This window comes from Ochotona curzoniae, unplaced genomic scaffold (genome assembly GCF_017591425.1).
Source record: "Ochotona curzoniae isolate NIBS_2020 unplaced genomic scaffold, NIBS_Ocur_1.0 scaffold_1037, whole genome shotgun sequence".
NCBI classification, from domain to species: domain Eukaryota; kingdom Metazoa; phylum Chordata; class Mammalia; order Lagomorpha; family Ochotonidae; genus Ochotona; species Ochotona curzoniae.
In genome coordinates, this window is record NW_024467083.1 from 17,739,737 (window position 1) to 17,809,971 (window position 70,235).

General features: G+C 44.0%; 3 protein-coding genes and 1 long non-coding RNA gene across 5 annotated transcripts in view; 2 read left to right on the forward strand and 2 right to left on the reverse strand.

Moving 5' to 3' along the window:
* The first annotated feature begins 3,743 nt into the window (after positions 1 to 3,743).
* On the forward strand, positions 3,744 to 5,220 carry GPR61 (G protein-coupled receptor 61). The gene has a single exon (XM_040998941.1). It carries the CDS (start codon positions 3,806 to 3,808, stop codon positions 5,159 to 5,161), a length of 1,356 nt encoding a protein of 451 aa, XP_040854875.1. The 5' UTR covers positions 3,744 to 3,805; the 3' UTR covers positions 5,162 to 5,220.
* Positions 5,221 to 5,751: 531 nt separating this feature from the next.
* LOC121168446 lies at positions 5,752 to 9,346 on the reverse strand. Its single transcript, XR_005885724.1, has 3 exons — positions 9,023 to 9,346; positions 8,204 to 8,260; positions 5,752 to 6,671 (listed from the first exon to the last, which is right to left on the reverse strand). It is a non-coding gene; the product is annotated as an uncharacterized LOC121168446 (long non-coding RNA).
* Positions 9,347 to 9,620: 274 nt separating this feature from the next.
* GNAI3 (G protein subunit alpha i3) lies at positions 9,621 to 50,756 on the forward strand. Its single transcript, XM_040999197.1, has 9 exons — positions 9,621 to 9,853; positions 34,547 to 34,589; positions 34,710 to 34,851; positions 38,583 to 38,740; positions 39,740 to 39,868; positions 42,736 to 42,865; positions 43,819 to 43,972; positions 48,501 to 48,713; positions 48,805 to 50,756. The coding sequence occupies exons 1-8, from the start codon at positions 9,736 to 9,738 to the stop codon at positions 48,689 to 48,691; spliced, it is 1,065 nt and encodes a 354-aa protein (XP_040855131.1). The 5' UTR covers positions 9,621 to 9,735; the 3' UTR covers positions 48,692 to 48,713; positions 48,805 to 50,756.
* Positions 50,757 to 61,409: 10,653 nt separating this feature from the next.
* The window catches only part of GNAT2 (G protein subunit alpha transducin 2), a 9,473-nt gene continuing 647 nt past the window's right edge, over positions 61,410 to 70,235 (reverse strand). Inside the window, exons 2-8 of one of the 2 annotated variants that reach the window (XM_040998453.1) lie at positions 68,834 to 68,876; positions 68,487 to 68,628; positions 67,425 to 67,582; positions 65,489 to 65,617; positions 65,127 to 65,256; positions 62,258 to 62,411; positions 61,410 to 61,870 (exon numbers count right to left, since the gene is read on the reverse strand). In XM_040998453.1, the coding sequence (XP_040854387.1) occupies positions 61,680 to 61,870; positions 62,258 to 62,411; positions 65,127 to 65,256; positions 65,489 to 65,617; positions 67,425 to 67,582; positions 68,487 to 68,628; positions 68,834 to 68,876 (947 nt within the window). In that variant the 3' untranslated portion in view covers positions 61,410 to 61,679. Of the gene's footprint in view, positions 61,871 to 62,257; positions 62,412 to 65,126; positions 65,257 to 65,488; positions 65,618 to 67,424; positions 67,598 to 68,486; positions 68,629 to 68,833; positions 68,877 to 70,235 lie in introns of both variants that reach the window. The other variant, XM_040998452.1, reaches the window with a different exon arrangement.

Sequence of the window (70,235 nt, forward strand, 5' to 3'; positions counted from 1 at the left end):
AGCAGGTGAGAAACCAAGGCCACAAAAGGGAGGTGACCTGCCCAAGGTCACACAGCAGGATGTACCATGATTGGGTCTTGAACCCACTCTGTGGCCTCTTGAGTGTTCTTCCGCCTTTCCCAGGCCCTCAGGAGGCTCTCCCTCACCTAGCGCCCTGTGGAGCTTTGTGCTGTGGGGGTGCCGGCCAGCAGGCAGGAGGAGATCAGAGTGGCTGGGCCCACACCCAGGCACCTTGCTTGGAGTGGGCTGGGTGCACTGCTGGCTCCAGCACAGCTCTTCTGAGGGGCTGGGTGGGAAGCAGGAGGCCATTAGGACCCAGAAGCTCTCTGAGAAGCAGCACCCTGCTCTGCCGGCTGCCTCTCAGCCTCACTGCAGTGGTTCAGGATTCAGCAGCCTCGGAGAAGCATCAGCTGAGAGGAGCTATCACATGGGAGCCAGGCGCTGCTCAGCAAAGGGAGGAGTTGCCGACTAGGCCAGGAGCCCCTGGGGCCAAACCCCAGGGCCTGGTGGTAAGTGTCCTGCGACTGAACCAAGGGCAGCTTTCCTGGGGCCAGCCCAGCCTACCTTATGATAGGCGGTTTGGTTAGGGGATGGGTTCCCAGGTATCCCAAAGGTAGAACAGGGATGTGAGCATCTCTGATGCCTAGAGCCGGGGTTGAGAATTGGGGTGGAGGTGGATGGTCTGTTAGCTGGAGTACTGAGAGCCTTCAGGCAGCCCGTGTCCTCCGCCCGTCTTGCTCCATGGCTCAGACACTGGGGGCCCCCACATCCTAGCGGCGGGTCCTTTGGCATCCAGGCTGACAGGGAACTGTATCCTGGGTGTGGGCAACTCTGCTGGGAAGTGGTAGGGTAGCTCTCTAGCAATTTCCCCTGCATAGGGAGGCATGCTTTTACCTGAATGCAAGGCAGGCTTGGGTCCTAAACATGGGTACTGGGGGCGAGGAGGGGCTGGTAAAAAACCCCAGCAACAGCCCTGTGGCCTTGAGTTGGGCACTTCTAACCCCTAAACATGGCTTTGTGCAAACCGGCTTCGGCCCTCCCTGCCTAGCAGCCCAGAACTTAGTCCTGAGGATGGCCAAGCCTTCCAGGTACTCTGAGGTCCTGGAGGTGCTGCGGGGAGGTTGTTGGAAGGAAGCAGTGGGAGGAGGAGAGCCTTGGGTTGTGATAGGAATCCTGAGTGGCAGACGGCTCTCTAGCCCTCTCCCCCAAAACCCCAGTGTCTCCAGGAGGCAATACCAAGGTATCCAGGAGTGTGGGTCTGTGTGGAAGTCAGCTGGAATCCTGGAATTCAGGGGACATTGTGGAGATGCTGGCAGAGCAGAAGGGACCACAAGAAAGACAGACAGCCCGCTGCCTTTTTGCCTAGGGCTTCGTCAGGGCTACATGGCACCCTTCCTTCTCCCCAAGGGAACCATGCCTGCTTCCCTCAGGCGGGGACACACAGGAGCCCTGACCAGCCCAGACTCTTGCTATCCATCCGGACTTGGTGAGCTGCTCCTCCTAAAGCTGCCAGGGACCCTGAGTCACGTCTTCTGGGCATCCAGGTAGCAGGTCTCAGTCAGTCATGGCATGGAGAGCAACGGGCGAGATTACTTTCCCCTGTGCTTCCTGTTAAAAGACTGTCTTGGGAGAAACCCACAACTTCCCTTTAAGCCCCTTTCTCATCTCCTTGGAAAGCCCCAAGTCTGTGTGGCCATATTAACTGTAGGACCAGCTGCCTGCCATCCTGGGAGACATTCATGTCTTTAGGCAGTTGTGGAAAGTTGGGGCTGCCTGAAATCCAGAAGCCTGGGTTCCCCTTTCCAGAGGAGAGTGGCTGGCAAACATGATGCACTGTACCAAGAGTCCATCACAGAGTTTATACTAAGGCACAGGGATTCAACACATGAATCCGAGTTTGACTCAATTCACCAAATTGTTCTGAGCACCTAGTGCAAGTGTGGCATGTTAGAGGTTGTTCTAATGCAAAGTCTGTGACAACACCAAAACTCCGTGGCGATGGCCAGGTTATGGTGCTAGAGGAGAGTGAACCCTCCCTGGCCACATTGTCCTCATTATCGTAGTCGCAGAAATAGTAGGTGTTGATGTTGACCAACAGCCAGGCAGGTCCTCCCTGGAGTCCAGGGACTCATGGAGATGTTATCTTGCGTGGGACCCGTGGAAGGCATCCCACCCAACTGTACCATTTCACAGGTGAGAAAACTGGCCCACGGTCCAGGTGGCTTGTCTACAAGGCCATCGGACGGCCTATCCAGTTTTCCTCTTATTTGTGTAACTCAGCACCCTCTATTGAGGGAATCTGGACTGCAAGAACAGTGTTTCACTCAAGGGAAAAAAAAGTTTAATTACATTAGGCAACCTATTCCAGTTACATGCAAATTCGACAATATTTGAATGGATACACAGAACATATTTTGTCGGGCAAATGAGACACTGAAACTGCCCCCTTCCTCCTCCCAATTTTTTGCAGTTCTCTGCTTCCTGCCTACCCACTTCTACCTTCCCAGAGCTCCTCTGGCTCTCGCACTGACCCACAAGCCCCACTCCTTACTCAGTGACTGTGCCTAACTGTCCAGAACCCCAAGGGCTCTGGGCCAGGACCCTCTCAAGGGGATTAGCTCCAGGGACCCAAGGCAATGGGAGACCAGAGCGGCTCCTATTCCACCAACAGGGGCCCATGGTCTTGAAAACCTCGCGAGCCTGGCAAAGGGTGTCTTTCGAGTGACAAGCACTTTGGGGCCCTGGGAGTAGCAGGGGGTTAGATGAGCTGACCTCCCTGTTTCCTTCCTTTCTTCTTGGGAGGGCTGATGTCAGAAGAGACTAAAGCTTAGGGCATGTTTGCTGGTGATAGTGCTAGAACATAAGAGACTTTTCTGGAGATATTTACTGGCTACTCAATGTGCCCAGCATGGCACACTAGACCAGAGAATGGCCCTGAGTGGAAATCTGGACCTGGCTACTTACTGTGTGATCTTGGGTAAGCTACCTAGCCCCTCTGGGCCTCTATTTTACCCCTTACAAAATGGGGGATCAGAATAATAGCTATCTCGTAGGGTGATGCATGGTCTTTGAGCGGGGCTAGACACTCAGAAAGCACCACAGAAACATTACTGCTTATTATCAGTGTTGTATGAATAAAACACACCGGGGTTTCCAAACATGGCTGTGAGATGGTTTTCATTCTCTTCCTTTTACAGATGCACTGGTGAGGAAATTGACGCTGCGAAGAGTTGCACTGATTGGAGGACCGCTCAGGCCTGGCAGGCTGCAAACTATCTGGTGCTCCGTCTACTTCCTGTGAGCACCTGCCACTCTGAGAAGAGCGATTCGGAAAGTTCTGTAGGCAGCCCTCCAAACTGGGGTACACACCAGAGAGCAGCAGGACCTTGGGAGAGGGACACGGAAGACCTAGAACTGCTGGATGACGCCCTTGGAAGGAGAGAAGAGTGTGGAGAAAGGAGGTGGAGGAGGAGGAGCCCGAGGTGGCTCAGGAGGTGGCGTGTGCAGTAGAGGGGGCTCCCATCTTGCTCTGGTCCCCTGTTGGTCACCAGCTGCTCAGGCAGACCCTAGAGACAACTCCTGTTGCACAGGGGAGACCATGAGCTCCTGAATCCCCAGCTACCTGGGCCGGGGCTCTGTGGCCAGACCTGCTTGCCTCACACAGGTCCTGAGCAGGAGCCCCCATCCTCCCTACCCCAGACATAAAAGAAGGAAGCCTGGGCCTGGGCGAACACCCCAGGGTTGTGGACTAGGATGGGGGATGGGCCTGTAACAGGAGGTGCCCTGGGTGTCCTCCTTCGGCCCCATGGAGTCCTCACCCATTCCCCAGTCATCAGGGAACTCTTCCGCTTTGGGGAGGGTCCCTCAGACTCCAGGTCCATCTACTGCCAGTGGGGTCCCGGAGGTGGAACTGCAGGATGTGGCTTCCGAGTCGGTGGCCCTTTTCTTCATGCTCCTGCTGGACTTAACCGCTGTGGCCGGCAACGCTGCTGTTATGGCTGTGATCGCCAAGACACCAGCCCTCAGAAAGTTCGTCTTTGTCTTCCACCTCTGTCTGGTGGACCTGCTGGCAGCCCTGACCCTCATGCCCCTGGCCATGCTCTCCAGTTCTGCCCTCTTTGACCACGCCCTCTTTGGGGAGGTGGCCTGCCGCCTCTACCTGTTCCTGAGTGTCTGCTTCGTCAGCCTGGCCATCCTCTCGGTGTCGGCCATCAACGTGGAGCGCTACTATTATGTGGTGCACCCCATGCGCTACGAGGTGCGCATGACGCTGGGGCTGGTAGCCTCCGTGTTGGTGGGCGTGTGGGTAAAGGCCTTGGTCATGGCTTTGGTGCCAGTGTTGGGAAGGGTCTCCTGGGAGGAAGGTGCTCCCAGCGTGCCCCCGGGCTGTTCACTACAATGGAGCCGCAGTGCCTACTGCCAGCTTTTCGTGGTGGTCTTCGCTGTCCTCTACTTCTTGCTGCCCTTGCTGCTCATCCTCGTGGTCTACTGCAGCATGTTCCGCGTGGCTCGTGTGGCTGCCATGCAGCACGGGCCACTGCCCACGTGGATGGAGACACCCCGGCAGCGCTCCGAGTCCCTCAGCAGCCGCTCCACCATGGTCACTAGCTCGGGAGCCCCCCAGACCACTCCGCACCGGACGTTCGGAGGAGGGAAGGCGGCAGTGGTCCTTCTGGCTGTCGGGGGTCAGTTCCTGCTCTGCTGGTTGCCCTACTTCTCCTTCCACCTCTATGTGGCCCTGAGTGCTCAGCCCATCTCCACGGGGCAGGTGGAGAATGTAGTGACATGGATTGGCTACTTCTGCTTCACTTCCAACCCCTTCTTCTATGGCTGTCTCAACCGGCAGATCAGGGGCGAGCTCAGCAAGCAGTTTGTCTGCTTCTTCAAGCCGGCTCCAGAGGAGGAGCTGCGGCTGCCCAGTCGGGAGGGCTCCATCGAGGAGAACTTCCTGCAATTCCTTCAGGGCACTGGCTGTCCCTCCGAGTCCTGGGCTTCCCGACCCCTCCCCAGCCCCAAGCAGGAGCCACCTGCTGTGGACTTTCGAATCCCAGGCCAGATAGCTGAGGAGACCTCCGAGTTCCTGGAGCAGCAACTCACCAGTGACATCATCATGTCGGACAGCTACCTCCGTCCTGCACCCTCGCCCCGGCCAGAGTCCTGATGGGCCCTGGACACTCGGAGGGACAGGGAGCCGGGGGCCACTCGTGAGTGCAAGGACTACCTTGTGGGACCACATTTGTTTCCTGGCTGGCTAGGGCTGGAGGCTGGGGTCTCCACACACAGCTTTCTGCTTAGTGTTTCCTGGGTCAGGAACAGAGCCAAGAGGATGAATGTCCGGCAAAAGCCTTGGACTTGGCTGTGCTCTCTGACTCCTGGGGGAGGGAACCTGGGGTGTGGTGAGATGGTGACAAGAGAAAGGGTTACAAAGGTGAGGGGAAGCTCTCAACTGACTGTGCACTTTTCATGCCCAGCAAGTAAGGCCACCCTCTGAGGGCAGGAGGTGGAGACTATGGGAAGGCAGGTCAGGTCTGGAGTCATTCTGGGGGTCACTTAGGATGTTTTGTTTCTCAGTGTTAACTGGCCAGGGCAGTAACTGCACCCAAGCAAGGTAAGAAAACCACCCTAGTCTTCTCATTTGCTTGCAAAGTTTAAAAAGAACAAAATTAGAGCTAAGTGTTTCCATTTGGACTGACAGCTCTTTCTCCAGTTTTTTTTTTTTAATTAGTAGGATGTCTTTTATTGAGAGGCAGAAGTGGGAGAGGGAGAGAGAAGAGGAGAGACCAGCAGAGAGATGAGCTAATCTGCTGACCCATTCTCTAGCCAGCACCAAAGACTGGTGCTGGGACGGGGCAAGGGTAGAAGCAGGGATCTTCGAGCCAGGGACTCAATCCAGGTCTCCCTTGTGGGCAGCAGCAGCCAGATTCCTTGACCTACCACCACGGCCTCTCAGGTTTGCATGAGCAGGAAGCTGGAGGACCGAGGGGAGCTGGGAAGTGAACCCGAGCCCGCTGACCCGGGGACACAGGTGTCTTTAGCACCAGGCTAACTGCTGGCCCCTGTTCCCGTCTGGCACCTGAGATTTCTTTACAATGAGAGAGCCAGCAGCATTATGTTCCTTTTTAAAGTTTGGCCAGAAGCTAAGGGGAACAGAAACGAGGATACATGCAGTAGGAGACAGGGAAGATATCCCCTAGGAAAAGCCTTTGGGTTCTGTTTCCATCTCTCCCGCGTTTAGAGCTTGCTTGCAGCAGGCAAGAATGGGACAGGATGGTTTTTTTCCTCCCTTTTAGGAAGAAACATGGAAGAAGTGGGAGGTGGATGGCTGAGGGCTGGGTTAGTATTTGAATTGTTAAGGTAGCTGGATAGGGGCTAGGGAATCCCCCTCATCAGTAACACTGCCCATCTTTCTTTCCAGGTCTGGCCTCTCTGCTCTTTCGCCTCATGGCAATGACCCACCTCCAGCGCCCGGGGACAACCGGGAACAAGAGGCTAAGGTCGGGCATAGGAAGCGTGGGGTTTCCCCCGGTCTGGAAAGGCCCCTCCACACCTACACACTGCTCTCAAGATTAGCTTCCGTCTCACTGCTCCCTGTGGTCCTGGGTGGCAGAGAGGGCACGGGAGGTAGGCTCAGCTGCTCAATGGTTGAGACTGTAGGACTGTGGTGGTTTTCGCTGAGTGGTTCAACACAGAGAATGACTACAGCCCAGACAGAATACCTTAGCTCTGGGATCAGCTGTCCATCCCACTTCCCAAATTACATCAGGCCACACCCTAGGGTCGGGGCGGGGTGAGGGGCTGGGGGTGTGGTCTAGATTCAAACAAATCTTTGAATCACTGAGCATCAAAAGCAGAAAACGGGCTTGTGGGAGTGGGAGAGTTTCTCCTTTGAACAACTAATAAATAATTTTTTATGACAAAGTTATACTGATATCAACATTGACTGCTTCAGTTCCACTCAGTGCATAATAGGCAAATGAATGCCCACAATTCCGTGGGACCCACATGGAGGGTTTAGTCACTACCTTTAGGGAGTTTAGAGTCTAACTTGATTGGATCCCTCATCTTTTTGCAGAGCATTCCAACCTGAGCAGGCACTACAGGATGTGTCTAAAAACCATCCTGTAGCATATAGCCAAGGTTCTAGCTTCTCAGAGTTCAGTCCACTGCAGTGGGAGCCCTGGGCAGAGGTGCCCTGCAGTGTGCACAGTATGGAGGCTGTAAATTTAACCCTCATGTGAAGAAAAAGTTTGACATGGAGTGCACCAACTTAGTCTTATCTTAATGATCTAGGAAATTGTCAAGGTTTTTGTCTTCCTACCTTTAGATTACTGGTTGAGCCTACAGCTTATTATATTAAAGAAATCCCTTACAACGACAGTTTCTATAGTTAGGAAAGTGATTGAAAAACGCTTTCGCTCACCACCCCCTTGCCCTCGCCACACTAAGATAAACTTATACTGATGAATCTCACTCCTAGTTGGGGGGGGGGGGGGGTGCCGTGAGGAACCCTCCTGCAATCACTGATGTGCTAGTACAGCTGATGCACTGCCAGCAGGTGGCAGTGTGAGTCCAGTGGAAATCAGGAAGGTGTGCGGCTGTTGGGGGAGGGACCAACAGGAGGGTGGAGGGCAGTAGACATTGCCAAGCAGCCATTTTGTTAATTTATGTTGCCTTTCCCTGTAGCTTTGCCCTCCAGCCCTTCTGACACACTGCATTCAACAATTAAGTTCCCAGGGCAAGGATGCCTTCTGATTCAGGTTGAAAATTCCTGGCACAGTGATCTCACTGATGTTTATTACAGAGCCTTTTTAAAATGACATTTGTGGGTTCATTTGCCATTTATCTTTCTGTTAAGTGACTTATGAAGGAAATAAAAAATTATTATTTTCTTTATCCTGCTGACAACTTCCCCGACATTTTCTTGCTATGGCCATCTTCCAGCAGTTTTCTAGATGCCAGGACAAGCTGGGGAAATTCACTGTGTGATCCTAACCTCCGAAAGCTGTTCCTGAACAAAACCATGCCTTCCCAGGCCACAGCAGAATGAACCACAGGTGGAAACAGTCCTCTTGGCAGTGATTTGTTCCTGCCGTTCTGCTGTGTGGAGCAGCTCCGAATCCCAGCCCTGGACCTTCGTTCTCTTCAGGCGTCCCGAAGGAAATGGTCCAAAGGGTTGAATCTGAAGTCAGACGGGTTTACTAACTTCCTCACTGTGTGAATCTGGGAAAGCTGCTTCCTTTCTCTGAGCCTATTTCCTCATCTGTAAAACATGAGGGATTCTCATTACCTACCTCACAGGGTTGTTGTGAGGGTTCCGAGATGAGATGTGGAATCCCCTGCCATGCCTGGCGAAGAGGTACTCAATAAATACTGGTTTTTCTTCCCTTTCTTCTTGCCCTTTTTCCCTAGACATATTGGTCATGAAAAAGCGATCGCTTTTATTAACAGTCTTTTAGAAATGAGTGCGAGAGTTTTCAAACTGTGGACACCTGGCATAGATAAGAGGCTGTTCCAAGTGACTCTAATCAAACCTTTCTGATTAACGAGTCATCCTTATACAGGCCCCCATACTGGGAAAATAACTTTTTTTTGGGAAAATAACTTTAAAAAAAACCTTTCAATTAGTTTTTAACAGATTCAATATAATTCAAAAATACTTTTAATTGCAGGGAAAGGAAAACGGGGGTGCCAGAGAGTTCCGCTTGGAGTGCACAATGCGAGTACCCATGAACTATCAGTGTAGAGGGGTTGGGGCCACCTTCAGGGACTTACCCAGGGTTAGCAGTGAAAGCATTTTTGGGAGCTTTTACAGAGGGGATTGGGTAATAGTTCAGGCCATAGTATAATTGAGAAGCAAATTTTACTATCCTTCCTTTTTGGTGTGGAACAACAGGACATTTTAGGAAACTCCCAGAGGCACCAGCTAGTTTCAGGGTGTGGAGCTGAGGTCGACTGACGACAGGGTTCAGTCCCACGCCAACGACCTGGCATATTTCATTTTCTGGAGGAACTGCATGCTTACCTTTCAGGTGACACAGCATGTATAGTCAGTGGAGTACCCAGCAGCAGGTGATTTCAACATAGAAGCCGAAATTCGCAATCAATAGCACAAGGTCTGGGATACAGTGTGAGAGTCCAAGGCATGGGCCAGAGTGGGCAGAAAAGGGACCGCTGAAGACCCCAGGACACGGTGAGGGATGGCCGGGGCCCGGGCTGGACAACCTCGGCAGAGATGAAAGCAATTTTCTGGCCAACGGGAGATTCCCATTAGAAGGTAACCGCGAGGCTGTGGGGCGATTAGCTCGAGTTATCCTTCCCCCCCACGTTGCCCAGCGGCCGTGCGACTCCCCAGGAGAGCACTGGGACTTGGAGGACTCGATGATCCTCCCTTCACGCAAACCAGGTAGCTGGAAGCAGGAAAGGGCGCTGGAAAGCAGGTGTGCGCGAGCGGCCGGTGTCACAGACCCTCACAGTCCCGCAGCGCCCTCTCAACAGGCCCGCCACGCCCCCCCGAGCACTTCCGCCTTTGGGCTCCTCGCCCAGGGTAACGGCCGCGGAGCGTCACCGGAAGTGCCGCACGCACCGGATATCCGGTGCTTCGGGGCTCTCGGGGCGCTGACGGAGAGGGCCGCCGCCCAGCAGTAGACGCTTTCCGTGCCCGCCAAGCTGTCTTTGCTGCGGGGTGTGTGTGTGTGACTGAGCCCGGGCCCAGACCCCTCCTGTCCCGCCGCCGCCATGGGCTGCACGTTGAGCGCCGAAGACAAGGCGGCGGTGGAGCGGAGCAAGATGATCGACCGCAACTTGCGGGAGGACGGAGAGAAAGCAGCCAAAGAAGTGAAGCTGCTGCTGCTGGGTGAGGGGCTGGGGGCGGGCCCGGGGTGGCGGCTGGGAGAGCCCGGGGACTGGCCAGGCCGGCCGGGAGGACCCCCGGGGACCTGGGGAGGCTGGGCCGGCCCGAGGCGGGCTGCTGGGGCTCGGGCCTCCAAAGGGCGTGGCGACGGGGTGGGGTTGGGGGTCGTGGGCTTGGGAAGCTGTAACTTGGGGCTGGAATTAGGTTGGGGAGGACGGTGCCGACTCTGTGAGGAATATGGGAGACGCTCATAAAAGAGCTGATGTTAGTGGAGGTTTCACGTCGAGTTTGAGCGTGTTGGTGTCTGTTGGATTTTGTAAAGATGGTTTGTGAGTCGACAACACAGTGATAACTTGGTGATGAGCTAGAGGCCTGAGCGGTGTATGGATGCAGTGATGGCTGGGACGGAGTGGTCCCATGTGTACCCCGATGCCAGGGAGGAGAGAACACGCAGGAATCGGGCTGAAGTGCATGACTGATTGTCAGGCTTACAGGAAAAGAGCTAGGATGCAGAGATTGCCTGTACTTTTTAGAACTGCTTCCCCAGGAAGAGGGAATGGAGTGTGTGAGCCAAGCACATTTGTAGAACAGCTCTTAGGTTTGTGACCCAGGATCTCGTGGATGATGGTTTACACATTGGAAATTGTTTGAATAGTTGTTAGGGATGCCACGAAGCGGGAATAGAGTTATTTTTAGGATAAATTATGGAATTGAGTATGTTTACTGTAAAGACAGATTTCTAGAGAAATTATTGGTATCTTTTTTTCTTCTCTTCTGAGCAAAAATGTTGGCTTCTGGCATTATTGTTCATATTATCTGCTGTTTTAACTCATTAAGTCCCAAGCTTTCAACTTTGTATTTCCACAACATAATCTTTATTTCAAAGTTGACTTAAATGGCATATCATTTGCTCAATTTTAAGTTTTATAATAGTTCTCTGTAGGGTAATGGGACAGATGGGTTAAGTGGCTTTTGTGTGTAGTCATTTTTGAAATTTTTGAGATTCGGTAAATTGTAAAAATGTTCTGGTGTAAACTCACAGTACACAAAACTAGATTTCTTCATTAATTGTCTTTACTGCAGATCTGTTATGGAGGAATAGGAATGATAATTTCTGTAAATTATAAAACTTTGTTTTTTTTTAAACTTTTTGTTTTTGAAAAGAGAAATGACAGATTTTGTAATGTAAAGCTTCTGAGAACACCTTTGTAATCCAAAACTTACTTCAGAATGTTCCGGTGCCCCTAACAGCCTCATGAGGTGTTAGCATGCTGGCTTGGTTGTAGATTGCAGATATTTTTTAACAGCTTTGTTGGATATAGGGGCAGGGTTATCCATTGGAATGTAAGCTTTCCAAAAGACTCGGGAAGGTCCCTTGTGTGCACCTGCACACAGTAGGTATTCATGAATGTCTGTTGTTGGCTTCCATGAGCCACATAATGTTGGACATGGATGCTTGGGGCTTTGCAGAAGTTGGATGGAAACCACAATGCTCAAGGTATTAGCCTTTTCTGTATTAATTGGCTATGATATTAAGGATGTATGTTGTTCTTCTGTGAGCGATGTATGTTGCCTGCCACAACCCCTTCAGGACACCCACCTAGGGTCACACAGTTGGAAGCAATGAGGCTTTCTTTCAAATGGCAGGATTTGGCAGGCAGAACATGGACAAGCAGAACTTGTCCAAGTGTCCAGAAAAATCTTTATTCAGGACTTTGTAAACAATGCATTTAACTAAAAGCAAAATTAAGCACATGCTGACTTAAGAAAATTGAAAAGCAGTAAATGAAAATCAAATGTGGTAACGTTGTATTTGTTGATTATAGATTTATTTATGTGTTTGAATGGTGGAGTGACAGGGAGAGACAGAGAATCTGTTATTCTGTTGGTGTACTTCCCAGACACCTGCAGCTAGTCTAGCTGGGCCAAGCTGAAGCCAGGAGCTGGGAGCCCCATCTGGATCTCTGTTGTGGGTGGTAGGAGCCCAAGCTAGGCCTTTGCAACCTCCCATCTTAGCAAGAGACTGGATCTAAATGGGAATTGCCAGTTGAACTACACTCTTAAGTACTCAAATATGATGCAGATGTCCCACAGGAAGCTTAACCCACTACATTGCAACGCTCGCCTCCAGAAAGGACTTTCTGTGCAACAAATTCAGATAGGTTAGAAAGACGCATTCTCTTGCCTGAAGCAGAGAACATTCCTGTGAAGTTGTTTTCATGTTGTTTCTCGAAGGAAAATAAACCCAGTGGTGTATGGAAATTTTCTTTTTGCTTTAGATTATTTTATTATTTAGTCACTATAAAATTATCAAACTCACTGTAAGTTGAAATCAGTGTACTTATCATTGTCTGTCCTGGCTCAGAATATATTTTCTTCCTTACAGGGATATGGTATGACATGAATATTAGCAGCACAGGTCCTGAAGTTAGACTTCTTCAAATCCTGCTTTTAGTTCACTAGTGGTGGTTTTGCAAAAGTTATTACATTTATTCTTCATTGGGAACCTAGGATTGGTGGGAGGCTTCTCTTTTTATCTCTCTCCTTACTGCAGATCTAGAAAAAAATAATATTAATGATGTGGAAACAGTGGCCTTACCCACTTTTCTGTAGCCCTTGACCCTTTGTGCCCTAATCAACTATGTAAAGATTATCAAAATAAGATAATAAATAATTTAAAAATTTGTTTCTTCCTGCCTCAGTTTCCTTGGCTAAAGTAAAAAAAAAAAAAGAGAGAGAGAGAGAGACATTGATTTTGTAAACAGCGATGAGTGCTAACTCACTGAATATTAGTTATACTCATTAACTCAAAAGGATTGTTACAAATTATAGGTTCTATAAATAAAATTCCAAGTAAGTAACCATGGTTGGGCTGAAATACTTCCATCCACTGGTTTACTGTCCAAATCGTCACAGAGCTTATTCCAGGTCACCCACGTGGGTGCAGGGGCCCAAACACAACAACCTTTGCTGCTTTCCCAGGCCATTGCAGGGAGCTGGATCAGAAGTGAAGTAGCCAGGACTTGAAGTATTGCCTATATGGGATACCAGTGTTGTAGGCAGCTTTACCCACTACACCACAGCCCCTATAATTCTTTTGATTGTCTTTATTTTTATTTTAAATTCCTTTTGGGTGGTGTGTTGGCAAGATGTGTAATTGCAATTTTCTTTTTTTTTTTTTTTAAAGTTTATTTTAAAAGTCAGATAGTAGTGAGCATGTGAGAGAATTCAACCTAATTCACTTCCCAGATGGTCACAGTGGCCAGCCTGGGCCAGGCTAGAGCTAAGAGCTTCTTCTAAATCTCTCATATGCGTGCAGGGGCCCAACACTTGCACCATTCTCTGCTGCTTTTTCTCATACTGTTAGCAGGGAGCTGGATTGGAATTGGAGCAGCAGAGGCTTGAACTGGTGACCATGTGGGATGCTGACATCACAGACCAAAGCCTTTCCCACTACACTATATAATACCAGTCCCTAAAGTTGGAAATTTTTTGTTAAAAGATAAAATTATTATTACTTAACTGGTATATAGGGTGTAGTACTGCATGCATATGTGCTGTTTGCAAATTTTTATAATGTATAAATTTTAAGTTTGTATTTATTTTGTTTATTTATTTGAATGGCATAGGGATATTTAGAGAGACCTCCTATCTACCAGTTCACTTTCCCCAAATGCCGGAGTTAGACCAGCCAAGGCCAGAAGCCAGTAACTCAGTCTGGGTGGCTGGTGGCAGGGACCCAAGCCATCACCTGCTGCCTTGCAGTGTGCACTAAAGCGGGAAGAGTGGATCCGAGGCAAGGCTGGAACTCTGACCTTGATACCGTCAGTTAAGGTGTGGGTGACCCCTGCAGCAGCGGCCTGCAAGCCCCTCTGTCAGAGGACTGCTTCTGTTTGGAAGGGGTTTTTTTTCTTTCTTTCTTTCTTTTTTTTTTTTTTTTTTTAAAGATTTGTTTTTATTGGAAAGGCAGATATACAGAGAGCAGGAAAGACAGAGAGGAAGATCTTCCATCCATTGATTCACTCCTCAGGTGGCCACAATAACCAAAGCTGAGCCAATCTGAAGTCAGGAGCCTGGAGCCTGGGTGTAGGGTCCAAGGCTTTGGGCTGTCCTCGACTGCTTTCCCAGATCACAAGCAGGGAGCTGGATAGGAAGTGGGGCCACTGGGATTAGAATTGGTGTTCATATGGGATCCCAGCATGTGCAAGGCAAGGATTTTAGTCACTAGGCTACCAGCCAGGCCCTGTTTGGAAGTTTTTGAGAACTTGTCTCTGTACTTTAGATGACTCTTGTCTTCCTCCAGTGAATAAAATGCACTGCTTGTTGCTCCAGATCGTTGCAGACATGTGGCGAATAGTACTGTTTCCATCAGTTACAGCCCTCGCAGTGAGAATCTAGACCCTGCAGTTTAGGTGTATAGCAGATAGGCCCATTTGCATTTGTGTAAGTATGCGTTGATGTTCACACAGTGCCAGGCTTCGCCTAACGACTCATTTCTCAGAACACACCTCCCTGCTAAGCCATGTATGAGAAGTTCAATGCATAATTTGCCTTCCCTCTTCTACCTTACCCAAATCTACCTGTTGTGAACTTTTCTGTTCTGGCACCAACATTGCCAGCATCATCCAGGCTGGAGACAGTCATTAAAAAAAAAAAAAAAACAGCTATCTTAAGCATGTTTTTAAAAAATTAGTTCACTTAAACACCAGAGAGAAATAAATCACCCATCTGTTGGTTTGCTCCCCAAATGCCTGCAATAGCTGGGCCTAGGCCAGGTGAAGCCAGGAGCCAGGAACTCAGTGCAGGTGTCCCACATGGGTGGCAGGGGCCAGTTGCCTGGAGTCATCATGGACTGCCACCCAGGCACTCATCTCTATCAGGCAGTCACTTATCAAGACCTTTGACTCAGTCTTTACCAGATTCCACAATTTTGGGTTTCATGGGCTGGCAAAGTAATTTTAAAGAAATGTTTAACTCATCTACAATTTTAGTAATTTTTTTAACTACTAGATTTAAAACTCTTACTGTCCTGATTACTATTTGGTTTCCTTCCCTCCATGACAGCTTTGTGATGGTCTGATTTGGATATGATCTTTTCCTTTAAGCTTTTTAAAAAGATTTTTTGCGTTTTTTATTTGAAAGGTAGATTTACAGAGAGAAAGGAGAGAGAGAGAGAGAGAGAGAGAGATCTTACACCTGCAGGTTCACTTTCCCAAAGGCTGCTGTGGCTGGGACTGGGCCTGTCTGATGCCAGGAGCTTCTGGGTCTCCCACATGAATACATGCACCCAAGCACTTGGGCCCTCTTCTGTTGCATTGCTACGTGCGTTTGCAAGGAGCTGGAAAAGAAGTGAAGCAGCTGGGACTAGAACCTGTACCCATATGTGATGCCAGCATTGCAGGTAGAGGAGTAAGCTAATATGTCATGAAAACCTCGTATTACTTCTATTATGGTTATTTATAACTGAAGCTGCTCTTTGGAATGTGGTCCTTGAGGACAGAAGGACTAGCTTTTTCTCATCTTACATCTGTTGTAGAACCTGATATATGCTAAAGTGTTTTGCCTACAGAACAGAAATACCGCTCTTAGCAGTGAAGTAAAGGAGAGATGTGTTGAAAGAACACAGTAGGTGACTTCATAGGCATTAGACATCCAATGACAGAAGAGAAATGACATCCAAGCAGATTGCAGGCACGTGGATTGGACTGTGACTCCTCTCCTTCCCACTCGCTCCTCCCAGAGCAGAATGACCCATTCTGTGCTCTGCGACTGAGTCATGCCTCACAAAGCTTCCTCTGCTTGGGGGACTGCCCTGCCTCCCGCCCCAGTCTTCAGCATTTTCTTGATACTTTCTGTGGCTTGCTCACCAAGATGGCCCAACAACTTCATGTCATCTGACACGGCTCCCTGGAACTCCTGATTCCTATGAAAAAGCATCAGATTGGCCCACTGCAGACTAGGCATCCATGTAGGGATATGCCAGCATTGATTTGGTAGCTTGAGTTTTTTAAGGCTTACTCTCAAAAGGAGTTGTGTAGGTCAGATTCTATGTTAAAAAATGGCATGGCCCAACCCTGCCTGTTGTGGCTATTTGGGGAGAGAACTAGCAGATGGAAGAGCTCTGTCTCTTTCTCTGTTAACTCTGCCTCAAGTAAATACGTAAATCTTGAAGCAAAAAATAATAATGAAAGTAACTACTACAAGGCAGTTACTGTAAGTTCAACATACTAGAATGAAATGAAAATATTGAGGAACATGTCACTGCTGTGTTTTCTCATTTTATGAAAACATCTGCTTAGTATCAATAACAAGTTGTCATTTTGTATCATTGGAAGACAAATTTAACTTAAGGTAGTGTGCAGGGTTTTACATTATTATCACCATTCAACTCAGAATAGTCAGTTATCTGAATTAAATTATTTTGTAATTTATGACTTACTTTTTCTTTAAAATTTTTAAATTAAATGTTACTCATTTGAAAAGCAGTGGGATTCAGAGAGAGAGCAACCTGTCTCATCTGTTGATTCTCTCCTCAAATGACTGCAACACTAGGGCTGAGCAAGGGTAAAGCAGGAACCTAGAACGCCATCCTGGTCTCCTGTGTGAGAGGCAGGGACAAAACGGCTTGAGCTGTCACCTGCTGCCTGACTGGATGCCCACTGGCAGAGGGGAAAGTTGGACTTGGAGTAGAGCCATGACTCCAAGTCAGGCCCTCCACAGTAGGAACCACATATCCACTCCAGAATTACTTTGTAAAATACTTGATAGTCAGTTACTGGTTCATTGTCACCTTTGGTCTGTGTTTCATTGTCACTGTGTTAACTTCCCCCATGCTACTTCTGTGAATGCTAGAAGATTGTCCAAAATAAGGGAAGAGGTAAAAGACTATATTTTGCTGCTTATGTATAGCGTTCCATAGCAACAGATTGCTCATATGTTTTCACTATCTGTGCTATTGTTTTCTCCTTAGGTTTACTTAGTGTAGCTTTATTGGCAAGTGTGAGTAAATGAGGGAGAAGAGATGATTTAAGTAACTCAGGGGCTAGAATGTTAACAGTAAGACCAAAACAATAAAAATAGTTTGGGTCTCATAGTAAGAAACAACTAGAGCAATAGATACTAAAATTATTTAGATTACTGAGATCCATGTTAAAATTTGTTTTCTGTCTAACGTAATGTAGTGGGTGAGTGTTAGTGAAGTGTGTCTCTTTGAGCTGGTCAATCAGAAATAGGAAATACCATGTAATACAGAGAAGACAGCTAAAAGACAAAGTTGGGAGATTCATTCTAGTCTCTGAACTTCATTTTCTTTCTGTTTTTGTGAGAGGTTTAAATTGGATTTTAAGATCCTTTATCTGTGAAGCAGTGTTGCTAACCAGATGGAATATTTTAGTAGGTTATAAAAAAACTTATTTTTAGGCCTATTTTAGTTTGATTGCAAGTATTTCACATCATGAATTGCTGAGGAAGGTAGTTGTAAACTGAAGTTCAAAACCTGAAAAACATAAATCCATTAAGTATCTTTAATGTATGTGTTCAAAAGATTATCTGAACAATAAAAAATGTTGTGGTATTTAATTTTTCCCCTTCACTTGGTCTTTATTTGGGTATAATTCTTTTCCAATGGGTAGCAAGTTGGAGTTCTCTTTAAGCCCTTATCAGACTATCCTGTTACCTGCTGAGTATTCAGCTGTGTCTTTTCTGTAATTCAAGCTGCTCAAACTGAGTAACTTTGTCAGGATCACTGTTTAATTGTTCCAGTTTTGATACAATGATCTATTTAAATAAAATATTCTATTTTTCCTTGACTTGCTCTTAAGTTTTTTTTTTTAAAGATTTATTTTTATTTATTTATTTATTTATTTATTTATTTTTTCATTGGAAAGGCGGATATACAGAGAGCAGATACAGAGAGGAAGATCTTCCATCCGATGATTCACTCCCCAAGTGAGCGCAACGGCCGATACTATGCCGATCCGAAGCCAGGAGCCTCTTCCGGGTCTCCCACGCGGGTGCAGGGTCCCAAAGCTTTGGGCCGTCCTCGACTGCTTTCCCAGGCCACAGGCAGGGAGCTGGAAGGGAAGCGGGGCTGCCGGGATTAGAACCGGCACCCATATGGGATCCCGGGCGTGCAAGGCGAGGACTTAACCACTTGCGCCACCGCGCCGGGCCCAGACTTGCTCTTAAGTTTTAACATAAATGAGTAAATCTAACACGAACTAAGAAAATATCCAAAAGACTAAATTTGAACTTAGACATGATTAGCCTAGTAATCTCAGAAACAAATTTTTGGGGAGCTCCTGCTATGGCTAAATCCTCACCTTGCAGGCTTCGGGAACCATATGTGCACCAGTTTGTGTCCCTGCGGCTCCATTTCCCATCCAGCTCTCTGCTTGTGGCCTGGAAAAGCAGAAGAGAATGGCACAAAGCCTTGGCACTCTGCACCCATGTGGGAGACCCAGAAGAAGCTCCTGACTCCTGGCTTTGGATCAGCGCAGCTCTGAAAGTTGCAGCCACTTGGGGAGTGGACCAGCAGATGGAAGATCTTTCTCTCTGTTTTTCTTTCTCTCTATAAATCTGCCTTTCCAATAAAAATAAATAAATCTTTAAAATAGAAACAGATTTTAGGAGATGAAGTTTGAGCTTCCTCTGATTTTTCTGCCTAGACTTGGAGAATACATAAACATTGTTAAAAGTCAGCTGAGACATTGGTCATATTTTCAGGTGGGTAAATGTCTTTAATATTCATACAAAACCACTTGAATTTTTTGTTGCAGATTGTGCACATCTGTAGCTGTTGAATCAGATATGTCTTGCTATGAAAATATACATTCTACTTGTATAGTTACATTGTGCTCGCATCTCCATCTTGTCTGCTTGTTACAGTAGTCATATAGGGAGCATTTAAATCAGACTTACTTAAAAATTCATCAGGTCTGCCTGGAAATATCAAACCCTGTGGTTTCTTGCACTGCTCAGTGACTCTGGGGTTGGAGTCTGTTCCCGAAGAGCACATGTAGTATTTGGGGCGTAGAATCTTGACCCAAATTACAGTATTTCTCATGATTACAGTCATTTGCCTTTGCTCCGAGCTATGCTTCCAGAATGCTCTGTGTTTTTTGTGTTTTGTTTTTTAGGATTTATTTATTTTCTTGGAAAGGCAGCTCTACAGAGAAGAAGATCTATCTGCTAGTTCACTCCCCAAGGGGCTGCAACAGCTAGAACCAAGCCAATCTAAAGCCAGGAGCTTCCTCTTGGTCTCCCCGCAGGTGCAGGGTCCTAAGGCTTTGGACTATCCTCTACTGCTTTTCCACTCCACAATCAGGGAGCTGAATGGAAAGTGAAACAGCTAGAACATGAACGGGTGCTCATATGGAATCCCAGCACCTGTAAAGTGAAGATTTAGCCACGGGACCACCACACCAGGCCCGCCCTGTGTGATTTCAAGAACAATGAAGCATACAGATCTTTACAGTTGAACTCATGTGGTAGGAATTGCTGTCACCTGCAGTGAGAGGTGATCAGAACATGGCCTCCAAGTGCGGCAGATACAGCTGCCAAGACAACCTGTCTTGAAGTTACATTTCTCCTGAGCAGCCAGCGTGGTAGCTGAGAAAGCTTCTTGCCAAAGTGAATCCCTAAGAGATAGCAGGTGATGATGGCTCAGCTACTTAGGTCCTTTGTCTCCCAAATGAGGGACCCAGATTGAGTCCCAACTTCAGCCTGGCCCTGGCCTGTCTTTGGCCTGGCTGTTGAGGGCATTAGGGAATTGTATTAGTGGATGGAAGATCATATGTCTCTTTTCAAACTAAAGCAAAAATTAATTTTAAAAAATCTCATAAAATTAGCAAAGTAGCTTGATTTTTTTTCATCGATTTTATTTATTAAAAGGCAAATGACAGGAAAGTAATTGCAGTATAAGGAGCTGGGTCATGTTGAATACAGGTGCCAAGAACTCTGTATATCCGACATAGGTATCAGGGGACCAGGTACTTGGGCCACTCTCTGCTGCTCTCTTAGATACACTAGCAGGGAGCTGGATTGGGAGGCAGAGTGCCAAGACACAAACTAGCCCTCTAGGATGCTCTGCTAACATCACTCGTGGTGGTCTAACCTGTTGGGCCACCTGCTGGCCCTAGTGCTTGACTCTTGTCATCTTGTAAAGGATGAAATATTGTAAAATCATTTGTGAAACTGCAAAATACTCCTACTGCTGTCAAAGAGTTAATGTGAAGATGTGTTTTGGTTATGATCTTGGTCATTATATTTTATAAATTACATTATGGAAGGATTGTTTTAAAATGACATACTTTTAATTCACCTTTATTCAGCTATCTTTTTAAAAACATTTTATTTTTCATTTTATTTGAAAGGCAAAGTGGAAGATGCTGCATCTGCTTGTTTATTCCTTAAATGCCTGCCATCAGCCAGAACCCATACAGACAAAAGCCGGATTGCAGAGCGCAGCCTTGATCACTTATGAGTAGCTCATGCACTTGAGTTATCAGCAACCTCCTTCCAGGGTGCACATTTTCATGCAGGTGTTTCAGTGGCCTAGCTGTGGTAGACAAAGTTCACTTACTCTCTGTGTAACATATATTTTTTATATAGATAAATCTTTTTTTTTTTTAAGATTTATTTTTATCTCTATTGCAAAGTCAGATATACAGAGAGGAGGAGAGACAGAGAGGAAGATCTTCCATCCAATGATTCACTCCCCAAGTGACCACAACGGCTGGTGCTGTGCCGATCTGAAGCCAGGAACTTCATCTGGATCTTCTAGTGGGTGCAGGGACCCAATCCCTGGGCCATCTTACACTGCTTTTCCAGGCCATTAACACAGAACTGAATCAGAAGTAGAGCAATTTGAGCTTGAACTGGCTTGCATATGGGATGCCAGCTTTATAGGCAAAAGTTTAACTTGCTGTGTGCCAGTGCTGGCTCCTACCTGCTCTCTATTAAAGTTGGAACTTAGGAATCATTAATTTTCAAACAGGAATTCAGTTGATGTGATGATAAAATTAATGCTGTGTTTTACATAAATAATGTGATTTTGTTATATGTAATGCTTTGTACAGTTACATTAGTTTGTTAGTAAGAATTTGATGCTGGTGTGGTGGCACAGCCAGCTAATCCTGTACCTGTGGCACATGCATCCCATGTGTGCATCAGTTTGTGTCCTGGTTGCTATGCATCCAATCTAGCTCTCTGCTTATGACTTAGGAAAGCAGCAAAGGAAGACCCAAGGCCTTGGGCCCCTGCACCCATGTAGGAGACCTAGAAGAGACTTAAGACTCCTGGCGTCAGATCTGCTCAGCTCCAGCCATTGTGGCCATCTGGGGAGTGACCAAGGGATGAAGACCTCTTTCTCTGTCTCTCCTCTGTTAATCTATGCCTTTTGGTCATATCACGTGTAAATACCATATATTTTAACATTCTCACCCAAAGGGCTTTTTGTTGCCCTGCTTTCAAAAAAAGGAAACAAATCACCAGAGGCCAAAATTAAAATGTAATGGCAGGATGATTTCCTTCTTGCTCATGGTACTGCTCCTCTAGGCTTTCTTCTGTTCTGGAGAGGTAAGAAAGGAAGCCGGCTTCTCTGCCTTCGTTGGCTGGTTGCCCGAAGAGAACACACGATCCCTAGCAACACTCAGGTTACCTTGTTCATATTCTCAGGTCATAATCTGTTGAGAGCATTTTGAGAACTCCTTAGCAGAGTGAGCCTTCGTTTTAAAAATTGAACCAACATCTTTCTCAGATGACTTGTGAATGTAAATAGCTAATTGTTTCTCTGCTTTGTGGTTTTATGAGACTTGTAAAACTACAAGATGCATGTAACTGAGGAAGATGTGAAACCGAGGAAACCCTACATTACTGTGCAGGACAATCAAGGAGATTTCTCTTCTTGTCTCATGCTGAAGACAGGGCTAGTGGGCGCAGCAGGACGTGCTGGAGGTGAGACATCCTGCTGCCACAGTCAGTCAGGAGTTGCCACAGAAGCTTCTGTGCTGGCTGCCTTATACACAGCACAGCTCTGTCTGCTCTCCTTTTGGATCCCAATTTAACCAGTTAGGGGAATAGCAGAATAACAACCAATCAGGAGGCCAGAGTAACAACCAGTCAGAGAACTAAAAGTGTGTGCACTTAAAAAGTATATGACATAAAGCAATCAGGGAGCTGCTGTTAGAGTTGTGGCATTTCGCACAGAAATTTGCAGAGTTCTCAGTCAAGTCCATTTAGAAAACACAGCAACTGGAGATTATATTTTATTTGCTTCTCTTGTCTTCAGTCTCCCCTTTCTTAGAGTTTCTGGAGGGTTACATCAGCTATTCTTTGTTTACTAAGTTTTCTTTCTTGTGCAGGGCCAGTGGAATGCTATCCCTACCATAACATTATGGGCACATAGTATTTTTGGTTGTTAGGGATGGGTTTTTTTTTTTTTTTCTATCTTCTCTCATTGCATACTTATTCTCTAGAAATATTTATGAAATAGGACCCAGCACAAAGGCCTAGTGGCTAAATCCTTGCCTTGTATCCCTTGCCAGGATGCCATATCGGTGCTGGTTTGTGCCCCTGCTGCTCCATTTCCCTGCTTGTGACCTGGGAAAGCAGTAGAAGTTGGCCCGTAGCCTTGGGACCCTGCACCCGCGTGGGAGACCCGGAGGAAGCTCCTGGCTCCTGGCCTTGGATCCACTCAGCTCTGACCGTTGCAGCCGCTTGGGGAGTAAACCAGCAGATGGAAGATCTTTCTCTGTATGTCATCCACTCTGCAAATCTGCCTTTCCAATAAAAATAAATCTTTAAAAGAAATATTTATTGAAATAGTAATTGAAATTAGGAGGCACACGGAAAAAGCCTCAAGGACAAATGGTAACTTGTAATTCTTTTATGCTGGGTCATAGGTGCACAGATTGTTGTTTTGTTCCACATATATGTTACATATTTTTATCTATTTGGTGTTAATAAAAATCAACCTAAAATATCTAAAGGGGGGAAAAGCAATTTAATTTTGTTAAAGCCAAATTCCATTCGCTTTTCTTCCCTTCTGTTTATTGCACAGAACAGAAATCTCATTAAAGCTAGCTCAAAAAGGTGGGTGTGGCAGGGTTGTTAGAGTAAGGAGTCTTTTTGTGGAAGTACAGGAATGGCTGGAGAGTCGAGCTCCAGGCCTGAGGCAGCTGTGAGACTGGCCAGACGCCGTCTGACGTTCCTCCACTTGCCTCCCTTTGCCTCTCTGCCCACTTACCTCCCTCTGTCCCTGTTCTTTGTCTCCTTGTTCACACTTTCACCTTGCTTACTTGCTTTGGATCTCTCTCGTGGTATAGTTCACTGCACATCTGTCTTTGTCTCTTCAGACTTCTCTGAAGAGTAACACCTCCTCTTACTCTTCTTAGTGACCTTGAGATGCCTGATGCCTTTGGATGGTTGGTTGCCTTTTTTTTTTTTTTTTTTTTTTAGGATTTTATTTTTATTGCAAAGGCAGATATACAGAGAAGAGAAAAGACAGAAAGGAATGTCTTCCATCTATTGATTCACTCCCCAAGTGACTGCAACAGTAAGAGCTAATCTGATCCAAAGTCAGGAGCCAGGAGCTTCTTCCGGGTCTCCATGTGGCAAGGCCTTAAACTGCTAGGCTACCACACCGGGCCCCTAATAGTAAATCTTTATTGTGCCCAACGCAATGGGCTCAGTGGCTAAAATCCCAGCATACAAGTACCAGGATCCAATGTGGATGCTGGTTCATGTCCCAGCTCTTCTACTTCCCGTCCATCTCCCTGCTTGTGGAAAGCAGCAGAGGATGCTCCAAAACCTTGCAATTGGGACGCTGTACCCATGTGGGAGACCCAGAAGAAGTCCCTGGCTTTGGATGGGTTCAGTCCCAGCTGTTGTGGCCCCTCAGGGGGTGAACCAGCAGCTGGAAAATCTGTGTCTGCTTTGTGAATCTGATCTATGATGCCAACAAAAATAAATGTCTTTTTTAAAAAAAAGCATTGAGTGTTTTTATATGCCCTTTAAGTCTTTTTGATACATTGTTTATATGAGTGCCTCTTAGAAAAATATTTTTGGAGATAGCACCTGTTATCTTTCCCATTTGTACCACTGCCTTCTTTTACCCTGAAGATATTTCTCACTGGTCTGATGAAGAGCTTGATGAGTGCCCGCTGTGTTTTCTGCACTGTTTTAGATGTTAAAGCTACAGAGTCAGTCGAACAGATTTAGTAGTGATTGATGTTTCTGAAGGGTTGGTGCAAGGGAGCTGAGACAAGGTTTCAGAATAGTATGGGGAAGTGAGGCTTGGTGGTCCAAATATGTTGTTAGTCTAATGGTAGGGCGAGAGTTGAAGTTCTAGCCAGGAGTGGGTGTGGGGCTCAGAATAAAGATAGCAGAGGAATGGAAATCTTGTGTTTCTATTAACTGCCCACATCAAAAATTCCATGCATTGCAACTGACATTTGCAAAATGTGATTAGGCAACAATGGAATATCATAGAAACTTAGGTCACTCATCCTACAGATAGTTAAGTGCCTACTCTGTCTGGAATTGTGCTCTAGATTTCGAGAGGAGGCAGTAAGCACTCTATTCTGAGAGAAAGAAGGCACTATTTTGTGCTTTCAAGGATTGTGGTTTTAATCTTGAATCAGTAAATTCTATGTAGGCACAACTGAAATAATTGGGGCAATTTGACCAAGTAGTAATGTGTTTGACATTAGTCGCTGGGCCAAGTTAAGCCTGGTCAGGATACTCTTAAGGGAGCAGTTCACAGGCTTGGAATGTTTTTCAGGTCATGCAGAAAAGTTTCATCACTATTTTAATTAAAAGAGAAAATTGATGCAACAATTAAGACACTGCTTGGGATGCTTCCATTTCATATTGGAGTGCAAGATTTATTTTTTATTAGAAAGGCAGATGTACAGAGAGAAGGAGAGGCAGAGAGGAAAATCTTCTGTCTGATGATTCACTCCCCAAGTGGCCACAACGGCTGCAGGAACTTCTTTCCGGGTCTCCCACATGGGTACAGGGTCCCAAGGATCTGGGCCGTCCTCGACTGCTTTCCCAGGCCACAAGCAGGGAGCTGGATGGGAAGTGGAGTTGCTGGGATTAGAACTGTTGCCCATATGGGATCCTGGCGTGTTCAAGGCGAGGACCTTAACCACTACACTATCACGCCAGGCTCCTGACTCCAGTTTTGATTCCAGCTTCCTGCTAATGGCTTATGCTGGGAAACAGCGTGTGATGGCTCAGGTTGTTGGTACCCTGCCTTTGTGGGGGAGGCCCAGGTTGAATTCTGGGTTCCTAGCTTTGACCTGGACCAGTTCTGATTGTTGTGTGTGTGTGTTGTGTATGTGTTTTAAGAGTAGTCAGCAATAACTAGAGAATAAAATGAAGTGTGATGGTTTCAAATTACAGTTTGGGAGTTAACTGTGAAAATTAATCTCTGATGCTGAGTGGGAACAATCCTTTATTTATTTATTCTTCAGTAAAAAGGCAGAGTTACAGAGAAAGGTAGAGAGACAAAGATCTTCTGTCTTATGGGTTTCTTCCTAAAGGGTTGGAAGAGCTGAGCTTAGCCAATCTGAAGCCCATGCCAGGAGTTTTCTCTGGGTCTCTAATGTGAGTGCATGGTCCCAAGGCTTTGGGCCGTCCTCTACTACTTTCTCAGGCCATAAGCACAGACAGAACAGCCAGAGCACGAACCAGTGCCCATATGGGATGCCAGTGCTTGGAGGTGGAAGATTAGCCAATTGAGCCAATGCCCTGGTCTCAAACAAAATAAATCATTAAAATCTGCATGGTGAGATTTTTTCCCCATCTGTTATTCTGCCAGCATTTCCTTTCAAAGGATTAAGAAGCAGCTGCTTTTTGTGTTAAGTATAGTACAGTAACAGCATTTTAAGTGTAATACAATTTTTACTATAATCTGCATTTTTACTGATAGCTCCTTAGATTTATTAGTCAAAGTGAGTTAATAGGAACAGTTTTGGCAGCATCTCTTGGCAGTATCCTGGACAGTGTTCTGGTGATCTTTATGGGCTTTCACAATTCTTTTTTTTGTTTTTTTTTTTTTAACAAAGATTTATTTTTATTGCAAAGTCAGATATATAGAAAGAGGAGGAGAGACAGAGAGGAAGATCTTCCATCTGATGGTTCACTCCCCCAAGTGAACGCAGCGATGGAGCTGCACTGATCTGAAGCCAGGAGCCAGGAGCTCTTCCGAGTCTCCCACGTGGGTGCACGGTCTCAAGGCTTTGGGCTGTCCTCAACTACTTTTCCAGGTCACAAGCAGGGAGCTGGATGGGAAGTGGAGTTGCTGGGATTAGAACTGTTGCCCGTATGGGATCCTGGCGTGTTCAAGGCGAGGACTTTAGCTGCTAGGCCACCGTGCTGGGCCCTACATTTCCCTTTCTTTTGTAAAGAGTGGCAGTCTAACTTAAATGCTGTGCTAGTTTGAGACTGTAATTACAGAATACTCTGAAGTGTGGATTTAAGAAGTTGAATGGTTGGTTTTTATTTCCTCACCATTGAGTGTTCTTTAATCCTTTCTCTGTCTTGTCCAGTGTGCTTCATTGGAGAACATGCTAATAACTGTTAGGGCAGCTATTTCAGTTGCTGAGTTGATATGAAGGTGTGGATCCTTGGTTTGGTTTGAAACCTTGGTGTGTCAGAGTGTGTCTGAACAATATGTGTCAGAGTGTGTCTAAACAATATGACAGTTGCAGTCATAGACTAGTGGAATACAACCAGAGTTCATTTAGACCCAAAGCCCTTCACATGCTATATATATACAAACTGTCAGGGTTTGTGAAGTTTGACTTGTCACACAGCTTGTCATTCAGAAGTAGGACTGAGATAGGCCCTTCCATTAGTATTTATTATTAATTGGTATTATTAGGTAATTACAGAATTTTTAGAAAATCAGTTTATGCTGGCCAGGCCCCAAGTTGTTGCTCAGCGAAGGTTGTCTATGCTTGTGCTGGTCATGAGTTCTGTGGATGGTAATGGGGGCCCTTAGAGAGTCTTAGTTAGCCCTGGCTACAGGGCTAATCTGAAATAGAATCGTGTGCATACATAGCTATCCAGACCTCCAGGGGGAAGGCTGTGCTCTGGTTATAATCCTGAGTTATTACATACTTCAGGCTTTCTCCATAGAAACTAATATTTAAAAGGAAAATGAGGTATTCTGGATACCACTGGAATAACCATCGACACAGGTGGTAAGTAGTGAGTAGCACCAAGACCTGGGAGAAAGAGGCTGCAGAGGCCTAGATGGGTGAGAGCTGTGAGGCCGGGGCAGTGAGCAGGAGTGTGTAGGCTGAGGGTCTATTTAAGGAAGAGGGTGTTTTTGTTCCTCAGGGTGGGGTGGAGAAAATGACTAATGCTTTGATGTGGTTTGCTGAAGCTTCCAGGTTGTAAGTTTCTGTTGAAGTGTGTGAATCTAGAGTCCATCTAAGATTTTATGGTGAAACAGCTGCTAAATAGTTAGACCATTTGGATTTTGAAACAATTCCAGTAACCAAAGAGTTCTTAATAAACTCTCTCAGGTCTTAGATCAAAGAGAAAAAAGAATGTTATCAGATGACACATATTTTTCAGTATGAGGCATCTCCCAGGGTTGATTTTCTTTTCAGAGATGTATTTATTAGTTTGAAAAGGTTAAAGAGGGACAGACAGGGAGATCTTCAGCCACTGGCTCATTCCCTGGATGGCCGCCAGTGGCCAGAGTTGGGCTAGTCAGAGCCTGGAGCTTCCTTCATCTCCTGTGTGATGGGTAATGTGGGCATCACAAGCTTATCCAGCTGTTCCACAACACCCGCTCAATAAGGTGATTTTTAACATTTCTTTATACCTTTATTTTTTGAAAATTGTCTTCTCTTGCTGAGAGTGAGATGATTAATGTTCTCCTTCCTTCCCTTCCCCACTCCACTCCCTCCAAGACCTTTTACGTTTCATTCTTTCTTCCAGCATAGGATATCCTTTTGAGGATAAAATGCCTCTTACTGGTCCCATTCCCTCCTGTTTCTGACACCTTTCCAATTTTTTTGTCACCTGTGTAACCTACCCTTCCCCAGATCCATCTCATTTGCATAGAGTCATCCTCAGTTCTCCAATAGGGTTTGTGCCCTGTCTCTTTCCTTTGTTCCATTACTTCTCTCATGGATTGCTCATGGGCAAATGAACCTTGTCTTGTGATAATTTTTTGAAGGAACATAGGTAAAAAAAGATGTAGAGAAAATTGGGAAGTTACAGAAAGCAGATGTGTGTTGACAAAGGAAGGTGGGACATGGAAAGCAGCTGGGGGAAATCTAGAAGTGAGTGAGTGAGGTGCTTGCTGTCAAAGTGGTGGATCCCAACAGAGCAGAGGCACAAAGGGTTGAGGGGGAATGATGAGCCCCAACCTGTTAGGAAAGAATTGTGGAAAATATCGAAGAATTTGGAGAATTATTAGATGAACTGACATGTGTTAAGATAGCCATTTGGAAATGATGAGAGGGACAAGGGTCTTTGAGCTGAGTTGAAGATAATTACAACAGTTACATGTAATAGGCACAGTGTCAGGCCCAGTCATGTGAGGAGCAGAAAGGATTAATTTGAGGAATGGTAGAGGAAAGATTTTGTTACAGCTTGGTAAGAGAAGAGCGAGGAGGTTCCAGATGATTCTTAGATTTCGTGCCTGGAAGATGGATAAGATGCTAGCACTTTTCATGGTGATATAGGAGCTGAATGGGTCGGCCTTCTCACAAGATGAAGTTTACTCTTTATTTGTATAAAATGCCCTAGAACACCCCCATGGAGACAAGCCTTGTATTTAGTTCTGAGGGCAGTAAGATCTTTCTTTTAAGAAATGGAACTGGATGACTAATAAACACTTCGCAAACATTTATCCAGTATATTAAAGGGGAGGACATGCAAGTGTTTACTTAGAAATTCTAGGGAAAAGTGAGAGGTAGGATTATAGCTTTTTGTTTGCTTGCCTTTTTTTTTTTTCTCCATCTGTGCCTTCACAGGGCTGAATAGAAATTGATTTAGAGGTTAATAAACTTACGGATTATCACATTCAAAATACTACAATGTGAACGGTAGAAATGCTGATTTCAATATGTAAAAACAGTAAAGTCTGGTGCTTCAGTAATTTCTTGTTTTCCTTAACACAGCTGTTCTTACTAATATTGGATTTTTTTCCCAAAGATTTATTGATTTTTATTGGAAAGGCAGATATACAGAGAGAAGGAAAGACAGAGAGAAAGTTCTTCCATCTGCAGTTTCATTCCCCAAGTGGCTACAGTGGCCAGAGCTGAGCTGATCTGAAGCCAGGAGTCAGGAACTTCTGGGTCTCACACGCGGGTGTAGGGTCCCAAAGCTTTGGGCAGTCCTTGGCAGCTTTCCCACAAGCAGAGAGCTGGATGGGCAGTGGAACAGCTGGGACGCCTTGATGTGTGTGTCTTTTTTTTTTTTTTTTAAGATTTATTTATTTATTGGAAAGTCAGATATACTGAGAGGAGGAGAGCTAGAGAGGAAGATCTTCCGTCCGATGATTCATTCCCCAAGTGAGTGCAACAGCTGGTGCTATGCCGATCCGAAGCCAGGAGCCAGGAACTTCTTCCAGGTCTCCCACGCGGGTGCAGGGTCCCAAAGCTTTGGGCCATCCTTGACTGCTTTCCCAGGCCACAAGCAAGGAGCTGGATGGGAAGTGGAGCTTCCGGGATTAGAACCGGTGCCCATATGGGATCCCGGCGCATTCAAGGTGAGGACTTTAGTCACTAGGCCAAGCCGCTGGGCCCCCCTCGACGTGTGTTTTAAACAATTTGAAGCATAACTCATGTGCATTTATATTCTGTTATCCAGAACTGAATCAACAATGTTTTTTAGATTTACATGCGTTCACTTCAGTGTCATCATTGTCTGCTACTTGGATATTAATTTATTTAGTGATTTTTTTTATTATTATGCCACAAGAACAGAGACAAAATCATATATAAATAAACTTCTTTTATAAAAATCACATATTGGGCCCAGCGTGGTAACCTAGTGGCTAATGTCCTCACCCTGCAAGCACTGGGATCCCATATTGGAGCTGGTTCATGTCCCGGCTGCTCCACTTCCCATTCAGCTCCATGCTTGTGGCCTGAGAAAGCAGCAGAGAATGGCCCAAGTTCTTGGTGTGCTGCACCAATATGGGAGACTCAGAAGAAACTCCTGGCTTTGGATCAGCTCAGCTCCAGCCATTGTGGATAGCTGGGGAGTGAACCAACAGATGAAAGATCTTTCTCTCTGTCTCTCCTTTACTCTCTAAACCTGTCTTTCCAATGAAAATAAGAAATCTTTCTTTTAAAAAACCATTTATTTCATAGTCAAAGAGGGAGAGTGTGTGTAAGCATACCACCTGCTAGCTCGCTCATTGCCTAAATGCCTGCTGGGTGGGATCAAAGCCTGTAGCTGGAAATGCAAAATAGGTCTCATGACAGTGGCAGAAATTCAGTCAGTTGAGCTGTCACCTTCTGTATCACAGTATCTACAGTAGCAGGAAGGTGAATTTGGGAGCTGTTGAACCCAGGCACTATAATGTAGGACTTGAGCTGCTACTGCTTTTGTTTTATAAGATATGTTTATTATAGGCCAGGCATGAAATCCTAGTGGTTAAAGTCCTCGCCTTGCATGCGCCGGTTTGTGTCCTGGCTGCTGCACTTCCCATCTAGCTCTAGCAGTGGAAGATGGCCCAAAGCCTTTGGACCCTACATCCTCGAGGGAGACCCGGGAGAAGTACCTGGCTCCTGGCTTCAGATAGCTCAGCTCCAGCCATTGTGGCCATTTGTGGAGTAAATCAGAGAACAGAAGATCTTTTTTTGTCTCTCCTTCTCTCTGCATATCTGCCTTTGCGAAAAAAAAAATTTGTTTAATATATATGTTGTATACACTTATATTTTTTAATATATATGTATGCACACACACACACAAATACACTTATTATTGACTTGAAAGACAACAGGAAAGGAGATCTATCTACTGTGTCACTCCTTATTAGCCACAATAACCAGGTCTTGGCTAGGCCAAAGGAGGAAACAAGAATTCTGTCTTTGTTTTTTATTTGGTTAGGTTTGGTTTTTAGTGTTACAGAGTGAGGGGAAGATAGAAATCTTCCATTCACTGGAGCACTCACTATATGGCTTCATAGCAAGGTCCCTGCAAGTGCTTAGGCCCTTGTCTTCACTTGGTAAGCTTGGAGGAGTCTCCAGACTCCTGCCTTCGGCTTTGCTCCAATCATTTTGGCCATTTGGGGTGTGAACTAATGAGTGGAAGATTCTCTCTCTCTCTCTCTCTTTCTCTCTCTCTCTTTCTCTCTCTCTTTGTTCTCTTTCTCCTTCAAATATGTATATATTTAAATATATATATAAGATTTATTTTTATTGCTAAGTCAGATATACAGAGAAGAGGAGAGAGAGGAAGATCTTCCGTCTGATGGTTCATTCCCCAAGTAACCGCAGCGGCTGGAGCTGCGCTGATCTGAAGCCAGGAGCCTGGAGCTCTTCTGGGTCTCCCACATGGGTACAGGGTCCCAAATCTTTGGGCCGTCCTCGACTGCTTTCCCAGGCCACAAGCAGGGAGCTGGATGGGAAGTGGAGCTGCCGGGATTAGAACCGGTGCCCATATGGGATCCTGGCGTGTTCAAGGCGAGGACTTAACCACTAGGCCATGGCGCTGGGCCCAAAATCGTTTTTTTCAAATGTTGATTTATTTGAAAGAGAAAAACGAATCTTCTGTTCACTCCATCTGGGGTCCCTACATTAGTGGTGCTGGGACTGAGTGAAGTACTTGGGCTGCCATCTGCTTCCTCCCTGACACATTGGTGGAATCTGGTTCAAAAGGATAGGTAGGACTTGATTCCAGACATCCCAAGTGGCAACTTAACCTGCTCCATCACAGGGGCTCCTGAATTTTATTTTATGTAACATTTTTGGTTCAGAAAGTTGAGGAATACTAAAGGATCGTGCTTATTAAATAGTAATCATTTAAGACAGGTGTCTGGCCTGGTGCTTAAGATGCCTGCATCCCATATCAGAGTGCTTGGTTTCTGTCCCTGCCCTGGCTTTATTCCAGCTTGCCACTGCACATCCTAGCAGGCAGGGATGAGGGCTCCTGCCACCCATATGGCAGACTGAGATTCAGCTGCCAGCTCCTGATTTTGATCTCTAGCTTAGGGCATTTGTGGAATAAACCGGCTTTTTTTCTGTCTCTCAAATAATTAAGCACATTTTATAGAAACATAAATATATGTCGTTAGTCATTCATTTTTTGTTCAGCAATCTTTGGAGGAATAGCTGATTTATGTCAGGACCAGTTTGAGGTCCTATTAGTATGGAGTGAAGAAGGATTTGTGAAACACAGAGAACAAGCTGTTGTGTGAAGAGGTGAACATGCTATGGAAAAAGTGTAGCACGGCATAATGGGGAAGAGTGTGATAGGATGGGAGCTATTTAGGAAGACAGTTTTGAGGGAAGCAGAAACGTAAGTGAAGAAGATCTTTCAAAAACTATTTTAGGCACTGGGAACAGTAAATGCGAAAACTGTGAGTCAGGATCCAGCTCAGTGAGAACCAGTTTGGTATGCTGAGGAGAAGCAAGAAAGCTGGTCTAACAAGAGCAGTGAGAACAAGTGGAGAGTATTAGGAGATGGGGGGAAGGAAGTAGGCAGCGACCAGATTTTACTGCATGTTATCACCCCTGCATTACATTTTGTGTGTAATTGAATGCCATGGGAGTGTCTCTGGGCAGAGCTGTGACATGATCTGATTTACAAAGTTTATTCTACCCAGTGAGTGGACAACTCGCCCTAGGAAAGGCATGGTCCAAAGCACTGGAATATTTAGGGCCTGACACAGTGGCTCAGTGGCTAAATCCTTCCCCCTTTAAGTACTGGGATCCTGTATGGGCACCAGTTCATGTCCTAGCTGCTCCACTTCCCACCCAGCTCCTTGTTTGTGACCCTGCACCCATGTGGAAGACGTGGGAGAAGCTCCTGTTTCTGGCTTGAGATTGGCTCACTCAGTGACGCAGCTGGGCCTGGAACCAACAGCAATGCTCATACGGGATGCCAGAGTTGCAATGACTTAACCCACTATTCCACATTCCCTCACCTTACTAATGCAAATTTTATCCCTACTGCTTACTAACTTTGTAATTTGAGTAAGATACTTGATTTCTCTCTGCTTCATTTACCTATCTGTAAATAGGGATAATAATACCTACCTCCATAGGGTTATTGTGATGTTTAAACGTATTACTATAAATAAAGTACTTAAAGCAGCCTAGACTTGTACACACAGAATGTTAATTATTATTATTCACATATCAGTGATATTTTAGATGAACTGAAGTGACCTAGAGAATGAGTATAGGTAAGATGAGAGTGGGAGAGAGGGATCCCTGAAGAATTCAGAAATTGGAGGGGAGCTGACAGGGGTGGGGTAGGAGTCAATCCAAGGGGGGCGTAGTGGCTGGAACCCAACTTTGTGATGAAAATTTTTCTAGGGACAGAAGTCATCAACTTGGACAAATTTTACCTGAGATGAGGACCAAAATTGACTTGATGGAAATTGATGGATATCTTGAAAAGTGAATAATGGTGGAAATCAAATCCTGATTGGAATGGGTTAATAGAGCAAGTTACTAATATAGAATTGGAGACAGTGAATATAGGTGAATCATTAGTGGATTATTCTATAGAGTGGAACAGAGAAAATATAGTGGTAGTTAGAGATAATTTTGTTGGGTCAGGAAAAGGTAGTACTGGATATGTGTGTTAATTTAAAGTTGGGAGATAGCAAAACAAATTGTAAGCTGGGCCCGGCAGCGTGGCCTGGCGGCTAAAGTCCTCACTTTGAGTGCACCGGGAAAAACAAATTGTAAGCTAATGAGAGTGATCCAATGGGAAGAGAAAAGTTGGTGATATTTGTGTGACATGGGAAATTGCAGCAGCAAAGAACCTGAACAGAAGAAGTGTCTAAATGTATGGGGCAGCAGATATTAGTCTTAAGATATTGCAGATACATGATGATAGAGAATAATAATGGAGGTAAAGAGATTAATAGATTTGATTATGAGAAAATGAGGGCTTTTTCCTAATTGCTTTGATTTTTCCAAGAAGGAAGAGAATGATAATCAATTGAGAATAAGAAATAAGGAGGAGTTTGTAATGTTTATGGGAGAGGAGGTGTCTTGGAAGATAGGAGAATGAATTGGTTAGGGAGATCCATTGGCTAGGATGGATTGTCATTGAGTTTAGATCTGTTTGACATTTGTGGTCATTGAAGGGATCCTTGCTGGCTCAGAAGCCAAGTACAGTGCAGAGGGAGTGCAGAGTGGGAAGGGGTAGAAACAGGTCTTCCTTGCAACAATCCAGGAGGTGTTCTTGGAACATTTCTCAGGTCCATATCGAGTTCCTAGAGATGGTTGTGTTGCCATCTGTCCTTGGATAGATAGTTTTTACACAGCAGACCTTGGGACACTTTCAATGAAGTGTTTTTGTTTGGTTGGTTGTGTAAAAAATGTAAAATGTTCTAATTGAGAAGTGTTCTTGTTTTCCCCAAAGGACATAAAATCCTTACCAAAGTTTTCCTTAGGACTTGTGGTTTCTGTTAATCTGGAGCTCTCATTCATAATTGGCTTTTTTGTGCTTCATCCAACGTTTATTCTTTTCTTTAAGGTGCTGGAGAATCCGGTAAAAGCACCATTGTGAAGCAGATGAAGTAAGTTGAAACATGACCTTTTGTAAGAGTGTATTTCCTCTCAATGAGTAAAAACAAAAAATCCATAGTATCTTTTTAAGCTCTGTGGAATATTGACTTGTGGTTTTCTTCCTTTTAAAGAATCATTCATGAGGATGGCTATTCAGAGGAAGAATGTAAACAGTATAAAGTAGTTGTCTACAGCAATACTATACAGTCCATCATTGCAATCATAAGAGCCATGGGACGACTAAAGATTGACTTTGGGGAAGCAGCTAGAGCAGTAAGTATGGCTTATTTCTTCTTTGCTTGCTTTTACTCAGTCAGTACAGTTAAACCAAATTTACATCACATTTTAGGGAAATGGATTTAAGCACCAGTGTAAGATGTGGGAAAGTACTTTGTATTCATTTGATCAACATTATCAGTCTGCTTTAGAAGATGTTAGAAACTGCTGCCTGCAGTGCCAGTATCCCATATGGGTGCGAGCTCAAATCCTGATGCTGTTTCCATCTAGCTCCTGCTATGTATGTGGCTCAAATGCTTGGGTCTCTGTACCTGTGGGAGACCCAGAGTAGGCTTCTGACACCTGACTTCCGACTGGTCCAGCTCAGTCATTTGGCCCTTTAGAGATTTAAACAGTAGGAAGAAGATTCTCATTCTCATTCTCTCTTTCTCTCTCTTTCTCTCTCTCTCGTGTGTGTGTGTGTGTGTGTGTGTGTGTGTGTGTGTGTGTGTGTCTGTCTGTCTGAAACTCTGCTTTTCAAATAAATGAACCTTTAAAAAAGAAGAAATTAGATTATTGCAATAAAAGTTTAGGAAGAGTGATTCTGTGCATTTTATTGTGGGTTTCTACAATAACTCTTGAACTGCTGCTTTAAAGAACTGTTAACTTTTTATAGTAGTGAATGAGAATTATGGCAATTAAAATAATAAAAAAAATAAAGGTCACCATGATACATGGTTCTGCTTTGTGATTATAGAAATTAAAGGCAAAAACCCATCTCTCAGAATAAACTCTGGGAGTACTAAGTCCAAATTTTAGAGGTGATTTCCAGATATTCAGGAATACTGCAGGGGCCTAGCACAGTAACCTAGTGGCTAACGCCCTTGCCTTGCATACACCAGGATCCCATATGGGCACCAGTTCGTGTCCTGGTCCTGGTGACCCAGCTTCCCATCCAGTTCCCTGTTTGTGGCCTGGAAAAGCAGTAGAGAATGGCCCAAAGTCTTGGGGCCCTGAACCCATGTGGGAAATCCAGAAGAAGCTCCTGGCTCCTGGCTTTGGATCAACTCAGCTCTGGCCGGTGTGGCCACTTGGAGAGTGAATCATCTGATGGAAGATCTTTGTGTCTGTCTCTCCTTCTCTCTGTATATGTGCCTTTCCAATAAAAAGAAATAAATCTTTAAAAAAAAATACTATAGCCCCACTGCATTGAACCATAGGGTATAGGATTGAATTCTGCCTTATCCTGTTTCAGATCTCCAATGCCTTGCATGTGTCAGATAGAACCAAAAGCTTGCAGGTCTGCCTGAAAATGCAAAAATCAAAGTGTACATATCTGAAGTAGCTTCAGAGCTCCTGCAAACTCCAACTTATCAAGTACAAATTAATGCCCAACAAATAAGCAGGAAACTTGAGGGTGAAAGTGTTGAATGGGTCATTGGATGATGTTACAATAGAAAGTATGTTAGAAATAGTTTAGGAGGAGAAGCAAAATTAGGTAAAGTGGTGGGGGAGAAAATTAGCAGAAAAGAAAGCAGTGAATATGATGTTTATATTTTTGTGAAAAAATGCCACATCATTAGAAGCTTGTCTTGTCTCCGAGTAGAGAAAGTTCAAAGTTCGTAGTTGTTAGCTCTTCCTCTCCCATCCCTTTTCTTCTTTTCCTTTTTTTGAACCAGCTCTTTCCTTTGGGCTTATTTTCTTCCTCCCCCTTGTTTTAATTCTTGCCTATCACCTGACTCTACTTCTCTGTTGTCTTCTAGCTGGTCAGTGGTGCAGTATTTACTTTCTTACCTCTGTTGGTTTTTCTCTGTTTTAGTTAATCTAGTCCTCCACACTCTTGTACATACACTTGAGATTATTCATCCCCTCTCAGGATCCTGAATCATCATCTAGCTTTCAAACATCTACTCATTCTAATATATAATTTATGTACTTTCTTGAATCTTCTTTCTTGGTTGTGGTATAGTAGGCAGAGGCTCCACCTGTGGCACCAGCATCCCATCCCATAAGTTCAAGTCTCACCTACTTCACTTCCTGTTTTTTTTTTTTCCCCTTTAAGGTTTTATTTTTATTGGAAAGGCAGATATACAGAGAGGAGGAGAGACAGGAAGATCTTTCACCCGATGGTTCACTCCCCAAGCGGCTGCAATGGCTGGAGCTGAGCCAATCCAATGCCAGCAGCCAGGAGCTTCTTCCAGGTCTCCCACGTGGGTGTAGGGTCCCAAAGCTTTGGGCAGTCCTCATCTGCTTTCCAGGCCACAGGCAGCTGAATGGGAAGCAGGGCTGTTGGTGTTAGAACCAGTGCCCACATGGGATCCCAGCACATTCAAGGTGAAGACTTTAACTGCTACACTATTGCACTAGACCCGTTGCTTCACTTCTGATCCAGTTCCTTACTAAAGGAACAGAGGATGACCCAAGTGCTTGGGCTCATGCACCCATGTGGGAGACCCTGAGGAAGCTCCTGGCTCCTTGTATCAGACTGGCCCCAGCTCCAGTTGTTGCAGCCATTTGGGGAATGAAGCAATGGATGGAAGATTCACTCACTCCCTCTTCCTGTTTTCTTTCTTCTTCTGTGTGTGTGTTTTTTTTTTTTTTTTGGCTTCTTTCCCAGGCACATCAACAGAGCTGGATCAGAAACGTAGAAGCTGGGACTACCTGCTACACCACAATGCTGGCTCCTAGCAAAATTACTTTGCATGCACTGTAGTTCTGTTCTGCTTAGGTAGATGTATAGGTTCTCATAATGTGCAAGTCTTGCTAATTTTAGGTGGTAGTTTTACCTATTAGTCTGAAATGCTGTTTGTTTTGTCCTGGTGCTTTTAAGATGCAAGTGATTACTCCCCTTTCCTCTTTGTCCTTTATGCAGTATGTGCCTTATAAAGTATTTGCCTTTTTTTTTTTAATAGTTTTTTGGATTCTCTTGAGAATGATAAATAATATATTTGGAAGGCAGGTTATCCTGACACCCAGGTTTATTTTTAAACTGAAAAGTAAAAATGACTAGAATAAAATAAAATAGTCTAAAGAGTCTTACAGTCATTTTCTGCCTTCCCTACTTCTCCATATATTTTAGGTTTCAAAACTAGAACCACTTGCAGATCTATGTTATGACTCATGAAGTTGAGATCATGTCCTGTCTTGTTCTTTTCCTTCTGCTGCCTTCCTTCCCCTGTCTTAGAGCATTATCATTATTCCTTTGGGGGAAATTCAGCTGCTGTTTGAATTTTCCCTGAGGGATTTACTCCCCACACTAGGCTTCCAGACTTCTTAAATGATTCAGTCTTCTCTTCCTGTTCTGTCTGGACTAAAAGGAAAGAAGAGAATGGGTTTCCTTAAACTTGATTAATATTTTACTCCCTTTGATGCGCTGATTTTCATTTCTATTTTTATTTAAGGCTTCTTTAATAGAGTTGATGGTGTTAATTACATGTCTCACAGACCAAAAGGCATGTGTGATCAACGTGGAGATTGGTAGATCAGAGATCTTTTCTGGTGGTAGTGGTGAGGTGTGGAGCAGCAAAGTAGAAGTACAATTATTTCTTATATTAGTTCAGCACTTGAACTAGAGTGGAATGAGAAGGGTAGAAGACTTAATTGTAAATTCTCTCACACCTCCCTTCCTGCCAGAAAAGGTCTCTGTGGTGCTACTTTTATTAATTTCTTTATTATTATTTTTTTCAAAGTGCATTTCTGCTTGTGTGGACATGCTGGCACGCACATTGTAGAGGTTGTCCTCAAGTCTTGAAGACAGGGACAATGACTTCTTTAACTTCTCCCTCCAGGATGATGCCCGGCAATTGTTTGTATTAGCTGGCAGTGCTGAAGAAGGGGTGATGACTCCAGAATTGGCAGGAGTGATTAAACGGTTATGGCGAGATGGAGGCGTGCAAGCCTGCTTCAGCAGATCCAGGGAGTATCAGCTCAATGATTCTGCTTCATAGTAAGTCATTCTTCTCTGTGAAACTATGACAGAAAAAAACTTGACCCTAGAGCAAGTTCAGTGTGCATCCACACAAGGAAATGTTCACCTAATATAGACTTTTAGAAGTCTCAGGGAGCCTCAAAACAGTTTTGGAGTAACATTATAGAAAGACAGAATTCCCTCTGGGAAAGCAAACAGGAGATCTGGCACTACCAAATGAGCTCCATGGTCTGTGCCTAGTCCGTAGTAAGCAGCTGAAGGAGGAAAGACACCTGCTGTGGCTGAGTGCGTCCTGAATTTCCTCCAGCTCTGTAAGTTCTCTCTGCAGGAGGGTATGCAGCTGAAAGCTGGCCTGAGAGGGAGATGACAGTCGTGATACCCCTTTTTAGGCAGCCAGCTATGCTGGGTTATGCTGTGGATTTCTGTGGTACCAGTTGCTGCTTACAGATCTTTTGCCAGTGGACAATATAGGTTTTGTATAGAAGGACAAAGTTGAGTATGAAAGGAAGTTGAAACATCTTTTTGTCAAATTCTCTGGGATGTTACAGCTTAAGGAATTTTGTAATTGATGATAGTCTTTATACGCATTCCTATATTTTGTCTCTTGTACACATATTTATTTATTTACAAGACCTGTATTCAGCTATTGCAACCATTTGAACTTGTGATATAGAATGTGTTCACCACTAGCAGTGGTGTAACTGGGTGCACAGTGATGCCTGCCATAGGAGCTTTTCTTCAGGGAGAGTCAAGCTATCAGGTCTTTTTTATTTTTTTTTTTAAGCTTTGACAGTTTAGTAGAATTAATATCATTTTTGTTTGTGTAGTACATACTATGATTATTTTGTGTTGGATTCTCATTTTTTTCCTCATCATTTCTGTGATACCAAGATCTGATTTCCTCTGTCACTTCAGTGACAAGTTCAGAATCTTTTAGCAAGGGATTAGTTAAGACTTTTGACTTGCTGTGAACGTGGTTGGCTTTGCCAGGTAAAAATATGTATGTATTTTATTTAGTTACCTAAATGATTTGGATAGAATATCCCAAACCAACTACATTCCAACTCAGCAAGATGTTCTTCGGACAAGAGTCAAGACCACAGGCATTGTGGAAACGCATTTTACCTTCAAAGACCTGTACTTCAAGTAAGTCATTTGCCTTTTTGTTGAACAATTGTCTTTCCTTAGGTTGGCATCTCTTAACCAGGATAAAAATTTCTCTAGGCAGTATACCTTAGTTAGAAACTTACCTTATTCACCATTACTTGAATGGTTTGACTGGATCCATGCGCTAGCATTTCTTCTTTATCTAACATGTATCAAAATTTGTGATCTTGTGAATTAAAATTCAAAATTAAATTCTAACTTACTTACAAAATAGAACTAATCATGTGGTTGCCAATTTGTTTTATTTTTAATTTTTATTGTCATTTTAGTTTTGTTAGACTAACCAGAATAGATATTGAATGTCATTAAGATGACAATATTAAGCATACAGAAAACTAGTTTTGGGGTGCTTATTAACTAGCCTTGTTCTGCCCTTTTGTTGTTAAAATTGTTTTTCTTATTGTTACTTCTTTCTTACTGGTTTTCATCTTGTAAGTATAATGAAATGGAGTTAATACTAGGCAGGCTCTTGGACTGATTTTTGTGTAAAGTCATGTACAGGATAATGGGATGGCAGATAGAAAGGTCTAGAATTCTGTTACAAGGAATTTTCTCATTAGTGTTTCCTGTACAGGCTCAGCTTCTCTCTGTGCTAAATGCTCTTCTGTAAATATTAGAGCTGTCTTCTTGGTTTCTATTTTCTGCTTTTGTGACCTTTGAGATTAAGAGTGAACTTTTTCCTTTACCATTTGATGTATTTTTTACTTACCTTATGTGTATTGGTAGAATCTGAGAATCAGCATTATTCCTAGCACTGAAACCTTGAATTTTCAGGGTTTTTTCTTTCTGGAAACAGTTCTCCACAGGATTTATGAGATCCACATATGGTTTATATATTACTAGATACCTTTTGCAATTTAAAAATATTAATATACCAATCAAATTTGCAACATGGTACAGAAAATAGCAGTTCAGCTGAATGCTTTTTGGAATAGAGTAGCTACTTATCTTGAACTTAAATTTAGTAAAGCAGCAAAACAATGTGGATGATCACCTGTGAAACTGTAAGAATGAGCTGTTTTTGTGTCATATCTTATAGTAATTCACTTATAATTGTTATTACCATTATTAGTGTGGGAAAGGTTCTTATTGTCAAAGACTGAACTTTAGGTAAATCCTGTCTTTTAATGCCAGGACTAGTAGCCAGCTCTGAAGTGCCACACCCACTTTATTGTTGGCATGTAGATATCTTGTTATGAAGTACTATCACTTCTTCCTTTTCCTCTTCTCTCTAGGCAAAACCACTATCCATTTATTCAAACATTTATTGAGCATCTACCATATGCAAGGCATTGTCTAATTGCTTACTTGCCTCTCAGTTATGAGGTAATGTTTATAAAATGTTGATCTATTAGTGAATGATACTGTAAAATGTTAATATGTGCTAAAAGCCCGCTTGGAAAGTCACAGTATTGTTACCAGGTTAATGGACTTTATTGAAGAAAATGAGGAAGTAAACTACAATTAATGATGTAGTGGTATGTCCCTCCCTTGAAAGACTGTCATGATAAAATGCTAGGCATTAGCCTTTCTAAAACATACACTATGACCGTGTATTAAAGCCACTTTTGATTGTGTCATTCCTGTGGTCATGACTAGAAGTTAAAAAGAACTGTGTAAGATAGGTTAAAGGGAAGAATTGGGTCATGACAGAGATAAGATGAATGTTCCCTTTCAAACATACATTGGGAAATTACCAGCTATGTCTTACCTGTTTCAGTATCTGGAGGTAGGAAGGGAAGTTCTCTGAAACTTTGGGCCTTTGTGTAAATCTGACGTATTAAACCAATTTGGCAAAATTGAGCCTTTAGAAATGTTAGGATTGTCATCAAACATAGATGTTAAAACGTGTCTGATGATTTGCATGCAGACCAAAGCATCAACTAAAAAGACAGAGTGGCACAGGTGTCCTAATTGCTGTGGAGGTAGTTAAGGACACTGTTGACTCAGGATATCAAATAAACTCCCAGAGAAGAGTAGTGGACTAAAACTGATGTAGAGTGGAACATGGAGGATATGAATAATTGAGGCTTTATTATTATTAATTAGGTTCAAGGAAGACTTGGAGTTTAGAAATATTAACTAAGTTTTTTTTTTAGGTACTGAGTTCTTGGAATTCAACTATAAAATAAAATTTTTTCACAAGTGATCTTTAAAATGTTTTCCTTTAAGTGAGGAAAACCTTTCAAAGCATGGAAAAGTTACGGAAGAAGAATACAAATTAAGAACTTGGGCACAAACCACTCAGAGGTTGAGTGTTGCAAAGTGAGGCAGTAGAGCTGAGTGGCAGGGCTCAGATCCTCAGTCCCCATTTATTAGTGTGCTGCACGCCCGTGGGCAGTCCTCATCTGCTTTGGCTTCCTCATCTGGAAGGCAAAGGACAATAATATGGGAATGTTACAAGGGTAAAATAATGTTCTGTACGGTAGTTAGGGTAGTGTCTGGCACCATGGTAAACACTCAATAAATATTAGTTACTATTGCTATCTTACGCTGTTATTCAACTTCATTTTTCCTGTCTTTTTTCTCCCCTTCATTTTTCTTTAATTCATCTCAGTGCTTATTCTGGTGACTTGTGATGCATCTGATGCAAACTTTGAGAGAGGAGGCTTGACTGTTTAAAATGAAAATTTAATTTGCTCCTAAATTTTATTTTCTCAAATTGTTCTTTTATGTTAGCCACAGATAATTATTTTGAGTACATTTTATTTGCTCCTTGTTTTTTTTTTTTCCATTATAAATGAATTTTTGAATATGGAAGAATGTGAAGTTTCCTAATCATGTCAGTTTAGGAAGAGGTATATGTGTGATGTTGCTAAATTTGTGCTGTCTTTCCCTTCACTCAGGATGTTTGATGTAGGTGGCCAAAGATCAGAAAGAAAAAAATGGATTCACTGTTTCGAGGGAGTGACTGCGATCATCTTCTGCGTGGCCCTCAGTGATTATGACCTGGTTCTGGCTGAGGATGAGGAAATGGTGTGTTGGAGATTTTGGTAAAAAGTTGGTCTAATGCAGCCAGGAAGAGGAAAGTAACTAGCGCTGACTGGATGCATCCGTTTGCTTGTTATAACAAAGCTTAATAGCCTTAGTATTCTGATTTATCAGGGAGGTTAGCTGATACCCTATGATGAGTGAGCTAATTAGATCTTTTGGTTGGTGCGGCTGGAGGTGCACTAGATTAAGCCCTGTGACCAGCAGGCGTCCCTTCTGATCCAGCTCCCTGCTCATGTGCCTGGGAAAGCAGCAGGAGATAACCCGAGTGCTTGGCTACTATAACCCATGAGGGAGGCCCAGCTGTTTCAGCCATTTGAATAGTGAATCAATGGATGGACAGTTTCTCTCCAATTCTTTTAAATAAACAAACAGTTTTTTTAAAAAAGAAACCCTTTTATTAGCTCTTCTAATCCCAAAGAATTATCAAAATGAGGACTGACTCAGCTTTCAAGTGTATTTCCATGAATTTCATTCAGTACTTAAAGCCTGTTGATCTTTTTTTTTATTGTTATTATCGTTTTCTTTTTTTTTTTTTTTTAAGACTTATTTATTTTTATTGGAAAGTCAGATATGCAGAAAGAAGGAAAGACAGAAAGATCTTCCATCCACTGGTTCACTCCCCAAGTGGCCGCAATAGCCGAAGCTGAGTCAATCCCAAGCCAGAAACCAGAAGCCAGGCACTTCTTCCAGGTCTCCCACATGGGTGCAGGGTCTCAAGGCTTTGGGCCGTCCTCAGCTGCTATCCCAGGTCACAAGCAGGGAACTGGAAGGGAAGTAGAGCCACTGGGACACAACTGGTGCTCATATGGGATCCAGATGCATGCGAGGCAATGACTTTAGCTACTAGGCTATTGCACTAGGCCCTGATCTATTATTTTGAAGTTATACTACTTTTACTGTCAGTACTAATCTGTCATCCTTTGATTCTTTTTCAGAACCGAATGCATGAAAGCATGAAGCTGTTTGACAGCATTTGTAACAACAAATGGTTTACAGATACTTCAATCATTCTCTTTCTTAACAAGAAAGATCTTTTTGAAGAAAAAATTAAAAGGAGTCCTTTAACTATCTGTTACCCAGAATACACAGGTAAGGGTCAGGTGAGGGTCGGGGAAGATCTCCTTAGAGGTACACATTGCACATCAGCACTTTGGTTGATCAAACAGTGGCTTTTTGTTTTGAATGATTTGTATAATACACATCTTTGAGTATATTTGCTGGTAGCAATGTTTGTATTAAATATATGATTCCGATTTCTTTAAGTTTCAAATATCATTTCAGACATAACCAGATGTTTATGTTTTGAATTTTTGTCCTGATTTTTGGGGAAAAAAGCGAAGGACAAAACTTACAGTTTGGTCCATGTTTAAGAAAACCTGAGGGTCACACAGAATCTCTGTACCCAAGAAAGTGACATCTAGTTGCAGAGACATGCACACACAGGAATAATTTTATAGTAGTATAAAATGTGCGTTTGTAGAAAACAAGCAGTTACCTCAGATGGGATCGGGGAGATCTAATCTACAGTAAATGACACCAGAATGAGCTTTTTCTTTTTCAGATTTGTTTATTTATTTAAAAAACAAGAGAGAGAGAAAAAGGCAGAGCTCTTTTTATTTACTGGTTCATTCCCCAAATACCTGCAGCAGCCAGGACTGAGCCAGGCTGAAGACAGAAGCCCTGGAGTTCTAAGTCTCTCACTTGGGTGGCAGGGGCCCAAGCATTTTTTATGTGCCGGGCACTCGAACGACAGTGGAATAATGAGTACCTAAACCAGTGGCTGTATGGGATATCAGCATCACAAGCGGTGGCTGGGCCACACACTGGCCTCTTGAATGAGCACCTAAGAGGATGAATTAAAAATCATCAGGCACGTGGAAATAATTATATTTGCAAGAAATGTAATTGCCTACATGAAAATATAGCAAGAAATTAACACCTGGGGCCCGGCGGCGTGGCCTAGCAGCTAAAGTCCTCACCTTGAACGCACCAGGATCCCATATGGGCGCCGGTTCTAATCCAGGCAGCTCCACTTCCCATCCAGCTCCCTGCTTGTAGCCTGGGAAAGCAGTCGAGGACGGCCCAAAGCTTTGGTACCCTGTACCCTTGTGGGAGACCCGGAAAGAAGTTCCTGGCTCCTGGCTTCGGATTGACGGAGCACCAACCATTGTACTCACTTGGGGAGTGAATCATCAGACAGAAGATCTTCCTGTCTCTCCTCCTCTCTGTATATCTGACTTTCCAATAAATAAATAAATCTTAAAAAAAAAAAAAGAAATTAACACCTGGAGAGATGGTGGGATAAACCCATGTAGATTCTCTTTCAAGCTTTATTTACTTGAAAGGCAGAGAGCAAGCTGGTGAGCAACTAGCTCCCATCCACAGGTTTACTTCTTAAATGGCGACAGCAGCTTGGGCTGCACCAAGATGAAGCCAGGCGCCAGGAATCCATCTGGGTCTTCCGTGTTGCTGGCAGGGGACCAAGTACTTGAGTCGTCTTTCCCTTATGTGTTACCCGGAGGCTGGGTCAGAAGCGGAGTAGCTGGGATTGGATCAGTGCTCTAAGATTGGATGCCAGAGTTGCAGACAGTGGCTTGATTCCCTGTGCCATGATGTGAGCTCCTCATTCTACTTCTAGGAATTGGAGCATTTTAATTAGGGTGCATAAAGTAGCAGAAGCTGTGCTCTAGAAAGATTATGTGGAGACTGAAAACATAGATAATAGGGGAAGGAAGTTAATAAAAAATTAGACTGTAAAAAGCTCTGGTGATCATCAGAGGATGTTACATAGAAGTCATGGGCTAGGGTGCTGCTGGGTGTTAGGATGGAATTAGAAGAAACACGGAAGTGTCAGGAACCCCGGAAGCATGCTTCCCCGCATCTCCTTTCTCTCCTTCCTCTTTCTGTACATTTTCTTTATTCTCTCCTGCCTTTGTACTCAGTTAATGATATGAGATGACCTTACTACATTTCCTGTGAGTCTCCTTTGTTAAAAAGCTCAGGTTAGACTCAGATTGCTTGACTATATATATATATCCCAAAACAGACAGAAAAGGCACATTGGTGGTTACCTTGGGACAGAGAACAAAGAAATGAGGAGTGATTAGCTAATAAGAAGAGGGTGTTGTGGGATAGGGAACTACTAAATTGTACACCTTTAAAATGGTTAGATATGTTAACTATTGTGTTTCCTTCAGCAATTAAGAAAAAGAGTTGAGGCTGAGCAGTTACTTTTCAAGCAGGAGCTTTCTAAGCAAGGCAGTGGGCTGAGAAACTAAGATGTTACTGAATTTCCCATGGCCTCTAAATCCTCTGGGTAGTTAAGAATGTAGTCTTCTGTTAAAAGTGAGAAAATAAAGTGAGATTTGGGTGACTTTATAGAAAGTAGCCATGTTGGAGCTCCAGTGGCACAATCAGTTAGTGCGTGGTACTTATACAGAAAGTAGCCACGTTTTAGGATAGGGAGAAAAGGCTTACTTGAGAAAGTAAAGGCGAGGGAGCAGCACTGAGGCACAGTTGAGTTAATGCTGCTGCTTGTCCTGCCAGCAGAGTGCCAGTTGAGTCCCAGCTACTATGCTTCCTACCCAGTTCCCTGCTAATGCTCATTAGGAAACAGTAGATGAATGACCCAACATCTTGGACTCCTGCCACACATGTAGGGGACTAGGAGGCTAAGGTGGGATTCCTGGCTCCTGGTTTCAGCTCACTTCAGACCTGCCTGCTGGCTTTGGAGGAATGAAGCACAATGGAAGCTCTCCATCTCCATCTCTCCTTTTCTTCCCTCTCCTTAGCTCATTCTCATTTTAGATTGATAGAAGATAGATAGTCTTTTTTTTTTTTTTAAGATTTATGTATTTTGGGCCTGGCACAATGACTCAAATGCTATATCCTCACCTTGCTGGCACTGGGATCCTATATGGTCCCTGTACATATTCAGGTTGCTCCACGTCCCAGCCAGTTTCCTGCTTGTAGCATGGGAAAGCAGTCAAGGATGGCTCAAAGCCTTGGGACCCTGCACCCGTATGGAATATCCAGAGGAAGCTCCTGTCTCCTGGCTTCGGATTGGCTCAGATCCAACTGTTGTGGCCACTTGGGGAGTGAACCAGTGGATGGAAGATCTTTCTGCCTGTCTCTCCTCTCTGTAAACCTATCTTTTCAATTTAAAAAAAAAAAAAAAAAAAAGACATCACTTGGTGTGCCCACATTCTGAGTCAGAGTAACTTCTGATTCTAACTTCCTGCTAATACACCCCAAGGGAAGCAGCAGATGATTTATTTATTTATTGTTTTTAAAGATTTATTTTTTTATTGGAAAGATAGATTTGCAGAGACCAGGAGAGACAGAGAAAAAGATATCTTCTGTCCACTGGCTAACTCCCCAAGTGGCTGCAATGGCCAGAGCTGAGCCAATCTGAAGCCAGGAGCCTTCCCCAGGTCTCCCAGGTGGGTACAGGGTCCCAAGGCTTTGGGCTGTCCTTGACTGCTTTCCCAGGCCACAAGCAGGGAGCTGGATGGGAAGTGGAGCAGCTGGGACATGAACCAGCATCTGCATGGGATGCTAGCCACTGAGCCACCACCCTTGTTCCAGATGATTTTACAAGTACTTGAATCACATTTGGAAGACCTAGATTAAGTTCCAGGATTCTTTGTTTGGCCTAGCTCAGTCTCAGATGTAGGCATCTGGGGAGTGAACAGTCAGTAGAAGATTCGTTCTCATTGTGTCTCTGTCTCTCTCTCTCCCCTCCCAACCCCGTTGCCCAAATAAATTGTAAAATTAAGAATCCAAGTTAGAGGGTTAACATTAACATTGAAGGCTGAACCAGGAGTCTAAATGCAAAGCAGAGGTAGGGCAGGCATAGCATCTTAGAAGGCTAATCCTCTGTCTGCAGAGCTGACATCCCATGTGAACACCGGTTCATATCCTGCCTCCTCCACTTCCCTTCCAGCTGCCTTTTTGTGGCTTAGGAAAGCACCAGAGGATGACCCAAAAACTTGGGACCCTGCACCCATGTGGGAGACCTGGAAGAAGCTCCTGGCTTCTGGCTTGAAATCAGCTCAGCTCCACCATTGCAGCCTTTTTGGGAGTAAACCAGTGGATGGAGGATCTTTCTGTTTCTCATCTCCATATGCCCTTCTTTCCAATAAAAATATACAGATCTTTAAATGTGTGTGTGTGTATGAATAGTAACAGTTTGACTTAGAGTTCAGGCAGCTTTCTCTTTTGTTTTTTAAGATTTATTTAAAAGGCAGTTACAGAGAGAGTTGGGGATGGGAGGAGGGCAGAGAAGAAAAAGAAATCTTTCATCCTGTGTCCTGGCTTACTTCCTAAATGGCTGCAGTGGCCATGATGGCTAGGCCAGGCTTATGCCAAGAACTTAGAACTCCATCCTTGTCTCCCACAAGTATGTTTGGGGCCCCTGTTCTTGGGGCCATCTTCCCGATGCTTTCCCAAAGTTATTAGCAGGCAGGTGGATCAGAAAGTGAAGTAGCCAGTACTTGAACTGCCATGCATATGTAATGCCAGTGTCCCAGGCAGCAGCTTAACTTGCTGCACCACAACTCCAGTCCTTCAGGCAGCTTTTATAATCTGGACTGAGCCTATTGAATGTCTGTTTTAGGTTCCAATACATATGAAGATGCAGCTGCTTACATTCAGTGTCAGTTTGAAGATCTGAACAGAAGAAAAGATACCAAGGAGATCTACACTCACTTCACCTGTGCCACAGACACCAAGAATGTGCAGTTTGTTTTTGATGCTGTTACAGATGTCATCATTAAAAACAACTTGAAGGAATGTGGACTGTACTGAAGGGTGTGAATGTTTATACAAGGTGAAATTTTGAACATTTCAGTTATACTGCTGTAGGACTGCTCTCTTGGCTTTGTAGACTTTTTCTAATTCAGACTGTTCTTCTCTTCTAGTTTCTGTGGTGGTGTGGAGTGTTGAGACCAGACGTCTGTGGCTGTCTCGTAGGCAGTGCAAGCATGGTGGGACCAGACACGGCGGCAGCATGTGGAATTCTAGCACTCTGTAGCACAGTCTTCTCTCTTAAGGAGCTTGCATGTGACCTGACATGCTCACAGCAGACATTGGAATTGGGCAACTGTAGAGCATAATTTGACCATCAAGACATCATTGGATTTTGTAATTTCGAATGTTTAGGGCAGATGTGAAGTTTGAGGTGCTGCATTCCAGACCTTCAATATGTAGCTTACTTGTGTTTCCTTCTTAACCAGCCCCCTAATGGTCCTTTTTTAAAGGTTTTTGTTTCCTCAAGAGAATAGCTTCACTAAATTTTTTTCTTTGTTTGCGAAAGAATCTTTATTAAAACACAAACCTATGCACATGATGTGATAAAGATCATCTTGAAAATATTCCTCTTAGTAGGAACTCTGTTTTTAACTCTTGGTATGGTCAACATATAGTATTTCTGTAATTACTTAAAATAATTCTTTCTGGTTATTGGGACTGTAAGTACAGTATCTTGGGTTGAAGCTTTTGTTACTCTCCTACTCAGAATATAGTTACCATTTCTGAATGGTATTTACCTTGGAGAGCTGTGCAGCAAGAGTCTAGCTTTTTTGTTTTGTTTTGTTTTTTTGTTTCTTTTTAAACTTATGGTTGGAGATTAACTTTGTTTATGCTGTTTACCAAATTACTAGATAAATGCTCATGTAGTATGCTAATGTCACCTTCAGATACAGACATCCCAGGCTGACTGCCAATTAGGAATACAAATTGCTAAGTTCCAAACAAAACTGGTAACTTCCTGCTACAAATCTACTAAATTGACTGCCTTGATTCTTGCTTGTTTGTCTTTATCATAGAGAGTTTTGTAGAGATGCCCCTCATTTTCCATCTCCATGGTCTTTTCTGTTTGGAGACGTCTTAAGATTAAGAATGCATGCTTTTACTTTGTAAATGTGGTGCCAAATCCATGTTTGCCATTGTTTTTACTGTAGCAATGTTAATTGTGATAATTCTTACCTAGAATGTTCTTTTGCTGAAAAACGATTGCTTTTTGGACTTTTTTCCCACTTTGTCATGTGTACAGATTTTAATCTGTTATAGTTGGCAGCAGTATTAAAATGGTGAGTAAAGAGTCCAGGTTTGCTCCTGTTTGTAACTAGTGCTTTCCGGAAATACTATCTTCTGTTTCCTTTTGCCCCTGTTAAATGTGGTTTGGCCTCTGACAGTGGGTGCACAGCAAAGGTTCCCTAAAGGTCTAATTCTTTGGTAAGAGGATTGTTGCATCTTGACCTTTGAGGGATTTATGTTGTATCTCTGAACCAGTGACATGCAGTCCTAATCTGTCTTCCAGATGTGCATTAGGCTGTGTGGGCAGCTGTACTCCCTTCAGCATGTAGGTCCTTCTGTACAGTGTACTGCAAGTGTCATTTGAATGGTCCCTTGGAAAAAGAGCATGAATTTTTAGCATTTCACATCAGTCGTCTCAACAGTGCCTTTTGGGTGCCAATCTTTTTGGATTGGATTCTTTTTCACCTTCTGATGTAACCCTTTACTATTTCAGAGGGGGAAAAACCAGCAAAAACCTTTGGTGATCCTTAGAGCTGCTTCAGAAGCAAGCCACAGTTCAGTGCCTTTGTGGTAGTTGAGTTTTCTTTCCTTTATTTGGTTGGGAAGGGAAGGTTGGTAACAAACACAACTATGCAGTCGTAATTGTGTTATCTAGCAAAACTTATGTTAGGGGAGGTGATGTGAAAGGAAGAACATTTTCAACTTCAGTTGGGAAATGACTTGTATGTCCATAATGTAAATAGGGTGGATAGTTCTTAGTCATTTTGAATATATGTTTTCTGTATTGTATTCTGTAACATAGAATCATCTGGAAATGAGAACTGATGAAATACCATTTTCAGTTGTAGTCTTTCTTTAGTCTGAGCTAACATGGTGTTGAAAATTTAAAATAACAGATAATCAAAAAATTAATTTGCTTTGAAATGCATTTTGTATTTGAATATGTCTGATGTGTCACTTTTTTAGACCTTCTGCTGATGAACAGTAGTAATTCCCCACCTCTGTGCTTTTGCACCATTTACATTTGTTCTGCATTTACAAGATCACCCTTACCCCACCATCCAGAATAACTAAATGCACATTTTGAGGATGAAGGAATACAGTTTGAATCAGTGGTTTCCAAATATGACTTAAATCAAAATCATCTGGACGCATCTCAGAGCCGGACTGTTGGCTGAAGGGCTGGCAAGCCGTGACTTTTAAAAGGAGATGCTGATCATCAGTCAGAGATGCAAGCCACTAGTCTGTGTTTTGAATGGAAAGATCCAGGGGCTCCAGAGTGTGGGAATAAAACATGAAACATGGAATCCACTGGCCTGAGGGAAAAGGATTGCTCTTTGCAATCAAAGAAGCAAGTGTTTGGGGGGATTGGCGTGGATAATGCTTCAGAATTTAGTTGGTGACAACTTTGGAAGATCTCTAAGTCAGCATATCTAAAAAAGGTAAAGTTTAATGAAGGTGAACAATAAATAGGTCTAGCAAGAAGGATGGCAACAGTAGCTTTATTTTGTTGACAGGCACATCTCCTTATCTGGGTAAAGAGGCAATCTCCTTAATGGGCAGGATTCACTAAGCCTCAGCCTCACAGCAGGTCGCAGGAAAATCCCAAACACCTTTGGATCTTGGCATAATGTATTTTCATCTTGGACAATTAGAATTTTAAATCTCTAGTTCAGTTTATCACCTTAGTTTTTTTACTGCTTATTTTTCACAAGGTGATGCAGTCAAAGAATAGATGGGCCTTTTTAAAAAAATGTATTGCCTTTTTAAAATTTTCATGTATTTATGCTTATATATGTATATATATTAGACTATTGAAAAATTGCTGATTTTTCTAATTCATTCACTCTGTATTCTCATAACCTGACAACCTTCTCTGGCCTATAGCTGTGACTTTGGACATTGGTTATTTAGCCTGTTACTTCATATATTTATCTGTTTGTTAAGCATGTGTGATATAGTTCTGGAATTTCCTGTTGCAGAGCTTGTTGCTGTGTTGTATTTATTATAAGGGATAAAATCAGTTTTTTCCTCAGTTAAAAATTTACCCTTCCAGGTGTATAAAAAAAAAAAAAAAACAAAAAGAAATCAGTCACCTAAAACTGCAGTAAGTTCATTTAGTCTTATTACTTAATGGAATATTTCCTTTCCCCCATGTGATACTGACTTGAAGAACAAAATTAAGTCAGTTTGCCAGTACTGCTGAGTAAGGATTATGTTCTATTTCAGACTTTATAATGCTAGTCTGAGATCTGACTCAGACAGCCACTCACTCTCCAGAAAGCTCAATTACCATCCTATTTGGTTACACCATTCTAAAACAGGCTGCCTGGAGACCTGAGATGAAAAGTTAGTTTTGGTGTTAACTATTAGGAGAGTTAAAGAAAGGTTTTATGAAATGTTAGGGAACTAATTCCTATGGTGGGCAAAGTCTTTTTTTTTTCAGCTTTTAAAATTCTCTCCCTAGTTTTCTCATTAGCTTTTTGAGTTTCTTCCACTGAGGACAGCTTGGTTTAGAACAAGCCAGGGCACGACAGTTTTACCCTGACATTGTGTCAACCCTGGGGCTGAGCTGCTCCAAGTATTTTCAAGAGTAAGAGGTCAAAAGGAATGTTAACATAGCAGTAGATAACTTGGGGTACACAGTTCATCTATACAGATTCCCTGCCTAAACTCTAATAAATATTTCTAAGCCAAGCACTGAGAGGAAATTCCTCAAGCGATTTTGATGCAGCCAACGTATAGAACAACTGAACATGATCTTACATCAAAGATTAATACAGATACTAAAGATAAATTACCTCAGAACACACAAGACCTCAAATTCACTAGTGAATGATTCTTTTTTTATTTGCCAGTAAGATACAACCTTTTGTGAATGCATAAGTGCCTGCCATTGTATGGGGACTGTTTGGTCAATGGCATTTCTGCATTTTAGAAATATACTATTTAGTTCATACAAATTTAAGAGATGAAATGGGGTATCTAGACATTTTTATTTCATTTGTTTTAGCACATTTATTTATACAGTGAACATAGAACACATCAAAGAAAATGCTGTGGTAGAAGTGACTGTATATACAATAACAGGAATATTGACTGTAGAGTTGGTGGATAAAGCAAAGCAGCTAGCTCTAAATTGTAGAATGAAAATCTTTGCAAATAGCTTGGTATGGGGAATCAAATCTGAAAGTTTTTGTGTATCCAGTATTAGTACTTTCTCTTCGTAAAATATAGAGGGACTCTCAAAGTAACAAGAATACTTAAATACTAATAACATTGTGGACAGATTCTGTCAGCATGTTAACATTTAGTACGCTGTACGATCTTTAACAGCTAGAACACGATTGATCTGTTTCTTGCTGTCCTCTACCACCCTCCCTCTACAGATATTCTCCAGACAGACATTTTACTAAGAAGTGTAAATATACATACATGTAAGAGTTTCCCAGTCAGTGGAACAAACCACAAGAAAGTACCTGTTCTTCGAGTTTGTTCTTCCTCATGTAGGATAAATGTCCTGACACTTCATTTCACAGTGCTGAGTGCCCATATTCCCTGCTTCCAGCCAGCCACCAGATCTTGTGGGAGCCAAGCTCTGTTTTCACATCCCTCATTGGTTAACCAGAGATGGACTAAAGTATTCCAGCTGTGATGCTTTGTGGATGTTCTTTGGGATACTGAGGATTATGCTACTGCCAAAAAGGAGTATCCTGACATAGCACCAACAAGTATATTCATTTTTCACTGGTGATCTTTGATCTTCAGGTTCTCCATCTTCATTCTGAAGACCTAAAATGAAGTATAAAGCAATAAATCCTAAAAAATTCAAAACAGCATTAAAAAGGTTTCTGGCATATGCTTCTGTTCAGTTCTTTTTCTCCTTTTCATACTAGAGCTTGCTTTTTCAGAGCCAGAAGGTAGAAAAGTTCCATTTTCCAGTCTCCTATCTGTCTGACCTCACAGAAACATCTTCACACATTTTTCAAGCAGGACTTTGAGAGGCTAAGGCACCCTGGCTGTCTCTGGTCCAGCACCAAGGTCCTGCTGGCAGTCTGAGCTCTGGGGCTGTGCTGGCAGGAGAGGGCAGCAGCCAGTCAGAGCTCTTCACCCTTCATCACCTTCACCCAGCATGGACGACACACTTTGGTCTATGGCTAATCTCCAGTTATATAGAGTGGACATTAAATGCTGCTGTGTCTCATCTTGGTGATGGGGGGCATGTAAGTGAATTTTATTATCACAATAGGATCCATTGCAAGTAAATGTTTATATTACTCTTATGACTGAATTATCATGCTGCTCTATCTATAGAAAACAAAGCACATTTCCAATTACAGTGGTATTATCTTTGACATTTGCCATTTTAATCATTTTTTAAGAGTATAGTTCAGTAGCTACAGCTCTGTCCTACTTCCAAAATAACTGCCCAGGGCCCAGCGCGATAGTGTGCGGCTAAAGTCCTCGCCTTGAACGCACCGGGAATCCCATATGGGCGCCGGTTCTGATCCCGGCTGAACTACTTCCCGTCCAGCTCCCTGCTTATGGCCTGGGAAGGCAGTAGAGGACGGCTCAAAGCTTTGGGACACTGCACCAGCATGGGAGACCCGGAGGAAGCTCCTGTCTCCTGGTTTCGAATTGGCTCAGCTCCATCTGTTGCTGTTACTTGGGTAGTGAACCATCAGACAGAAGATCTTCCTCTCTGTCTCTCCTCCTCTCTGTATATCTGACTTTCCGATAAAAATAAATAAAATCTTTTAAAAAGAAGAAAAAAAAGATACTGGGCTTCAACACCAGCATTCATCTCCGGTGCACTTACACCGACAACCCTGATCAATATGTACAAACTTTTGACCTACTCCAGTCAGTATATGATCTAGCTTGGAAGGATGTAGTGTTACTGTTAGACAATACTCTGACTTCCTTAGAGAGAGGGTACTGGAAAAGGCTGGTGAGGCTGGAAACAGTTATTATGCAGCTCAGGGGAAAAACATCAGAGAGAAGGCAAACATCCCCATTGTAGCAGAGGCAGTCCCTACAAAGAATCCCAACTGGGGGAAATAATAGTCTTACCCACTTCCCTATAGCCCTTGAACCTTTTTACCATAATTATGTAAAGATTGTCAAAAATATAATAAAAAAATCCCAACTGGGACCCACAGGACGAAAAACATGAGTGGGAATGAAATCATTTATTGTATCTTGGAAGGATTAGGAAGGGCAAAAGTTAAGCCTTTGAACTATAGCCAGCTCACCACTGTTCATCAGGGGGAGAATGAGCCACCAATGACCTTTCTAGAATGCCTCAAGGGGCCAATTGTGAAGTTCACCAATTTAGACCTAGATACAGGAGAAAGCTCCAAAAGCTTATGGCAGACCTTGATAAGTCCTCCTTGGACCAGTTGGTCCAGGCAGCCAATGCTATTTACTATAATTGAGACTTAGAAAAGGAAAGGCAGAAAGGCGCCACACTGAAATGCTGGGCGCTATGAGTGCATCCTTCTCAGGACAAAGGACCCTGTAGTACTGCTACAACTGGGAAGCCATTTTTGGAGAGAGTGCCCTCGAACCGCAGGCCAGGAGTTTCCTCCAGGACCCTGTCTCATCTGCAAGGGGGATCATTGGAAAATGGACTGCCCCCAGCTCTGGTCTCCCTGATGGTGAGCTCTCAAAAGGCCAATTTCTTGCTGGTCACAGGGGCTCAATTTTCTGCCTTGCCTTTCTCTCTTGGGCCAAGATCCGTTCAAAGTAACCATATGAGACACTTCTGGCCGTGGGCTTGTACTTGGGGATATCTCCACTTCGACCACTCTGTCCTTGTTATTCCAGAGACACCGGCCCCTTTATTGGGGATGAGATATATTGGTGAAGGTTCTTGTAGGCTTAGTCTTTGCCCCTGATGTGCAAGTCTATTTTCCCACCTGGGGTAAATATTGACTCTATGGTCTAAGGTCACCACCTCCTGTCAACCAGATTCTGCAGAACCAACCTGGAATCACTGGAGGATTTAAAACTGCATTTTTAAAAGGCACGTAACAGATAAGTGCTTTCTATGTCACCCCCACATCTTGTCACCCGATACCATCATTACAGCTAACAGGATGGGGCCCGAACTAAGAACATTATCTTGCAGGCTTATAGAATCAGGGCCATTGTTGAGCAGGTTTGTCAACTTGAGGTTGTCAGATGCCTGATCTAGCACAGCACAGGGAACAGGAGTGAGTTTTTTGATCCTGGGCACAAGCTGTTCTAATGGAGACATCCCAAAGGCGTGGAAGGTCGATCGAGCGTGAGCCAAGTGTGCTGATCTCACCCTCACCTCCTTCCTCTGTGGTCTTCAGTGCACACCTGGATGCCACAGGTTAGCCACAGATATCATTTCAGTACTCCCAGCACATGCTATTCTGACGAATAAGTGCAAAACCAGGATATACTTGAACTGGCAGGAGTCCCAGAACTAACAGGAAATGGAAGGCTGACCAAAGATATTTCTGTCTCTGCCACCTTAGATACTGGGATTCCTTTGGGCATCAGAACTTACTACATCACAGCCTGCCTGCCTGCTTTGAGCTTTTGAATGGAGAGAATTAGCCTTTGGCCCCTCTTTGGATCTGTGCTGGCTCCTGCTCCACATAGAGCACGCAACTGGCTTCTCAATTTTCTTATATTTGTTTCCTGATTAGGGGTCTTCAGACTCCAGATGTGCAAACTTGTATGACAACCAGACCAACTTCTGCCATGGCAACTTGGATGACCCAGAACATCTGTCTGGATCCCACACTTCTAGGGGCCCCTTGCCCAAATGATGTCCAATTTCAGCAGGAAGCAGCCAGAAGACATTGTTGCCCTTTACCCCTACAGAAGTAGGATGTGGGGTTTCAAGAGGGGGATCTGAGACCATCCAGGCCTACTGAGGTCTTGGCCACACCTTCAAGTGGGTGGCACCAGCACTGCCCACCCATTTTCTAACTAAGAGACCACCAACGGGGAACATCTTACCTTAGGTTTCCCGCCCAACAAGGTAGGGTCAGGGAATGCTTAAAGTCTCAAGACCCTTCCTCAAACCTTTGGTGTCTCTCTCCCTCCCCTTTCGAGAGGCACCCCACCTCCCGGCTTCCTTTCTGGGGGTGCTTTCCCCTTCCCTGTCCCTTCCCTGCTCACCTGGTCCCTTCGCAAGTAAACTTTTCTGTCTGCAATAATAAATAAATAAATAATAAAAAATAAAATAAATAATCGCCCAGAACCTGGTAACCATCATTCTACTTTATGTCTCTAGGAATTTGACTGTTCTGGGAACATCATGTAGGTGGAATCATATAGTATTTTTGTGTCAATCATGCTGTATTTTGTTTAAAAAGAAACTCAAGTTCAATGTGTAAACTGTAATGATTGACATTTGGTTCATTGTCATTAGTTTCTTTATTCACACTCTGCTAGTGGGGAGTACATTGCGATTTCTGTGCTCTCAGGGTATGAAAGGAAATGATAGTTTCAACAAACAAGCAAACTTATAGCTGTTTATATATTTTGGTTATTTCTATGCTACTTTCACATTCAGTTTTGAGAACTTTTTATTTAGCTTGCAGATAATTTAGCTGAATAGCTGCAAGTTGCAGGTGGCATAACTAAAAAATGACCAAGAATTTGGTTGGGAATGGGACGAGTTTAAAATGAGAAAAGGACTATCATATATGGTATGCTGTTGGTAGCATGCTGTTTGTACCATAGAAAGACTGCTGGTTCTGAATTTGTAAGGCTTTTTAAAATATACATATATAAGATTTGTTTGAACATCAGTTACAGAAAGACAGTGGGAGAGACAGATCTTCCACCGTGCAGGTTCACCTCCAGAAAGGGCCTTAAGGGCTGGAGTGGGCTGGTGTAAGGCTTGGATCTTTCACATGGTACAGGGGCCCAGGGGTTTAAACTGTCTTCCACTACTTGCTAGGCACTTCAGCAGGGAGCTGGGTCAGAGGTAGAGCAACTGAGACAAACCGGTATCTACATGTAGCACCTGCTTTACCTGCTATCCCACAACGCCAACCTAGAAAGGCCTGTTTTAAAGATGTAATAGTTCTTCCTTCTAGCTGTATGATTTTGATGGAGACACTCTACTTCTCTGGGTCTGTTTTCCATGTAGAAATTGCTGTTGATGCACCTGGAATAATTCTAGGTTCCTTCTGAATTCAATATTCCAAGAAGTATGATTGCAGTGCAAGAAAATAGGGTTGAATATGTGTTTCCAGAATTGGCACCATGGCTCAGCACAGGTCAATCCTCCACTCTCAAGCACTGGAATCCTATATGAGTGCCAGTTTGTGTCCCAGCTGTCCCACTTCCTATACAGCTCCTTACTTGTGGCTAGGAAAGCAGTAGAGGATGGCCCAAAGCTTTGGGAACCTTCTGCCACATGGGAGGCCTGCAAGAGCCTCCTGGCTCCTGACTTCAGATCGGTTCAGCTCAGCTCTGGCCTTTGCACCACTTGGGGAGTGAACCAGCGGATTGAAGATCTTTCTGTCTCTTCTTCTCTGTATATCTTCCTTTCCAATAAAATAAATAAATAAGTGAACTTTAAAAACAAAAGAAAAAGCCCCTGGCTCCTGGCTTTGCATTGGCCCAGCTCTGGCCATTGTGGCCATTTGGGGAGTGAACTAGTGGATAGATGTGCACCCTTGCTCTCTAAGTCTCCTTCTCTGTAAATCTGCCTTTGTAATAAATAGGTCTTTAAAAAATGTGTTTCGGGCACGGTAGTGTGGCCTAGCAGCTGAAGTCCTTGCCTTGAACGCACCGGGATCCCATATGGGTGCCGGTTCTAATCTCGGCAACTCCACTTCCCATCCAGCTCCCTGCTTATGGCCTGGGACAGCAGTTGAGGACGGCCCAAAGCCTTGGGACCCTGCACCCATGTGGGAGACCTGGAAGAAGTTCCTGGATCCTGGTTTTTGGATCGGCACAGTACCGGCCATTGCGCTCACTTGGGGAGTGAATCATCAGACAAAAGATTTTCCTTTCTGTCTCTCCTCTTCTCTGTATATCTGACTTTGTAATAAAAATAAATAAATCTTTAAAAAAAATGTTTAAAAATTTTAAAATGTGTTTCTGACCTTGCTAACAAAATAGCATTTTTGATGGCTTGTAAAGGTGTGACAATGCATGAAACCCAGCAGTACCATGTAGTACATTTAAAGTGAGGCAAAAAGTGAGAGATAAAGGCAACAGGATGTATGATTTGATTTTGCTTTAAGCCTTTTTATAGCCATTTTGTTCAAGGAATTTTTCATGTATATCATCAAAATGTCTACAAAATATAAGTCATTGGTACAAATGCACTAGCTGTAGTAGAGTAAGCTTTGGGAAGTTTCATGAGCCTGACAAGCGGTTGAACTGGGTAAGGGTTAATGCCTCTTGGGGAAACTATCCAACACCAGGGTGAGGCACCCTGACCTTTATGCAGAGACAAGCCCAGTTGAGCACTGAATTTCAGAAAAGTGTGTTAACTTTGTTCTAAATACAGGAGGAAGAACAGCTAGAGCTCAAAAGGAGTATTGCACACCAGGAGAGTTTAGCTGGAAACCCTTCTTGGTGTAAATCTGATCTCAGTGAAAAACAGCTGTGTAACATGGATGTTGCTTGAAGCACTGTTTCCCCAAGTGTTCATACAAGGTGGCTTGTATGGGTTTGTTTATACAACAGGTAGGAATTGGGACATCTGCCAGAAAGCTAAAATACAACTGTTTTGTTTTGCTAGGGATTTTTAGTTGTGCTGCTGAAAGACCTGTCCCACTGGCCTCTGCCTGCAGCAAAGGGCAGGCTGTCTGAACATCCCTCACCAAGGATTCTGGGTTAGACTTTCATAGTTTGGCCCAAAGTCAGCTTTTGTCTGCATTCAGAGACCAAGGAAAAGTTCATAAAAGAAGCAGTCCTTCACTTTGAGGGAGCATGGGGCCATCCTGTATGGAAATGGAGTAAGTGCTATAAGTTATGTCAGGAGCCCCAGTAGTTAAGATTATGGTGGTAAGGACATACTTACCTGGGCGTCAGAGCCCCAGAGAGCCCACAGATGGAGCTGGGTATAGTTCTCTGGTTTTCTTTGTTAATTCTCTGCATTTTACTGTGCATTTAAAAATACTTTTGTGAGCAGTTGCTGTTCCAATGTATGGAAGATATGTTGTCTCCCTCTCAGTGTGTGTTCTTTCATATTACACATGGAAGTAAATAAACATTTAAAAACTGTACTTGAAAAAGGGGCCCCTAGGTTTCATCATCATATTGCCAGAGATTGATGTGATACAGAGTCAGAACTGTTGGTGTTTGGTACATGTGATAACTTGGAACGTGTAGAGGAGTGGCCAGATAACTCTTGGTTACCCAAGTTTTTTTTGGTTATAGTGCTTTTTAAGGGTGGTAGTGGGGTGGGGCTTAAGTTTTTAAATTGACAATAGCCAGAATAGCATCTCTGGTCATTTTCCTCCTCAGCTGTTTTCTTTTTAGGGAATCAGGAAGAGTACTAAATGAGTCCGGCTGAACAGCTGCAAATGATCCTTGTTTGAATTCTGGACGTGTATGGTTCTTCACAATTCACGTTGCTTGGTGTAGCCTGGGAGTGAATGGGTGTTCCTGGCAAGGAGCAGATTTTTGTTTTAATGGACACTGTGTATTATGTATAGATCTTGGATGCCAAGCACTTCCCTCACTGGTAGTTGTAAATGCCAAATCTATACTTGACTTCACTACCTTCTGTCAAGAAAAATGCAAGCTCCACTTCCTCTCGGAGGAGTTCAAAAAGGAATCACTCCCCTGCTGGTCTGTTTAGGCAGATAGTGCTTCCCACCCACGTCATGTGGACCAACTGCAAAGATGTTCAATGCCTAAAGTAAGCTCAGCTGCCTTTTTCTGTTCTGATCATGCAGTAGCTGGAATGAAAATTCTAGAATTGCTCACTTACTTTCAATTCTATGAAAGTGGCAGCAATAAATCACCCATGTCTTTCAGAGGAGTATATTCATGTCCTCCAAGCTTAGTTAAAAATTGTCTTGGATTGCTGAGCAATTATTTTTGGAGATAAAGGGAGCCTGGGGGCACAGAGATAATTTGTGCTTAATAAAGATGATCATTCTTGAATGGGTGCCTCAGAAACAGCAAACTCACGTTTCCTATGTAGTGATCCAGATCTCTGGACTAAGGCACGTAGAGGTCTGAGAGTGGAAAGGGGATGGTAAATTCACTGAGGTTTTGTTCTAACTAGACTTTTTTTCCCCCACTTTGGCAGACTATAGAAGGTTTTGCTGGTTTGCTTGAAATCATTGTAAAAACCAGATGTAAAAATTTTTATCATTTTCTTGTTTTTATGTGGGATTCATTTCTGTGATCCTAATCATAGCAGTTTTTATACACCTGGTCTTCAGTTAGGTCAGTGTTTCTTACCCTAACTCTGAGGTAGGTAGGTGGGGCTTCGTTTTACAGATGAGGACCCAGAGGCTCAGAAATGAAGCACTCACATTCTCACGTTAAGCTTCAGAGCCAGCACTGAAACCTGGGTCTAAGGACCACCTGGCCTTTGTGTGCCCTCTTTGGACTGAACTAGCTAGCTAATGTAGAGAAAGACCCGCGAGACACAGCTACAGTCACACAGCCTCCACTGCCAAGAGAGAATGCATTCAACATTCTTTGTGTCAAGATCACTGGCCTACAATTTTCAGCTTGAGTTGACCCACATTCCAAACCCATTGGCAGAACTGTACCTGAGGCATGGTGTGGATTAGAAGAGGCCACAGTCCTTGAGGTTTTCTTTGATGATAATATCTGTGACTGCATCGAACACGAATTTGACGTTCTGAGTATCTGTAGCACAGGTCATGTGACTGTAGATTTCTTTGACATCTTTTCTCATATTGAGATCAAGGAACTGGCTCTTGATGTAATTCCCCGCATCCTCATAGGAGTTGTTTCCTAGTTTTCCAGGAAAAAAAATCAGCAAAGAAGTAGGATCAAGTAACCCTTCTCAGGTGCTCATTTTTACATAACTGACAGAATCTTTCCAATGTAATGTTAGACAACTGTAGTGGGAGCCCTGGGTTTAGAGGGAAGTTTCATCCAGCAAGGAAGTTGGGTCAAGTATGTCTGTGTCTTGCTTGTGGTTTCTGGAAGGTGTCTCACATCTAATGTCTGCTCTATTCCAGAAATCTTGGAATTGAAGTTCTGTAATCAAGTGCCCAAGTTTCTCCCCTAAGATGAATTCCTTTGTTTCTGTGGCATAGGAAAGGAGGAAATCGCCAGTCACCACCAAAAGCTAGAACAATACAAATATTACTGATATCTGTGGCCCTTGACACTTACCATCATACTCTGGAAAACAAATACTGAGATGAACCTTCTTGATTTTTTCCTCAAACAGGTCCTTTTTGTTGAGAAAGAGGACAATGGAAGTAGCAGCAAAGAACTTGTGGTTACATATGCTGTTGAACAGGTGCAAAGACTCATGCATACGATTCTAGTGAGAAGAACATCATAGAAAAATCAGAATGGATTTATGGCACATCTACCTGCTTCCTGTTTTTGTTCTCCATTGCAGAGACAGACCAGTGGTCCACATGCAAAAGGAAAGTGAACAAACTCTTTTTTATAGCTCTGTGACTTGGGGAAAACTATTGACCTTTGATGAGTCCTGTTTCCCTAATTTACAGGGCTGTTAAGAGAGTTGAGTCGGGTCATGCATGCATAGTACACATGGTGGTGGCTGGTATACAGGTGCACAGTACATGTTATGCAGGTCTCTGACAGCCAGGGCTTTGCTATCATGAAGTGCTGCTGACACAGGGCTGAAACCAGATCCAACCTGGCTTATGCCCATTTGCATCTCCAGGATGATTTTGCTAGGCTTCTGTCCTAGTATTCCAGGCCTCGGCTTGGGAAGGAACCTGATGGAAATGTTGGCCCTGTGCCACATGCCGAAGACTAGAGAATTTCCAAGTCCCCTGCCACAAGCAATGTCAGCTCTGTTCTCTGATTGCTACTTTATGAGTAGAGGTGCTTCAAAAAGTTTGTAGGAAAAGGGAATTCAAGGTTTTTTTTTTTTTTTTAATGTATTTGCCGGGGCCCGGCGCGGTGGCGCAAGTGGTTAAAGGTCCTCGCCTTGCACGCCCGGGATCCCATATGGGCGCCGGTTCTAATCCCGGCAGCCCCGCTTTCCTTCCAGCTCCCTGCCTGTGGCCCGGGAAAGCAGTCGAGGACGGCCCAAAGCTTTGGGAACCTGCACCCGCGTGGGAGACCCGGAAGAGGCTCCTGGCTTCGGATCGGCATAGCATCGGCCCGTTGCGCTCACTTGGGGAGTGAACCATCGGACGGAAGATCTTCCTCTCTGTCTCTCCTCTCTGTATATCCGCCTTTCCAATGTAAAAATAATAAAAATAAATCTTTAAAAAAAAAAATGTATTTGCCGGGCCTGGCAGTGTGGCCTAAAGGCTAAAGTCCTCGCCTTGAATGCGCCGGGATAGCATATGGGCGCCAGTTCTAATCCTGGCAGCTCCACTTCCCATCCAACTCCCTGCTTGTGGCCTGGGAAAGCAGTCGAGGACGGCCCAAAGCTTTGGTACCCTGTACCCTTGTGGGAGACCCGCGTTGGAGACCTGGAAGAAGTTCCTGGCTCCTGGCTTCGGATCGGCATAGCATCGGTCATTGCGCTCACTTGGGGAATGAATCATCGAACGGAAGATCTTCCTCTCTGTCTCTCTGTATATCTGACTTTCCAATAAATAAACAAATCTTTTAAAAAAAATGTAGTTGTAGTTTAAAAGATACATGTTTATAGGTATTTCCAAGAGCCTTTGAAGGCCCCTCCCATATCTGTAAGGTCTAGCTGTTGCCCAATGCTTCCGCTGGGCCTGCATTTAGCCTCTGTATCCCTGAGTGAATGCACAGCACTGTCGGCCAACACAAACTCAGTCTTCTCTGATAAAACAAGGACATTCTTAACTTACAGCCTCTTCTCATGTTTTTGTCAATTATGTTTATGAAAAAAAAAAAGAAAACTTCACTGTCAATGTTCCTACTAGACCCTTTAAGGTCTTAGAGAATTGAGTGTTAGAGGGGAAGCAATTTTGGAAAGTGCATAACCCTATAAGACATTTTGCTGTTGAGAATGTGCCAATGTGAACTTGAACTACTAAGGGGAAAACGAAGAGAACCAAAACTAAAGCTCCCGTTAGGAAGCCATGGGCCTCTATATGGGAAGCAGATGTTTATGGGAAGCGAGTGTTTCCCATGCCTTTGGCATCCTTCATCTCTCACTTAGAGAATTTAACTGGCTGGGCTCCTGTCTTGTCAAGCTCCTCAGATTAAAGGCCTGCTCTGTCAGTCCTCCCATTGGCATGTGATAATCCCAGCCTTCCAATTTCTCCATATGTCTGTTGATAGCACATGGTTTAGTTTTCTAGCTGAGGTTAGTAGCTTGACCCCTCTATTAGGTCTCATGAAGATACACACTGTACAGACTTCCGTAGGCAGCCTGAGGGAGTACCTAGAGTTAATCCCGTGCCTATCTGGGGATACTTTACTTCTAACACTCAATTCCTCTTACAAGTTTTGTGGTTAAAAAAAAAAAGTTTTTGGGCCCGGCGGCTTGGCCTAGTGGCTAAAGTCCTCGCCTTGAATGCCCGGGATCCCATATGGGCACCGGTTCTAATCCCGGCAGCTCCACTTCCCATCCAGCTCCCTGCTTGTGGCCTGGGAAAGCAGTCCAGGACAACCCAAAGCTTTGGGACCCTGCACCCGTGTGGGAGACCCGGAAGAAGTTCCTGGCTCCTGGCTTTGGATCTGTATAGCATCAGCGTTGCACTCACTTGGGGAGTGAATCATCAGACAAAAGATCTTCCTGTCTCTCCTCCTCTCTGTATATCTGACTTTCCAATAAATAAATAAATCTTTAAAAAGAAAATTTTGTGATGTCCGAGTAGTATTTGGATGTTTAATCTGAGACCAAGCCGACTGTCATTAAGTCTGGAACTCTAAAGGACTAACCTTGAGCCAGCCAGAGAGGTTTTTCTAGGATTATCTGCATGAGACATCGATTAGTCAGCCAAAGGACTGCTGGACCGTCAGTATTTGCCAAAATCACCCATGCTGAGGGCATTGGAGTGGTAGGTCTTAGAGAATGGGTCACAGGGAGAACCTGTTTTGTCACAAGCTGCTTGGTGCCTAAGCTACTCACCACTTCATCATCTTCTACCAGCACCATATCGTAGGCACTGAGGGCTGCACAGAAAATGATACAGGTGACACCCTCGAAGCAGTGGATCCACTTCTTCCTCTCTGATCTCTGCCCGCCCACATCAAACATCCTGAGGAAGGAAGCAGGATATTCTCATAGGTATATCCCACGTGGGAGCCACCTGTCTTTGCCTTGGCCACTTGGGGGGCTTCTGAGCAGCAAATTGAGAATTAGGAAAGTGGGAGAGTCGCATGACCTCAGTTCAGGCTGGCATTCAGTACAGGCCTAGAAACATGCCCAGGCCCTATTTAGGATAGCCCACATTTGCTATCTGAGGTGCCCCCAAAGAGCTGTCTACGCACCTGAAATTCAGGTCTTTGACAGAGAACTTGGTCTCAATGATGCCTGTGGTTTTGACTCTGGAACGAAGCACATCTTGCTCATTGGGGAGATAGTCAGGGTTTGTAATCCGGTCCAGTTGGTTCAGATAGCTAGAGTAAAGGGATCACAATCATGAGCCTACATTTTCCATAGCTAAGGCTGAGAGAGTCTTACCCACCTAAAGTCATGTAGTTAATTTAGTAATTGGTACGTGCCTCGAATCCGTCTGAAGTCAAGGATTCTTTCCTTTAAGTATTCATATATCTTTATTAAAGGAAGTTGGGGTGGGAGATTGCTGAGAGATAAGTTCCCTCCCACTTAACTTTCTCTTGGGCTTTGCTTCACTGTACTTTCTAGACTGTAGAATGAAATTTACTGGTGGAAACGGGAGCCAGAAGTTGCTTCAAGTGGCAGGAGACTAAAAGAGACCTTATAGAGACATCGAGGCAGGGCATGAACTTTGTCTCTGTCCTGAATCAAATCAGGTGAAAAACATTTGAGATGACTGGGAAAATGGAAACACTGAACCAGATATTTGGTAATATTCAGGAATCAATAGTAAACACTAAGATGTGAAGGTGATATTGCAGTTTTCTTTTTTAAAAAGAAGAGTCCTTGTCAAAATAAAATTTAAAAACGAAAAAAAGAAGAGTCCTTTTGTTTCAAAGGTACACAGTAAACGTTTAGGATGAAATGCTAACTTGAAATTCATTTTAAGATAACCCAGTGGGTACAGGTAAAATGAGTGGCCATAAATGAACTGTTGGAGCTGGGAGGTTCATGATATTATTCTCTATTTTTGTTTGTTTGAAAGTTACCATAAAATAATGTTTTATATTTAAAGTGTAATAGGAGGCGAGATGGGAAGTGGGATGATGGATACCGGGCATTTTCACATTACATTCTCATTTACTCTCACATCTCCATTTCACAATGAAGACAACTTAGAGAAGAGTCAAATGAGTTGCTCGCAGTCCTAAGCACTCTGATGCATCGTGGGGAAAAGAAAAATCCAACAGACCTGGACACAATGCAGCCTCCATAATTTATGCATATGGCCCTGAGCAACTTAGTGAACTCCTCCCAGACTCAATTCTTCTGTGAAACAGGACCAATAGAAATGTGCTCTGTGGGCCAGTGCAATGGTTTGACTGGCTAATCCTTCTTTAACTGCCAGAATTTCATATCCCACCGGCTCCATTTCCCATCCAGCCCCCTGCCTGTGGCTTGGGAAAGCAATGGAAGATGGCTCAAAGCCTTGGGACCCTGTACTCACATGGGAGACTTAGAAGACATCCTTGCTCCTGTCTCTGGATTGGCTCAGCTCTGGCCAATGCAGCCATTTGGGGAGTTAATCATTGGACGGAGGATTTACTCTCTCTCTCTCCTTCTCTGTAGATCTATCTTTCCCGTAAAAATAAATTAATCTTAAAAAAAAAAAGTGTACTCTAATCCTTGACCATTTTCCCTTGTTCTGCACTAGCATCCTATCATCAGATGCTGTGGGTGAAGGAGACACTGTTTCTGCTTAGTCACCTGAGGAGGCTCAGGTTAGAGCCAGAGGTGTCTGTCCTGAAGGGGCCTTCAGGAAGCTTACCTCCCAGTGGAGTGTAAGGCCAGACTACAGGGATGCCCTGTGGCTCAGGAAAATGAACAACTTAATGGGGACAAAGGGCTGCTGGGAGTAGCCTCTTGGATTTCCTGTCTTCTGGTTGGTAGACTGTTGGGAGCTGTGGTAGAGATCCCTGTGGCATTAACTTCTGTAGATCACAGCTACGTAAGCCTAACGGAACAGATTGACAGTCCAGCTTCAACCCATCATGCATCTCCAGCTCCCCATGTGGAAGTCCTGTGCTGTGTGAACCTTAGCAGATCGCTCAGGCATTTTCCCACCCTCTTGCTATCTCAGAGGCTTACTAAGATGCCGAGTCATTGAGCTGGTATTCCGCAGCCCTGTCAAAGCAGGCCTGCACCCCGCCATCCTTCCACAGTTTCTTGATGACCTCCACCAGCTCAGGCGGCATGGTCCCCTCCTCGATGGAGTCGGCCAGATTGTTGAGCTGTCGCCCGTGATCCTGTAATGCAGAAACCTGGCTGAGAAGCTGTGCAGGAGAAATGGCCTTCCAGGAGACTGCTGAATGGGAGCATTTTGGCTTGCTGCCAAAGCCTGAGTGGTGACCACTGCCGGTGAAGAGCTTAAGAAATTGCATGGAAGGATTCTGTGTGTGCTCCAGCTGGAGTTGGTGGCCAGTATATCTGACTCACTATAGCAGGACTAAGAAAACTCTCACCTTTGTTTTGTGAAGGATTCAGATGTAGGGAAAAAAGGCCAGTGCTGGAACTAGGAACTTATTTAGTCTACAGAAGTTCCATGGCTGGGGCAAGGAGCCAAAGGAGCAATTTAAATGGTAAAAAAAAAAAAAGAAGAAGAAGAAGAAGAAGAAAAAAAGAAAAAAAGAAGAAGCTGGCAGCAAACCTTTATTTAAAAAGTAAAGCTTGAGCCCAGCGTGATAGCTGAGTGGCTAAATCCTTGCCTTGCATGTGCTGGGATCTGATATGGGTGCCAATTCATGTCCCGGCTGTTCCACTTCCTATTCCCTGCTTGTGGCCTGGAAAAGCAGTAGAGGACATCCCAAAGGGACCTGCACCTGCATGGGAGATCTGGAAGAAGCTCCTGACTCCTGGCTTCAGATTGGCTCAGCTCCAACTGTCATAGCCACTTGGGGAATGAACCAGCAGGAGGAAAATCGTTGTCTCTCCTATGTCTGTAAATCTGATGTTCCAATAAAAATTTTTAAATGGATATTAAAAAAATAAAAGGTAAAACTTGTTTTCTTCTCTAGGACTAAGTAAAATAATCTAAAGTCATCAGATGGGATTTTAGGGACACAAAACTTTTGCTCACCTATCTTTGCTAGGAGTCTCTTGGTCTCTTACCTGTTTCTCATTAGTCTTAGCTGTGTAACATGAATCACGTACCGCACAGCTCGGTTCAGCATAGTCGATGCCCAGTGTGGACATAGCCCGGATGATAGCCAGGATGGACTGCAACACATTCCCATAGATGATAACCTTGAATTCCAGGCATTCTTCTGGTGAGTAGCCGTCCTGGTGAATGATCCTGCCCGGGGGTAGGGGTGGAGGGCAGGGATCCAGCCTTCAGTTGGACCTTAAGGGGTCTGGAATCTCTGTTCCTACTGCTGTACTGCTGTTCCGGGGCGGGGGAGGGGAGCAGCTCCGGGAGCTGGGTCCTGTACATCACCCTTTCCCTTTGAGGATCTCCCCAGACTTTTTCCCACTTCCCGAGTCCTGTTTTTCCTACTCACTTCATCTGTTTGACGATGGTGCTCTTTCCTGACTCGCCAGCACCTGGAGGAGAAAATGCTCATGTTTGCAAAGTGTACCCATTCCTCCTCCCACCAACATGGTAGTGGAGGGTCTGTGAGAAGTCAGAGGTGCCAAGCAAGTAAGCATGCTTGGGAATCTCATTAGAGCAGAACCCAGAAGCGACTGCTGCCCTGCCATTCTGGTAGCCTTGGACTTCCAGCAGTTTTTTAAATGAAGTACCGTCTGTATCTGGGGCTAGGCAATTCCATCTTGTGAGGAGCTGTCATGGACATTGTAGAATGTTTAGCAGAGCTCCTGGCCTTTACCCACAAGAAAGACCCAATTCTTTTCTTATGACAACCCAAAATGTTTCCAGATAGTTCCATACTGCCCAATGGAGATCAGAAGTCTCCCAGTTGAGAAATTCTGGTAGGTTTGGGGGGATTCTGTAATGTGTTTCCCCTCTCTGCCTGCTTCTCACAGATCTTGGGGCAGGACTGGAGAGGGCTATGCCACATGACTGAAGCACTATCTTGGTTCTCTTTCTCAAAGATGTCCTAGTGGGCCTGGTGTGGTGACGTGGCAGCTAAAGTCCTCGCCTTGAACACGCTGGATCTCATATGGGCCCTGGTTCTAATCCTGGCAGCCCTGTTTCCCATCCAGCTCCCTGCTTGTGGCCTGGGAAAGCAGCCAAAGACAGCCCAAGGCCTTATAAACCTGCATCCATGTGGGAAACCCAGAAGTTCCTGGCTCCTGGCTTCAGATCAGCACAGCTCGGGCTGTTGCGGACAGAATATCTTCCTCTCTGTCTCTCTTCCTCTCTGTATACCTGATTTTCCAATAAAAATAAATAAATCTTTGATAATAGTAATAATAATACATCCTAGGAGCCTCATTCACACTCTGCTTCCTCCCATCAAGAATATACATTGCCTTCAAGCCCCTCCCTCTGTCTTGTGCTACCTTGATCCCTTGGCTTCCCCCTCCTCCTTCTTAGCCTGTGCTTATTCCTCCAGCTGCTTATCCGGATCCTGGAAGAAATCAGCTTAGGCTTAAAAAAAATCTCTCAATAACCCTGCCAGCTCTGTTTCTCCCAGGTATCCTCAAGCTGCTTGAAGTCCTGGTCCAACTTCCAGGGATATCAATCAACCCATCGATCATCCAGTGGATACTCAAGGCTGTGCCACAGATCAGCCAGGGGAAGAGGAGGCACCTTCGCCTGCAGCTCTAGTGCCCAGGCTACTCACAGGCTTGGGAACGCAGCCCAGACCACCAGTTTTGCTGCGTAGTCCCCACCTACTCTGGCCACCTTCAGTACCTTTTTTGCTTTTGTTCTAAGCAAAGTATCCCAAACTTTGTCATCCCAATTCTCTTCACAGCCATGATCAATTTCCCGGACTG

What these genes read in the sequence shown, in the direction of transcription:
- GPR61 (XM_040998941.1), top strand. Translation starts at nt 3,806, where the DNA reads ATGGAGTCCTCACCCATTCCCCAGTCATCAGGGAACTCTTCCGCTTTG.
- GNAI3 (XM_040999197.1), top strand. Translation starts at nt 9,736, where the DNA reads ATGGGCTGCACGTTGAGCGCCGAAGACAAGGCGGCGGTGGAGCGGAGC. An exon ending in AGTGAAGCTGCTGCTGCTGG is followed by an intron (nt 9,854 to 34,546) that starts GTGAGGGGCTGG and finishes CTTTTCTTTAAG; the next exon opens with GTGCTGGAGAATCCGGTAAA. An exon ending in CTCAATGATTCTGCTTCATA is followed by an intron (nt 38,741 to 39,739) that starts GTAAGTCATTCT and finishes TATTTTATTTAG; the next exon opens with TTACCTAAATGATTTGGATA.